The sequence below is a fragment of the Erinaceus europaeus genome, chromosome 1, assembly GCF_950295315.1.
Source record: "Erinaceus europaeus chromosome 1, mEriEur2.1, whole genome shotgun sequence".
Classification (NCBI taxonomy): Eukaryota; Metazoa; Chordata; class Mammalia; order Eulipotyphla; family Erinaceidae; genus Erinaceus; species Erinaceus europaeus.
Genome location: NC_080162.1, coordinates 47,333,641 through 47,398,640, shown reverse-complemented (window position 1 = coordinate 47,398,640; position 65,000 = coordinate 47,333,641). Strand labels below are relative to the sequence as shown.

Sequence of the window (65,000 nt, the reverse complement as noted above, 5' to 3'; positions counted from 1 at the left end):
GATACCTAAGACCCACTTCACTACTCATGAAGCTTCCCCCCTGCAAGTGAGGAACAGGGGATCACACCTGGGTCCTCATCCACCGTAATTTATGTACTCAACTGGGTGTGCCATCACCTGGCTTCTGTTTACTTATTTAATTAACTGATTTATTTTACCAGAGCACTGCTTAGCTCTGGCTGATGGTGTTGCTGAGGATTGAACCTGGGACCTCAGAGCCTCAGGGATAAAAGGCTTTTTGCATAACTATTATGCTGTTTTTTCAGTTCTTGATTGATAAATTAATTTAAAACATTTTAATATTTATTTATTTTCCCTTTTGTTGCCCTTGTTTTTAATTGTTGTTGTAGTTATTGTTGTTGTTAGTAATGTTGTCGTTAGGACAGAGAAATGGAGAGAGGAAGGGAAGACAGAGGTGGGGAGAGGAAGATAGACACCTGCAGACCTGCTTTACCGCCTGTGAAGCAACTCTTCTGCAGGTGGGGAGCCAGGGGCTCGAACTGGGATCCTTACACCAGTCCCTGTGCTTTGTGCCAGGTGTGCTTAACCCGCTGTGCTACCACCCCACTCCCATTAATTAATTAATTGGCCATCATTGAGGCTTCACTACTCCGGGATGACTTTTTCAGATAGAGAGGCAGAGACAGGGGGCTGGGTGGTAACACACAGGGCTAAACTCACATAGTATGAAGCACAAGGACCCCACACAAGGTTACTGGTTCAAGCCCCTGGATCTCTACTTGCAGGGGAGTCGCTTCACAAGTGGTGAAGCAGATCTACAGGTGTCTATCTTTCTCTTCCCCCTCTATCTTCCCTACCTCTCTCATTCTCTCTATCCTATCCTATAAAATGGAAAAAAATGGCCTTCAGGAGCAGTGGATTCCTAGTGCATGCACCATTCCCCAGTGATAACCCTGGAGGCAAAGAGAGAGAGAGAAGCACAGAGAGACCACAATACTGAAGCTTGAAACTGGGTTGCACACTTCACAGAGCAGCACACTATCCACATGAGCTATTTCATCAGTTTTATTTTATTTTATTTTATTTTATTTTATTTTATTTTATTTTACTGACTCTAGGGGAACACAGGTGGGTAGTCCATGGAAAACCCTACCAGCAGGGCCTGGGAATGAAAAACCATATCTGGCAGGTCTGAACTGCTATTCCTAGAGGTTAGGTGCCTGTCCAAACCACTCTGCTTCTTCTGATAACACCTTCATCTTTCCTTTGGGGAATTACCCCTCCCTTTTCTCATCTTGCGGCTTTGGAAAGGTAGTTGATCCCTCCCCTGCAACTCAAGGTGCCTGTTTTAGCCCTGGCCAACCAGAGCTCCTGCTGTACTCCACTCCCACCCCTCCTCAATGCAACCCGTGATGGACCTGGATGGACCCGTGATTTTCCAGGTCAATGACAGCCTTGGAGCTTTTGCTGCACCTCTTGGAAGACTCTCCACTGAAATTGCTATGCTGACGCCAAGTTAAGTCTCAACTCAAAAACAGCTAGACAGAAAGAACAATGTCTGATGAATGACAACTCCTGAGAAACTTTAAGTCAGAACTACATATAAGCTTTTCAGTCATGTAAGCTAATAAAATTATTTTAGCTATTATGTCTTTAGAATTTATTTATTTATTTATTTATTTATTGGATAGAGACAGTCAGAAATCAGGAGGGAAGAGGGTAATAGAGAGACAGAGACTGCCACCTACAACTCTGCTTTACCTCATGAAGCTTTCCCCCTGCAGGTGAGGACCAGGGGCTCAAACCCAGGTCCTTGTACAATGTAACATGTGCGCTCAACCAGGTGCGCCACCATCCGGCCCCTTAGATATTAATTCTTATTTGTGTCATAATTCTTTTTCTACTTACGAGTTAATAAATTTGAATGCCCTTCTTTTTGTGTTCCTCTCACAAATCAAAAGTCTAGTGGGGGCCCAACTTTAAGGAGTATAAAGTTATAAAGTTATGGGTCACATTTCTCCCCCCCCACCCCAACAAGAATACTGCTCAGCCAGGGAGAGCACAAAGTGAAATATGGACTGGACATGATGTATAGCATCAAAGCAAAGGACTCTGGGGAAGGAGGAGGAGGGAGGGTAGGAAGAAAACTTTGGGGGCCTGTTACATGATGAAATTGTATGCTGTGTCAGTGGTTACACTGTAAAGCATTAACCTCTTCAGTAAAAAAAAAAAAAAAAAGAATAGGGCTCAGGTCTGGCATATTGGAGTTTCAGGCATGAGAGGTTGTTTTTTTTTTAATTTAATTAATTTTTTTATCAGGATACTTAGCCCTGGCTTATGGTGGTGGTGGTGGGGGGGTGAGGATGAATCTGGGGTTTTGGAGCCTCAGTCACCAGAGTCTCTTTGCATTATGCAATCTACCCACCCCCCCCCTTGTTTTCTTTTGTATAACCATTATGCTGTTTCCCCAGCCCTATGGATCACACTAAAATTTGTTGTGAGATGCAGGTGGTGGCACACCTGATTAAGCTTACACAGTCCAGTGCACAGGGACCCGCGTTCACGCCCCTACTCCCCACCTGCAGGGGGAAAGCTTCACGAGTAAAATAAAGCTGCAGGTGTCTATCTCCCCCTTCACTCTCAATTTCTGTCTCTATTCAATAATAAATAAATGAACCCTAAAAAATCTAAAAATTAATAAGAGAACCAGAGCAACACCTTGTTACATACAATGCCAAAGCTCAAACACAGTACTTCATGCCTGAAAGCCCGGTGTTTTAATCCACTGCATCATCTCCCAGGCCATGTAGGACACTTTTTTTTTTTTTTTTTAATCAGAGCACTTTTCTGCTCTGGCTTATGGTGGTACAGGGGTTTGACCCTGGGACTTTGGAGCCTCAGGTATGAAAGTCTGTCTGCATACCACTATGCCATTTACCCTCCGCCTGTGGGGCACATTTTTAAAAAATTTATTTTATTATCTTTATTGGATAGAGACAGCCAGAAATTGAGAGGGAAGGGGGAGTTAGAGAGGGAGAGACAGAGAGACACCTGCAGTAGCACTTCACCACTTGTGAAGCTTTCCCCTTGCAGGGGAAGTTGAACCTGGGTCCTTGCACATTGTGATGTGTGCGCTCAACCAGGTGAGCCACCACCCGGCCCTGTGGGGCACATTTTTAAAGAAAAATATTTGGGGTCAGAGAAAAGAACTTATTGGGCAGGGCAAGTGCCTTGCCATGCACATGGTCCAGGCTCAAGCTCTAGCACCACATAGAAGCACTATGGTGCTTTGGAAAGGTCTGGCTCTGTGGTGTCTCACCTTCTCTCTTAACTGCATGAATGTCAGCCTGTGGGTGGTGAAATACCACGTGCTAGGATCTATCTCCGGGATGGGGGAAGCTATCTGTGGCTGCTCTAAAAGGTCTGTCATTCCTGTCTCCAACATACTGTATCTAGAGCCCCGGATAGACAGTGGTTATATCATTAATGACTACTACTCACCCGCAATGCTTAGGGTACAGGACATACCTTTTACTTTTTGGTGTCTTTTATTAAACAATTTTTAAAATATTTATTTTCTTTTGTTGCCCTTTTCATTGTTGTTGTAGTTATTGTTATTGATGTCGTCATTGTTAGATAGGACAGAGAGATATGGAGAGAGGAGGGGAAGACAGAAGGGGGAGAGAAAGACATCTGCAGACCTGATTCACCGATTGTGAAGCGACTCCCCTGCAGGGGGGGAGCCGGGAGCTTGAACTGGTGGTCCTTGTGCTTTGCGCCACATGTGCTTAACCCGCTGCGCTACTGCCCAACTCCCCCATTGTTTTTTTATTTCTACCAGTGCAATGATCAGCTCTGGCTTATGGTGGTGTGGGAGTTTACCCAGGACTTTGATCCCCAGGCATGAGTCTCTTTGTCTATCCATTATGCTTCCTACCCTCGCCCCCTCATACTATTTTGTACAATGAATAAACAAGCTACTCATTTGTCTAAATACCCAGTTTAAGTCATTATTTTAAAAATATTGTTTATTTATTGGATAGAGACAGAAAATTTGAGAGGGGAGGAGCTAGAGACACCTGCAGTACTGCTTCATTACTTGTGATGCTTTCCATCTGCAGGTGGGAGCTGGGGGCTTGAACCCTGAGCATGGTAACAGGTGAGCCCAGCTGCATGTGTTTGTTGCCCAATCTCTCTTTTTAAATATTTTTATTTTACTTATTTTACCATAGCACTGATCAGCTCTGGCTTATGGTGGTGCGGGGGATTGCACTTCGGACTTCAGAGCCTGAAGCATGAGAATCTGTGTATAACCATTATGCTATCTACCCCCGTCTGCCCAATCTCTTAAGTCCTTATTTTAACTTCATTTTTTGCTTCTTAATTTAGTCTAGCTACACTGGCTGCCCATCTCTTAAAAACTGTTAAATTGTTCCTGCTTCAGGGCCTTTGCTCTTGCCAACCTGTAAGACCTTTTCTTCCAGTTCTTCCCCACAGCTGGCTTCCTCTCCTTCTTCAGGTCTCAGATCATGTCACCTCCTCAAAGAGGCCTTCTGACCACCTTGTCAAATAGGGCCACCTTTCTTTGCAGATATGGCTCCATCCCATTTAGCTTTTTTTCTTTCTTTCTTTTTTAAAAATATTTTATTTATTCCCTTTTGTTGCCATTGTTGATTTATTGTTGTAGTTATTATTGTTGTTGTTGAATAGGACAGAGAGAAATGGAGAGGGGAGGGGGAAGATAGAGAGGGGGAGAGAAAGATAGACACACCTGCAGACCTGCTTCACCTCTTGTGAAGTGACTCCCCTGTAGGTGGGGAGCCAGGGCTCGAACCAGGATCTTTACACTGGTCCTTGTGCTTTGCACCACCTGTGCTTAACCCACTGTGCTACAGCCTGACTCCCTTTTTCTTTCTTTTTAAAAAATACTTATTTATTCCCTTTTGTTGTCCTTGTTTTTTTATTGTTATGGTTATTGTTGTCGTTGTTGGATAGGACAGAGAGAAATGAAGAAAGGAGGGGAAGACAGAGACGGGGAGAGAAAGACAGACACCTGCAGACCTGCTTCACCGCCTTTTAAGCGACTACCTTGCAGGTGGGGAGCCGGGGGCTCGAACCAGGGTCCTTAAGCCGGTCCTTGTGCTTTGCGCCATGTGCGCTTAACCCACTGCGCCACCACCTGACTTTCCCATTTGACTTTCTTAACAAAGCACCACCTGCACATCCATGTGTATTTATTTAGGTTTATTGACTCCCAGCAGGTCAGTACCACCAGGGGAAGTCCTTGCTTTCTCAGTGCTGGGCCCTAGTGTCCAGGCCAGAGTCTGGCACATACCAGGTGCTAATAAACATCTGCTGAGGGAATTCATGAATAGGGACTGGCCGTTTTTACTCCACCAGTGATCTGTATGGATAGTATGTCTCACCAAGCTGTGGGTCCCTTCCAAAAGGGCATGGAATGTCTGTCAATTTCTATTCACTGTCTCAGGTAACCTCAGTCTAAAACCCAGGGTTGGTAACGGGGAGAGCTGGGAATGGGGTGGGAGTGGGGCCTCACCCACCAAGCTCCTCCCCTCTCCCTCATCCAACTATTAGACACCAGGCAGCCAAGGTTAAGTAGATTCTTGCTGCTTTGTTATAAATATATTATGTACATTCAAAACATGACATTAAAATATTACTCCGTGTTACAGAAAAGATATTAAGGCTTTCTATTATTTACATTAAACAAGCAAAAGCACCTTTAAAAAAAAATACAACCAAAACAAACCAAAAAAAATAAAAAAGCCCCACTCTTTCTTCCTTTCTTCTCTGACACAGACCTGGTCAGAGGGAACAATTATGTCTCCTTCCAAGTGACCATGACCTTTGGCAGGGACCAGGCCCTGCAAAGATGTCCAATGGTTAGAAACATCAGCTCCAGATGGAATCATGTGGGCAGGTGGGGACGCCAGGGGAGAACAGACGTGGGCAGGCGTTCTGGCTTCTTCCGGCCAGCTGTTCCCAGGCTCTTGCTGTCCTTCTGTCATTCATGAGTGGATAGGCCAAGCTGAGGATGGTGGCTGGTTGTCTACTCACTCAGGCCTTTGGGGTGAGTCTGCAGGGCTGTGGCAATACAGTGTTCCCATGACACTTAGGTGTGCTTGCTCGGGGACATCTACACAATCCAGGGCCAGTCAAGGGGGACAGAGAAGATGCCTCAGTGGCCCTAATACCAGCTATGCCGACAGGCTGCCCAGTAGGTGGGGGTGGTGGTAGGTGGTAGGAGTGAGGATGGGGATGGGTGAGCATCTCCTCTCCCTGGGGCAGCTGGCAGGAGGGGCTCCTTTTTCTGCAGTCAGGCTTGGTAGATAAGAGCAGCTCAGGTGGCTGGGAAGGGGCCAGGGAGAGGAAACGAAGGGAAAAAAAGGGGGGGCAGAGGGGAAAGTTGGGGGGGGGTGAGAAGACGTAAAATCAGTGGCTCAAGTATTCTGTGTCACAAGGGATAGGATGGGGGTGCCTGGGCCCAGCCCAGGAGGCATCCTCTCCACCTGGAGGAGGCTAGAATTTGGCAGATGGCTTCGGTTTGGGGGTGCTAGGGAAGGTTAGCAACGAGGTGGCCGGCTCGGAAGAATTATTTGATCTTCTGGGCCCATTTCATGTCATCCGCTCGAGGCTTCTCACCCGTCAGGCCCTGGATGAGGTCCTCCAGGCGTCGCCAGAAGCCCATCTTCTCAAGAGGGTAGTTGAGCCAGCCTGCAGGGAAAACAGGACATGCAGGGAGTGATCGGAGATCAGCCATTGAGGGACACAGGGAGCAGCTGGGCCTGGCTGGGGGAGACCTAGGGGGCACAGGCTGCCCAAGGAACCTGGTGCTGAGGGCTTAGGAACCACTCTGACAAGCCTTCATCTCTCACTCGTTCTCTCTGAGTGCTTATTATTTTTTTAAATTTAATTTTTATTTATTTTCCCTTTTGTTGCCCTTTTTAAAATTGTTGTTGTAGTTATTGTTGTGGTCGTTGTTAGACAGGACAGAGAGAAATGGAGAGAGGGGAAGACAGAGGGGGAGAGAAAGATAGATACCTGCAGACCTGCTTCACTGCCTGTGAAGTGACTCCCCTGCAGGTGGGGCGCTGGTGGCTCCAACCAAGATCCTTATGGCGGTCCCTGCGCTTCGCGCCACATGCGCTTAATCCACTGCGCTACCGCCAACTCCCCTGAGTGCTTATTCTATGTCAAACAAGGGGCAGCATTTCTTATCACTCAGCTCAAATGCAACTCTTCCAGGAAGCTTTCCTTGATCACAAAGCAGCACTCTGTACTTGCTGCAATCATCTTTTTATCTCTTTATTGCCTTTATAATAACCAGTAACCACACTTATTGACTTTCCTTTGTTGTGCTGGTTCTCAACACACAACTAAAACGGCAGCTCTGAACAGGACTCTGTGTCCTTGCACACAGTGGGTGCTCAATAAATATTGTTCACAAGCTTATTTAATATGTACTAGCCTCCCACCCATGCCGTGAAGTAGATAATATTTAACTATAATAAATATATTTACACTGACTACAGTATTAGTCTTATTTGCTTCCTACATACAAAAGCTGAGGCTTGGAGGAGTCCCCAGTTAGCAGGTAGCCTAACCAGGATGGACCCAAGCTTGGCTCAACAGTCTGCTGATTTCTTAAGTAACCAGTTGCCACCTTCCTCAAAAAGCACGACTTTCGGACAGACAAAACAATTATTTGCGGTTCTCAGAGCTGCCTCCACAAAGACTTAAAAACCACAAACAGGTGATATGGGAGGTGGTATAGTAGAAGGAATTGGACTCTGGGTTTGACAACTGGCATCGTATGTGCTTGAGTGATGGTCTGGTTGTCTCTGTGCTCACTCACATGCTTCTCCCTCCCCCCATCAATCAATCTGTGGTCTGGGAAGTGGCACAGTGGATAGTGTGTTGGGCTGTCAAACATGAGGTCCTGAGTTTGATCCTTAGGACTACAGTGATGCATTGGTTCTCTCCTTCTCTCTCATAAATAAGTACATATATATATGTGTGTGTGTGTGTATATATATATATATATATATATATATTTTTTTTTTTTTTTTTGCCTCCAGGGTTATCAATGGGACTCGGAAGAATCCACTGCTCCTGGAGGGTATTTTTTTCCCTTCTGTTGCCCTTGTTGTTTATCATTGTTAGTATTACTGCTGTGGTTGTTGTTGGATAGGACAGAGAGAAATTGAGAGAGGAAGGGAAGACAGAGGGAGAGAAAGACAGACACCTGCAGACCTGCTTCACTGCTTGTAAGACTTATTATTATTACTTAAGTTATAAGAGCATTCCACATGAGATAGACAGAATCCAGAGCGCCATTCCAGCACATGAGGCACTGAGGATTGAGCTGGAACTCTCGTGACTTAATAATAATAAATCTTACAAACATTTCAGGGTAGGGGTAGATAGCATAATGGTTATGCAAAAAGACTCTCATACCTGAGGCACCAAAGTTCAAACCCCTGTACCACCATAAGTCAGTGCTGAGTAGTGCTCTGGTAAAATAAATTAAAAAAAAATTTTTTTTTTAAAAAAACCAAAACCAGTAGCTGTAGTTTGTGGAACCCCTACTCTATGCCAAGTGCTTTGTATCTACTGTCTTTCTACCCCTACCATAGATGGGAACGTGAAGGATATTATAGCTCAAAGGCCAACTCCTCCAGGAAGTCTTCTAGGCAGCTTTTTAAAAAAAATAATTATTTTTTATTTTATTCTATTTTTTTATATTTTTTTGTCTCCAGGGTTATTGCTGGGGCTCGGTGCTGGTACTGTGAATCCACTGCTCCTGGAGGCCATTTCCCCCCCCATTTTTGTTGCGCTTGTTGCTGTTATTATTGTCATTGATGTCATTGTTGATAGATAGTGCAAGGTATTTGAAAACTTTAGAGTCAGGTCTGCTCAGACCTCATGGAAACTACGGCCTGGACTTTCCCAGGCAATGGGTCCAGCCCCCAACAAGATAGGACAAAGAGAAAAGGAGAGAGGAGGGAAGACAGAGAGGGAGAGAGCAAGATAGACATCTGCAGATCTGCTTCACTGCTTGTGAAGCAACGCCCCTGCAGGTAGGGATCTGGGGGCTTGAACCGGGATCCTTACGCCAGTCCTTGCACTTCGTGCCATGTATGCTTTACCCGCTATGCTACCGCCCGACCCCCTTCCAGGCAGCTTTATACTGTGGAGGAGAAAGTGATACCCAAGGCGGTATGTATCCTAAAGGCATGAGGTCGATGACAATTGGACTTCAGTTGGTCTGATGTGACAGCACCTATAACGTAATTAAACTCTGATAGATGTTTCACTGGTCACCTCGCTTCTTTGACATTGTCTCATGAACTGTCAATGGCACTTGGTCTCCAGTAATCACTATTCCTTGGTCAAGGCTTTCCTTTGCCTGAATTGATTTATCTCTGTTTACCTGCAGGGCCCTTTGCATCTTTTGCCAGATCTCCCTCCCACCCCCAACTCCAATGCCACTTTTTCTCTGAGATGTTGATTTATAGGGTTGTTAGGTTTCTAGCCTCTGTGCATAAACTGCTGCTTCCCTTCCCCACCCTACTCTTCAGCCTGCTTTGTTTTCCTGCATGTGCACTTTGCACACTAAGCACTGTCACCTCTCCTATCACTCCGTCCCCTCCACCCTCCAGCCACACAGGAGGCATCCTTGCCAATCCTCAAACAAACACGTCATGCATGTTCCTTCCTCAGGACCTCTGCACTCAGCATTCCTGCTAACTACAGTGAAGTTCCTTCTGGGATCTGTGTGACTCTCTCCCTCAGTTCAGATGGCACCTTCTTAGTGAGGCTTTCCTTGACCACCTGATTGAAAAGGCACAGACTCCCCCATTTCTTCTCCTTCCTGCTTTCTTTTCCTCCACAGCAGTTAGCACCATCAAATGTAGCATCCATTCCCCCCCCCCCCCCTAACATGTAAAGGCTACAAGGGTAGGTATTTTTGCAGTCTTGTTCAGTGCTATATACTAAGTCCTGAGCAGTGCTCTGATTATCTTTATTTCTCTCTTTTAATATTATTTTAAATTATGAAAGAGAGAGATTCAGGGGTTGGGTGGTGGTGCACCTGGTTAAGCGCACATGTTACAGTGTGCAAGGACTTGGGTTCAAGCCCCTGGTCCCCGCCTGCAGAGGGAAAGCTTCACAAGTGGTGAAGCAGGGCTGCAGGTGTCTCTCTACCTTTCTATCTCCCCCTTTCTTCTCAATTTCTGGCTGTTTCTATTCAAAAAAATAAAGATAATAAAAAAAAAAATTTAAAAAAAAAAAGAGAGATATAGAGAAAGAACTAACTGAGCACTGCTCAGCTCTGGTTTATGGTGGTGTTGGGGACTGAACCTGGGACTTTGGAGCCTCAGGTATATGAAAGTCTTTTGAGTAACTATTATGCTGTCTCTCCAACTCTCTCTGTATTTCTCTTTCATTAAAAATATATAAATAAGAGAGTCGGACGGTATTGCAGCAGGTTCAGTGCAGGTGGCACAAAGTGCAAGGACCAGTGTAAGGATCCTGGTTTGAGCCCCTGGCTCTCCACCTGCAGGGGAGTCACTTCAGAGGCGGTGAAGCAGGTCTGCAGGTGTCTGTCTTTCTCTCCCCGTCTTTCCCTCCTCTCTCCATTTCTATCTGTCCTATCCTACAACAACATCAATAATAACTACAACAATAAAACAAAGACACAAAAGGGAATAAATAAATATTTAAAAATAAATAAATAAAAATAAGTGGTCTGGGAGGTGGCACAGTGGATAAAGCATCGGACTCTCAAGCATGAGTTCCTGAGTTCAGTCCCCGGCAGCACATGTACCAGAGTGATGTCTGGTTCTTTCTCTCTCTCCTCCTATCTTTCTCATTAATAAATAAATAAAATCTTAAAAAAAAAAATAGGGAGTCGGGCTGTAGCGCAGCGGGTTAAGTGCAGGTGGCGCAAAGCACAAGGACCGGCGTAAGGATCCCGGTTCGAACCCCGGCTCGAACCCCGGCTCCCCACCTGCAGGGGAGTCGCTTCACAGGTGGTGAAGCAGGTCTGCAGGTGTCTATCTTTCTCTCCTCCTCTCTGTCTTCCCCTCCTCTCTCCATTTCTCTCTGTCCTATCCAACAACGACAACAACAATAATAACTACAACAATAAAACAACAAGGGCAACAAAAGGGAATAAATAAATAAAATAAATATTTAAAATATATATATATATATATATGGCACTTAAAAAAAGTGTTTTCTGAGAGAAGGTTCTACAAGGGCAAGAATGGCATGACCTCCCACTGTGACGCCTGTCCTCCTGGCCCCAAGGATGGAGCCACAGCCCTGTCCGTTCCAGGCTCTCCTGGGGCCACACCTGTAGTGATGCAGAAGTAGGTCTCGTGGGGTGAGACATGGTGGATTCGATGGTGTTTACGAGGCAGGATGACGTGCCAGTCCTGCAGGAGGGTGACCCAGCATGGCAGCCCGAAGTACGTGTGTGACCACTTGTGGATCTGGTTGGTGAAAGTGCCAAAGATGATCAGGCAGAAGACAAAGCACTCCCAGGGGTACAGCTGCTCCAGAGCCTCTGCAGGTGGAGAAAGAATGCCCACACCAATGTCACACAGGGGAGTGGGTACCCCTCACCTTGTGCCTTGAGGCAGTTCCCAGGCCTCCTTCCAGCCTCCCACATGGTCCCGGCCTCACTGCCTTCTGTTCTATTCTGTGAGCAGGGAACGAAGTAGAGGAATTATTAAGAATGTGGGCTTTGGAGTCAGGCAGAGTAGGGTTCAGCTCCCTGCTGTGACTTCTCTGGGCTGAATGAGCCTGGGTGAGGGACTGTGCCTCTGTGAGCCTCAACCTCCTCATGAGTAAGGTGGCAGTATAAACTTGACCAGTTTCCTGAGAAGCAGAATGAGGCCAGGATTCATAGGTGATTTATTGAGGGGGCTGTCTGTTCTAGAAAAACATCCGAGGGAGTGGGGAAACAGAACATGGTGAAATGGAGATAAGGTGCAAAGAGCCTTGTCGGGGACTGCTCTGGGGAGTCCTCTAGAGCATTAATGGCTCCAGAGGTGAAGGGGGGACCTGCCTTGACAGTTCTAAAAGGGGCAGCAGCCACTACTCACAGTCGAAGGGAGCCCTTGGGGAGGGTTGGGAGTGTACCAGGACACTACCGCCCCAGATATTCATCACAGCAGGACAAGATGCTCTAAAGTATCCAGTTGGTAGTACAAGACCTGGCACAGGGGAGGAATTCAGTATCCCCCACCTGGCAGACAAGTAAGTGAGGTTCAGCAAGGTAGAAGCATTTGCTTTGGGAACAGTTTCTTTCCCCCAAACAGGCCAGAGATCTGGACTCAGAGCTACATTCATAGCCTGTATTTTCCACTACGCTGATGTAGCAAAACTGAAGTGTGGGTGGGCTGTGTGTGTGTCCAGAGCAAGGATTGCAGGGAATAGTGGAGGCTGTAAACCAGAGAACAAGAGGCCTATCTAGGAGGGGTGGCTACAGCTCAGCTGTGGCCCGGTGTCACCATGTGGGAAAAAGGCCCAATGGTGGCCAGATCTGATTATTGATGAGATGCTAGAAACACAAATCTTTTTTTTTTTTCCACCAGGGTTATTGATGGGGCTCAATGCCTGCACAATGAATCCACTGCTCCTGGTGGCCATTTTCCCCCACTTTGTACTGGATAGGATAGAGAGAAATTGAGGGGGGAGGGGAGCTAAAAGAGAGGGATAAAGAAAAATAGACACCTGCAGACCTGCTTCACCACTTGTAAAGCATCTCCCCTGCAGGTGGGGAGCCAGGGATTCAAACTGGAATCCTTGAGTGGGTCCGTGCACTTTGTACTATGTGTGCTTAACCCAGTGAGCTACTGTCTGGCCCCTTGGAAACACAAATCTTTATGTCAAATGTGTCACCTTTACACGAAGACAGTTAACTAAAAATACATGTAGAATGCTGTCAGGGACCAAACACACACAAGCTAGGGGAGGCTCATAGCCATCTGTCTGTTCCAGCAGCCTCCCTCCAACCCAACAGCTGGCATGCTCACCGGTGGTCTGGGTGCGGAACTTGTAGGCCATGTTCAGCAGTGGCAGCAATGTCACCAGGCAGTTGTCCCCATTGGTCTCAATGAAGTCATGCCGAGTAATGGCTGTTGGGTCTATGTGATGCTCTCGAAACGGCCGGATAAAAGCCTAGGGTGAGGGTGGAGTAGAATAGGGGTACACCCAGTGGTCAGTCCAAGGTGGGTGGATGTTCTCTAAAACTTCCTGCAAACCCACCTCCTGCCCTATTTTATTCCCCATGGGTGTGGAGCTGTGGCCTCACATGTGTGCAGTTCCACTGCTTCAGAACACTTTTTCATTCAGATAGAGTGAAAAAAGGAGAGGCGCCACAGCACCACGACTTCCTCTGGAGCTACAGCGCCTATGTGGTGCTGGGTCTTCATCTAGGGTCTTGTGCATGGCAAGTCAGGGACCCCACCCAGTGAGCTCTCTCTGCAGTTCCTCCCTGAATGGAGATGCTAGAACATCCCACAGACACAGAACCTACTTAGCTTTCAAGATCCAGGTCTAAGCAAAAATGGATTGAAATAACTCAGCAGGGACCTTTGGACCTCAAGTTACCCCATCAGAGCTACAGAGATCTGGAGACATTCTCCACCCTCCTTCATACCTCCAGACAGTTGGAAAAGTCAACTTCTTCCCGCCCTCGCCCTCTGGTTATAGCCTCCCCACTTCCATTAAAGTGTGAACATGTGACCTGGCAGGGCCAATCAAATCATTTGAGTCCTTTGGTCACAGTGACCCAAGTGGGACCAATGGGAGTGAGCCATGGGAGTTTGGCTATGACCATGGGAAAGAAGGGCCCTTTTCCCACTGGAGGCTGAGCTGAAAGAAAGAAATACAGGCAGCTGGGAACCATCTTGGGTTCCTCCTCAAGGAAAGAGCGAGCGACAGGGTTGGTGAAAGAGCTCACTTGGATAGTGTGTTCCTTTAACATGCGTGTGACCAAGTTAGAGTCTGGCCTCCACTGCACCAGGTGGGGCTGTGATCTCTTGCACTCTCCCTGCCCCTATCTAAAAACACAAAACAAACAAACAAACAAATAAAAAGTGAGCCAAAGCTGCCCAAGAGATGGCATAATGGCTAAATCACTGGATCTAAAAGCATGAGATTCCTGAGTTTGAGCCCCAGTAATACAAGCTAGAGTGATGCTCGGGTTTTCTCTAATAAATAAACAAATGTTAAATTGTTATTTTTAGTTTTTATAGTAAGGCCACAGAGAGGAAGCAGAGACAGATATGTGCAGAGACTAAGTCTGAGGAGCTCGGTCATACTGGACCGGCCATGCCATTTTAGGTCTACTGAAATGTTCAGTTATAGGCATCAGTCATCAGTACCTTTGTTTGGTTATGCTAACTTATATTCAGTTTTTCTGTCACTCACAAGCAGAAAAAAAGAAGAGTCTGACTGATAACAAGATCAAGTTTGGTTAAAACCATTTAATAGTGAGGTACATCAGGGCAGGCAACGAGGGACAAGATGTGGCCCCTGAGTTGGAGGGTTTCCTGGTGATGTGAACACACATCAAAGCTCTCTTCTGTCCCACGCCTGCTACTTTTACTCCCACCAGTCCCTGGGGGAATCTCTGCTTGAGGCTTGGAGGAGAAGGAGGGATCAGGCTACATACAAATCACTGTCCTGACAGCAGCTTCAGAGGAAAAGAAACTCACTTAAGGTCAGAGAATCTAACTTTGAGGTAGTGGGCTGGGTTGATATACACACCTTCCCGACAATGGGCAGCTCCACAGAGCCCCAAGTGTCGGCTCCCCAGTGCACCAGGCCAGACAGGAAGTCAGCAATGAGAGCTCCTGCAACTGTGGACAAAAGGAGGGGAGTCAGGGCTGCAAGGACAGTGGGTCATACTGCCCACCCACCACAGACCAGGATTCACACATTCACTCACTCATTAGAGGGGAGGGTGTCCTGTCTCTAATTAGGGTGCTTCTTTCTCTGTGAACAGAGCCCCAAGGAGCACAGTTTAGGCATTTGCTGTCCCCTCTGCTCTGGAATGGGGTGGAGGGAGAGGAAGCAAGGACTCATGTGCTGGTGAGTCAAGAAAGAATAAAGGGGACATGCTCAGATTAGCCCAAACCTCCCAGGCTAGGAAACTGACTTCTCTTTCTCTTTCTTTCTTTGCTTCCAGGGTTTTCTCACTGGGACTTTGTGACTATATGATTCCACTTCTCCCAAGTGGATTTAATTAGGTTAGAAGGTAAGAAAGTGAGGGAGAAAGAGAGAAAAAGCACCGTTACACTGTTGCAAAGCTTGAGAAGTCTCCCCTTTGCATGATGCTCCCAAGTGGTGGCTGGGGGTTTTGAGCCCAGGCTCTTGCACACGGTAAAGTGTACGCTCTACCAAGTGAGCTCTTTCTCAACACCTCTCCCCTGACTTCCTAGTCACCACACATAAGGAAAGCCCACTCAGTTCCAGTGCTGCCAGTAACATGGAAATGTCCTTTTGGGGCAGGACATCAGGAAGTATCTTGGGTGCAGAGAGAAGATATGTGCCTACCCAATAATAAATAAAATCAATAATAAATGAAATAATAATAAATGAAATCACCTTGCCTCCAGCTTTCTTTTGTCTTTGTTCTGAATTTGTTCAGAACTAGCCCACTGACTCACATGAGGGGTTAGTGTGAGAGAGGTTAAGAGCTGCTAGATTTAGGCTCAGATTCCAACTGCTGCTCAGTAACTGTGTGACACCTGGCATGTTACACGACTTTTCTGTGTTCCAGTCTCCCTTCCACAGATGGGAATGACAACGGTTAAAAAATGCAATGGTGGAACGACAACAATGATAAACAAGGGCAACAAAAGGGGAAAAAAAAAAAGCTGGGCGATAGCGCAGCAGGCTAAGGCACATGGCGCAAAGTGCAAGGACCGGCGGAAGGATCCCGGTTTGAGCCCCTGGCTCCCCACCTGCAGGAGGTTCGCTTCACAGATGGTGAAGCAGATCTGCAGGTGTCTATCTTTCTCTCCCCTCTCTGTCTTCCCCTCCTCTTTCAATTTCTCTCTGTCCTCTCCAATATCAATGACAGCAATAACAACAACTGTAATAAGGATAAACAACAAGGGCAACAAAAGGGAAAAAATTAAAAAAAAAGCCTCTAGGAACAGTGGATTTGTAGTGCAGGCACCAAGTCCCAGAGATAACCCTGGAGGCAAAAAAAAAAAAAAAAAAATGCAAAGGTGGGCAGCTAGCAGAGTGCACATGTTACCATGTGTGAGGACCTGGGTTTGAGCCCTAGGCCACAAGCGAGCACCTGCAGCAGGGGAAGCTTTATGAGTGTAAAGCAGTGCTGTGGTGTCTCCCCCTCCCCTCCCCCCTGCCACTCTAGACTGTGCTGCTTCTATGCCTGGTGCTGAGGGCCTGACTCTGGGTCCCTGAACATGGTAAAGTATGTGCTCTAATGGACAAGCTCTCTCCTGGCGCTGATGTAGGTACTATTTTGACCCTGTCTTTACAGAAGTGGAAATTAAAGTTCGGAGGGTAGAAGCAATCAGGCCAAGATCATACATGTGACATGTGACATGTGACAAGTGGCAGAACTGGGCTCTTAATCTGCCTTGAACATTGCAAGATGAAGAATCACCACTGTACCCAAGGGGAAACTGAGGCAGAGTGACCAGTGACCTGCCCAAATGAATAACCCAGCATAGCTCATCCAACCCTACGGCTTATTTATTCCCTGTCCTTTGCTCACCTCTGGGCTTTTGCATCTGCTGCTCTTCTCCTGAAACATTCTTTAATCAACGAGTGGTGAAGGAGAGCTGCTGCAGGTGTTGCTCTGTCTCTCTCCCTCCCCTCTCAATTTCTCACCATCCAATAATAAATAAATAATATATATATATTTTTTAACCACCAGAGCACTGCTCAGCTCTGGCTTATGGTGGTGCGAGGGATTGAACCTGGGACTCTGGAGCCTCAGGCATGACAGTCTCTTTGCATAACCATTATGCTATCTACCCTCCACATAAATAAGTAAAGTAAAATTAAAAAAAGGAAAATACACACTTTAGAGCCATGTACACAAGGGGGTAGGGAGTGCACACCCCAAGTTTCCCCATGTTCCAACATTTAAAAAAATTGCTTTTCGGGGGTTGGGAAGCAGCACAGCAGGTTAAGCACATGTGACGTGAAGTGCAAGGATCGGTGTAAGGATTCTGGTTAGAGCCCCTGGCTCCCCACCTGCAGGAGAGTCGCTTCACAAGCAGTGAAGCAGGTCTGTTTCACCCTCTCTGTCTTCCCTTCCTCTCTCCATTTCTCTCTGTCCTATCTAACAACGACAACATCAATAACAGCAACAATAATAACTACAACAACAATAAAAAACAAGGGCAACAAAGGGGAAAATAAATAAAAAAATTTTTTTTTCATTAGCGATTTAATACTGATTTACAAGATGACAGAGATATAATTCCAGATGTTCAAACTTTTACAGTGGGTTCAGGGGATGCTGAATGGAACCCTGAGGGGATTTTTGTTTATTTATGTCAAGACCAGCACAGTGACCTAGCAGGTGGATTAGTGGTAGAATTCTTAACTTGTAAGCATGAGGTCTAGAGTTCAATTCCTAGAACCACATATGCCACAGTGCTGCCCTGACCTCTAGCCTCATTCTTTCTATCTGATAAAGTGAATCTAAATAGAATCTAAAAAGAAAAAAAGGGGGCGGGGGGGCTGGGTGGACCTCGCTGGTCTCTACCTGTAGTGTGGAAACTTCATGAGCTGGGAGGCAGGGCTCTAGATGTCTCTATTTCTCTCTCCCTCTCTGTCTCCCCTTTCCCTCTTGATTTCTGGCTCTATCTAGAAATAAAAATAAAGTTTAATGTCACTGCCCAGCCTCCACTCTGTTTTATTGGGGCTGGGTGGTCGTGTACCTGGTTGAGTGCACATTTTACAATGTGCAGGGACCCAGGTTCGAGCCCCTGGTCCCCACCTGTAGGGGGAAAGCTCTGCAAGTGGTGAAGCAGGGCTGCAGGTGTCTCTCAGTCTCTCTCCCTCTCTATCTCCCCCTTCCCTCTTGATTTCCAGCTGCCTCTATCCAATAAATAAATAAAGATAATAAAAGTAATTTAAAATAAGCAAAGCAAAACATAGGGGAAAACCCCTTTGGAAAAAAAAGAGATTTGTTTTATTTATTCCATTAGAGGCAGAAACAGAGAGAAGGGGGATGCAGGGGAGAGAGAGAGAGGAAGAGAGAGAGAGAGAGAGAGAGAGGCAGGCAGGAGTGCATATGCCAGAACAATACTCCGTGCTGGGCATTGAATCTGTGATCTCATGATTCCAAGTCCAAAGTTCAATGATGACACCACCTTCCAGGCCACCCAGGGGCACTTTTATGCAGACTAGACTACAAGATGTATCTCTGTAAAAGCTAAGAGCTCATGTGGATTAGAGCTAATGTGAAGCTGGACTCATCTCTTTTTAAATATATTGCTGTGTGACCCTGGGCCAGCCTCTTGCCCTCTCTGGGCCTCAGCATCTTTGTGTAGTGAGTGGTCAGTAAGTGCTGCCTGAAGTCTTGATCTAACAGCTCTAACATCTCTAAACGTCACCTCCTCCAAGCTAGTAACCTTGGGCACTGCTTTTAGCCTCCTGACTCATACTCCAGGCAAACACTGATCTGATCTGCTTCCTGTCAATACAGGCTGGTCTTGCCTAGCCACCACCTACACATAAACAGGTAAAAACAAACCAAGGTCCATGACTGACCCCTAGATGGATGCCCGGGCCACATGCTCTTCCGAGGTCAGCCTCCTTCCCTAGCGTGGTGCTTCTAGTCAGTCAAGTGCCTTTTCCCTGCCAACTTGCATTCCGTGTCTGGGTGGACATGGTGTGCTGCTGGCTGTCCAGCTGCTTCCAGATTGGGGCTGTGATGACTCAAAGCTGCTGTGAATAGTCCTCCAAAAGCCTGTGTGGAGACATCTGCCCTCGAGTCCTTTGGGTGATGGTGTCGGCTGTTATTTGTTTGATGTGACATTTATGAAGCACTTGTAGGTGTGCTGGGCCCTGCGCCAGCACCTTAAATGTTTTATCTCTCTTAATCCCTGCACTATATAGCAAGGCCAATCCTAAACTGGCAGCAAATCTTATCTCCTTAATCGTCCTAAGCATTTAATCCTAACGGATGACTAGAATGATCATAAAAATAATAGATGGCAGTCAGGCGGTAGCGCAGTGGGTTAAGCGCACGTGGCGCGAAGCGCAAGGACTGGCGTAAGGATCCGGGTTCCATCCCCCGGCTCCCCACCTGCAGGGGAGTCGCTTCACAGGCGGTGAAGCAGGTCTGCAGGTGTCTATCTTTCTCTCCCCCTCTCTGTCTTCCCTTCCTCTCTCCATTTCTCTCTGTCCTATCCAACAACAACAACAACAATAATAACTTCAACAATAAAACAAGGGCAACAAAGAGGAATAAATATTTTTAAAAATTTAAGGATCCCGGTTTGAGCCCCTGGCTCCCCACCTGCAAGGGAGTCGCTTCACAGGCAGTGAAGCAGGTCTGCAGGTGTTTATCTTTCTCTCCCCCTCCATTTCTCTGTCCTATCCAATAATGAATGGCATCAACAACAACAATAATAACCACAACAAGGCTACAATAACAAGGGCAACAAAAGGGGAAAAAATGGCCTCCAGGAGCAGTGGATTCATGGTGCAGGCACTGAGCATCCTCAGGCATCCTCACCATCTCTGTACCACCCCTAACACACACACACACACACACACACACACCAGGTTAAGAGCACATGGCACCTATTGCTGGCTGCCTGGGGAAACAGTCCTCATATCCTCACCGTCTCTGTACCACCCCCAACACATACACACACACATAGAGCAGGTTAAAAGCACGTGGCACCAAGCTCAAGGACAGTTGTGAGGATCCCGGTTTGAGTTCCTGGGTTCCCCGCCTGCAAGAGGGCCACTTTACAAGTGGTAAAGCAGGTCTGCAGGTGCGCTACTGCCTGACCCCCCAGAAAGCCTGTTTTTAAAGTGTGTGATCTGATTTTATGACCATAGTGATGAGTCCCATCATACTGTGACTTCTCTAGGAGGAACTGAGACTCAGGGAAGGGTGCCCAGGCTGCACAGTGAGGGCTGTGAGCAACGGGCCTGAGGACCTTTCTTGTGACACTGAGGGGGACCTTCACAGCCAAGTCCAGAGAGTGACAGTACTTCTTTTACCTAACTACAGTCAGGTTCCAAAATGGGCTGCTGCAGGCAGTGCTCAGTAAGGTTCCTAGGACAGCCCCCTTCCCCAAATGCTACATTTAGCAGCTTCAACACCACTCCTCCCTCTAAGCCTCAGTCTTATCAGCTGCCACGTGTTTTTTCCAGGCTGCTGAGCAGGTATCGATGTGTGCTTTGGACAGGTGTCAAGACTGCTCTTTCCAGGCTAGTAAGATAGTTCACCTGGAGAGTATATCTGCTTTGTCAAGTGCATGACCCACCCAAGTGGGAATCTGCCCCCCCACTGCAACAAGGAAGTTTCAGTATTGTGGTTTTCTTCCCTCTCTGTGTTTGAATTAAGTCAGCTCAGAGCCATGGAGTTCTAGCAACAAAAAAGAAAAAAAAAAATCCATTTCTGTGAGAAGGAGCCCTGCCCATCCCTCAGGGAGGAAGTGGCTCTGTGTTCCCCAGCACTGCAGTGGAGGGGGGGGGGGGGGGCAGTTTCCGAGCTGACTTCAGGACTGCTGCTTGAGGCCACTCCAGTGGGGGCAGGGATGGCAGAGGCAGGCAAACAGAAGCTTCTTTGTTTGTCCTAGCACCAGAAGCTGGTGGCGGCCTCACCCTGGCTACCACCCTCCCTGTCTGTAGAAGAAACAGGGACAGGATTGGGGACAGGACCTGGGTGGCTCACTGAAGCCTACCCTGACTCACTGGGTGACCTTGAGATTGTTCTTGGGTTTCTGGTTTCCAAGTCCTGCCTCCTGTGCCACTTCCTAGGTCACTATAGGTTCCTAGGACAATCTGGTTCCCTTGGTTACTCCAGCCAGAACTGCTCTGCCCCGTGATCACCGTGCAGTGTGGAGAGAGAACGGCTGGCACAGAAGTGACCACTGCTGTCCCCAACTGAGGTGCAGGGGCCAGATCTTATCATTACCAACTTTGGTCCAAATCACAGCAACACTTATACCATCTGACCAGCCCATCTGGACCTGGTTGGACCTGACTGGCTGTGATCTGAGGCTGGGTGACCTCTGACCCTTCTTACTCACCCATCTGTTTCTATAAGTTTTTTTTTTTTTTTTCCCACCAGATCACTGCTCAGCTCTGGTTTATGGTGGTGTAGGAATTGAACCTGGGACTTCGGAGCCTCAGGCATGAGTCTGTTTGCATAACCATTATGCTATCTACCCCCACTCCACCCTTCTGTTTTTTTTCTAGAAAAATTCCTACTCTCATCTTCAAGGTCCAACTAATACTTTTCCTGAGTATGGCAAACTGCTCAGGGCTCCCAGGCGATTCCTTTGTTAATTCATTCATCCGTGACAACACAGTTCCCATCTAGATTGTTAATAACCTTCCTGTGACCAGATCTGACTGCTCCCCCCACCCCCTTCATTGGTCTGTATGGTGGTTGTTCCCAGCGGACCCCTAAGTCATTCTAAGCCATTCTCCTTCTGGTCTCTGTACCCACCTATTCCTGTGTCTGGTTCTCTCATACCTCTCAGTACCTTGGGCCTCTGTTCTTGGCCACTTAACAGCCCCTGGCGGCCTTCTCATATTATCAGTACTTCAAACAGCACCTCTATATCTAGCTTCCGGCTGACTCCAGACTCAGCTCCCAAATTTTCACTGTTCTGCTTCACACCTCTTCTCGGTCTAGCACCTCCCCTCTAGCCCCACCCCCCACCTGCTGGTGGTGGCAGCTTCAGCTTTCCTTTGATCAGACCAAAGACTGCCACTGGACACAGAGCCCTCCCACTCACCTGCCAATGCCTCCAGACAGGTTACCTGGAACCACCTGCACTTCCTCTCTGGGCCCTGCTACCCCCCCCCCCCACCCCCCCCACCCCCCCGTGCTTCAGGAGATGTCACCAAGGGAATCTTATGGCTTATAGAATGAACTCCAGGTCCAGTCCACACTCTTCAAGGCCTATATGATCTGTCCCCATGTCTGATGGAACCACTTCCACTTAGCTTTCCTTTTTATTTCTAATATTTGTTTAAAAATCATTTATTTATTTTTGACAGAGACCGAGAGAAATTGAGAGGGGAGGGGAGATAGAGAGGGAGAGAGGAAGAGAGACATCTGCAACACTGCTTCACCATTTATGAAGCTTTCCCACTGCAGGTGGGGACCAGGGGCTTGAACCTGGGTCCTTGAGTATAGTAATAGAAATGTTTGCATTCACCTAGGTGCACTACCACCTGGCCCCTTCTCTTCCCTTCCTTTCATTTTCATTTTTTTAAAATGATTTTCTTTTCTTTCTTTTTTTTTTTTTTTAGTATTTATTTATTTATTCCCTTTTGTTGCCCTTGTTGTTTTTATTGTTGTAGTTATTGATGTCATTGTTGCTGGATAGGACAGAGAGAAATGGAGAGAGGAGAGGAAGACAGAGATGGGGAGCCGGGGGCTTGAACCGGGATCCTTACGCCGGTCCTTGTGCTTCGAGCCAAGTGCGATTAACCCGCTGCACTACTGCCCGACTCCCTCATTTTCTTTTTTATTTTCTTTCCCACCAGCACTATCACTGGTTCTGTACCTGCACAATTCCACCACCATTCACAGCAGACTCTCTCTCTCTATTTTAGGTAGAGGAGAAACAGACAGAGAGGGAAAACACCAGTGCACTGCTCCACTATTTGTGAAGTTTCCCCTTGCTCTTGTGGTGTTGAGGACTAGAACCTGGGCCTTTTGCATGGCAAAATATGGGTTCTACCAATTAAGCCACTTGCTTCCCACACATTTATTTCTCTGTTGAGCAATTCTGTCCTGCCTCACAGGCTGTCTTTATCCCACAAGTGACAAACATTGGCCTCAGGACCTAAGCACCTATACCATTCCCTCACCTCCTTCAGGTCTCTCTCTAACTTCTCTCTTCCTGCCTTTTCCCTTGCAATGATTTTGCTTTCCAGCATTGCATCACTCAACTGTGCTGACTAATTGGGTGCTTCTTTCTGCTTCTGCTTCCCTTGGTTTCTAGGGTCTACTGGAGTCCTGGGACACAGTGGTAGGTTGGGGGCTGGCTTTGCAGGCTGGCACTGTGCCTTACCTCCTACATGTTCACAAATCAGTGCAGCTACTTTAATCAGTGCAGCTACTTTAATCGATTAGGAACTGAGCAAACAGCCTTATCAGGGACTGTTTGCTGTTATCAGTCTACAGACAAACGAGTGGGACAGGAAGCTGGCATCATACGTGCTGTCTGGATAGCCAGCGAGCTCCTGGGCTCGGTGTTGTTGAAAGTTCTGCTCTTCACTATGGACAGGAAGTGAAGGCCTGCCTGAAATGCCCACTCTGGATTCTGTTGCTGCCTGGGTGAGCGCAGCAGGCAAGGTTCTGAGCATGAAGAGCAGAGCCTATGCACGAGGCAGCCACTGGGCATTTAGGGTGCCCAACAGGGGGTTTGGGGAACAGCAAGTGCTTGAGAAGTAACGTGGTTAAATTAATCACTGAAAGGCCAGGCAGTGGTGCACTGGGTTACACGTTATCACACTTAAGGGACTTGTGCAGAGGGGAAGCAGGTCTACATGTGTCTGTTTCCCTTTTGATTTCTCTCGGTCTCTATTCCAATAAAAAAAATTAAATAAAATATTAAAAATAATCATTGAAGTGGTAGGTCCTGGTGAGAGCCAAGCCAGGCAGCGTCCCTCCCTCCCTCACACCCCGCCCTCCAATCTCCTCAGCACTAACCCCCTCAGCAGTCATGCACACCCTTGGAAGTGGTCCCGTGAGTAGTGTCACTTTACAGATGTGGAGAATGAAGTCTACAGATATAATGACATTTTCCCAAATCAACAAACAGTGGTGTTGGGCTTGAATCTGGGTCTACAGGGGCTGACTCATAACTGCTCCCAATGGGACTTCAGGGCTGCCTATATTCCTACCCTTAAGCATGGGGCTCCCACGTGGAGAGGCAGGAGGTGCAGCCACCCTGTGCCTGGGGTGCATGTCTGACTCTTCTTTTTTTTTTTTTCCTCCTCCAGGGTTATTGCTGGGCTCGGTGCCTGCACCATGAATCCACCGCTCCTGGAGGCCATTTTTTCCCCCCTTTTGTTGCCCTTGTTGTAGCTTCATTGTGGTTATTATTATTGCCCTTGTTGACACAATTCGTTGTTGGATAGGACAGAGAGAAATGGAGAGAGGAGGGGAAGACAGAGAAGGGGAGAGAAAGATAGACACCTGCAGACCTGCTTCACCGCCTGTGAAGCGACTCCCCTGCAGGTGGGGAGCCGGGGGCTCGAACCGGGATCTTTATGCCGGTCCCTGCGCTTTGCGCCACATGCGCTTAACCCACTGCGCCACCGCCCGACCCCCATGTCTGACTCTTCTGGACAGCACCCAGGCTCCCCAGCAACAGGTGGGTTAATCTCCTTGCCCTCTAGCTATTCCAGCCCCCCAGCACGTGCCCAGCACCCCTATCCCCTCCAGCCAGATGCTCAATTAGCTAGCCTTGGGACTACTGGCTTAGGCAGTCAGAATGTATAGGACTGTCAGATTGTGGAAGCTACACACTTAGGGATGGCCAGGTGGACCAATGGTAGGCACAGCTGCCCCTCAGCCTGGCAGCCTGAGGGTGGCCAAAAGTAGGGGAAAGTGAGTCACCCAAAGCCTGGGAATGAAAACAGTTCTTTAAGAATCATACCATGCTTCTGGCTTGAGGAGCGACTCTAGGTTGGTCCCTTCTCTAAGCCTCAGTTTCCTAATCTGGAGCATGAGGACAAAAGTAGCATCCACATCCCAGGTTGTGTATGGATGAGACAGTTCCCACCTTAACCGGAAATGCTCAGCAGGCACTAACAAACACAGCATGTTCATTCATTCACTCACCCATTGACTCAATACTTATTAAGCACCTACTGAGTGCCAGGCCTTGTGCTTGAGGCTATGAGCACAGCACTGAGCATATAAAAATCTCTACTCTCGGGAGATGGCGCGGGAGACGGGCGGTAGCACAGTGAGTTAAGTGCAGGCGGTGCAAAGCACAAAGACAGGTGTAAGGATCCCGGTTCGAGTCCCCGGCTCCCCACCTGCAGAGGAGTCACTTCACAGGCGGTGAAGCAGGTCTGCAGGTGTCTATCTTTCTCTCCCCCTCTGTCTTCTCCTCCTCTCTCCATTTCTCTCTGTCCTATCCAACAACAATGACATTAATAACAACAACAGTAATTACTACAACAATAAAACAAGGGTAACAAAAGGGAATAAATAAATAAATATTTAAAAAAATCTCTACTCAGGGAGCTGACATTTGAGTATGTTTATGTGTGTGTGTGTGTGACAAAGAATACACTATTAACTATATTAGGGGTAGGATGGTGGCTCACCCAGTTGAGTCTACATATTATCAGGCATAAGAATGAAGGTTCAAGTCCCCTGGTCCCCACTTACAGAGGGGAAGCTTCACATGTGTTGAAGCAATGTTCCATGTCCCTCTCTCTCTCCTCAATTTCTTCTCAATTTCTCCCCTCCTTCTCAATTTCTGTTTCATTCCAAAATAGTTAAAATTATACATATTATAAATTACATATAAGTAGGGTCAAGGGGGGTCACATATTACAAGTATGTTTTCATTTTTACCAGAACACTGTTTGGCTCTGGCTTATGTGGTGCTGGGGATTGAACCTGAAACATTTGGTATCTCAGGCATGCAAGTCTTTTTGCATAACCATCAACTTATCTTTCCAGCCCAAGGTTGCTATTTTCTGAGGGGTAACAAAGGAGAGCCCCCTTCAGGAGGTGACCTGCCAGACACCTGGGAAGAGAGTAAATCAAGTAAGTGTCTTTGGGAAGAGTGTTCTGGGCATAGGGATCAGCATTTGTAGAGGCCTGAGGTGGGAGTGTGTCTGCCAGGACAGAGGCACAGGGCCACACTGAGGATTCTGCCCAGTGGTGAAGATGGTGGCAGGCCTAGGGTGGGGCAGGGCAGTGGAGGTAGAGGGTGATAGTTGGATTATAGGTGCATCTTCAAAGTAGAGTTGAGAGCACTGGCTGAGTCTAAGATGCAAATACCAAGAGGAAGAGGGGGAACTGAGAGGGATGTCCAGGTTTCTGGCCTCTGTGACAGGAAGGACAGGGGTGAATGAAAGGATGGAAGACTCCCATGGCACATGGCTGGCTACTTTATGTGCATAAGTGCACACACACAAACACACTCACACAAGCACATGCATGTGCACTGATGTCAGAGAGGTACAGATGCTGGGTACTCACCAACGCCCAGCATGACCAAAGGTGTGTGCTCCCAGCGGGCCAGCAGCAGGAGGTGGACCAGGTTGTGGGCAATGAGGCTGAAGCACAGGACCACACAGCACCACTCCTGGAAGCGTTTGCCTGAGGACAGGAAGACAGAGATGAGAGCGGGCCAGCCAGTGGAGGCTTGAGGGATGGGGTCACAGCTGGGCAGGGCACCAAGCACGAGGGTCCTCAACTGTGTTCCAGAGCTGGTAGTGCTAACCACGGGCTAAACTTTTGGGCTGCCAGGAAGAAAAAGCCTAGGGCAATTGACCCGTCTCAGATGCCACTGTGGTCCAGGGCACACAGTCAGGCTGGCTCCATTCCATTTGTTAAGACAGAGGCGCAGAGAGAGAGGGAGAGAGAGAGTGAGCTTCCCTCAATGCAGTGGGGGCTTGGCTCAACCTGGGTAGAACACATGGCAATGTATCACACTGTCCAGGTAAGTTATTTATTTCCTTTTGTTGCCCTTGTTGCTTTATTGTTGTAGTTATAGTTGTTGTCGTCGTGCTGGGTAGGACAGAGAGGAATGGAGAGAGAGAAGGGGAAGACAGAGAGGGGAAGAGAAAGACAGACACCTGCAGACCTGCTTCACTGCTTGTGAAGTAACTCCACTGCAGGTCAAGAGCTGGGGGCTTGAACTGGGATTTTGAACCAGGATCCTTATGCCGGTCCTTGCACTTTGCGTCATGTGCGCTTAACCCGCTATGCTACCACCTGACTCCACCCCCCCTTTATTTTTTTTTAACTTTTATCGTCATTTGATAGGACAGAGAAAAATTGAGAAGGGAAAGGGAGACAGAGACGGGAAAGACATCTGCAGTATTGTTTCACCACCTATGAGGCCTTCTCCCATGAAGGCTGGAGGCTTGAACTCTGATCCTTACACATTGTAATATGTGTGCTCTACTGGGTGTGCCATGGCCAAGCCACCTGCCTCCATGTGAGCTATTTCTCTGGCCTAGAGATGGCTCCATCAGGGCCTATGCATAGGCAACAGTCCAGGCCAGGAAGCTGGTCTTTCAGATGCCAGCTCTTTGGTTGTTAGCACTGGAACTCTGGTCCCCTGGGCCCTGTGGTCACTCTCTGGAGACACCTGTCAGAACTTTAATGAGCTTCTTTTTTAAAATCTGAATTGCCTGCCCTCTTTTGTTGGTGATTATTTGGAGGTGGACGTGATAGTTTTTAACTCCAGAGGTTCAGACCCCGCCCGGCCTGCATTAAGTAGAACTCCAGACCCCACAATGAGAAGAGAGAAAGAAGGGAGAACAAACCAGGAGCCTGCCCAGCACTTGCTGGTTCCTGACTGGAGAGGCAGCCCCGGGGAAAAGAAGGCTGTGTAAATGAGGGATGCCAAGCTCCCCAAGACTCACAGGGGCAGCGGGGTGCCACCATGCACATACCCTTACTAGAGGAGTGGGCAATGGGTGGGGCTGTGATAGGCCTGAGAGAAGCCAGAAACCAGGATGTGGCTGTGAAATCTTTTAAAAGTTGCCACACACTGCTAATAGGCACACGAGCTTCCTGCAGCTCTGCTTGGGGCACATCAGAAAACTGGAAACAACCTAAGAGTTCATCCCCTCAGGGATCTAGGCTCAAGGCCCTGGTCCCCACCTGCAGGGGGTAAACAGCAAAAATAGTGGAGCATTGCTGTAGGTATCTCTCTTTCTCCCTTCTCTCTCAACTGATCTCTGTATTAAAAACAAAAACAAAACAAACAAACAAACAAAACTGCTGGGAGTGGTGGATTCCTTGTGCTGGCACAGAGACCTAGTAATCACCCTCATGGCAATAGATTTTTTTTTTTTTTTAAAGAAATACAAGTGGACTCCACCTGAGGCCATCATAGTCTGGCTTAGCAGGGGCTTCCTGTTTCTAGTTCCTGTGGCCAGTAGCAGAAAGCTTCAGGCAGGGGGTTTGGTGGGGAAAAAGGGGACACAAGGTGACAAAAGACATGCGATTCCTCAGTGCTGGCCTGCTTACCACTAGAATGATCAAATAATACCGATAATCACAACCTAAACCTCACTTCTCTTGGCCCTCTGGGTCCTCCCATAGACTAAGTGTCTCAGCTATGATTCACTAAAAGCATCACTGGGTACACAGGGAAGGTCTCAGGCAGCCCTCTCCATGCCCTGTGGACCCTTTGGCAACCTCCAGGAGGAGAAAAGCTGTCTGGAGAGATGAAAGGGTTAATCCAAAGTTACCTGAGGGTTGTAAGGCTGAGACAGGAAGAAATTACAGGCAGAAAGAAAGGGTGTGGGTGGGGGGTGGGGAAGAATGTCCATCCAGACAGGAGAGACAAAAGATTCAGGGAGTGAAGACAGAGGGACTAGGACCTGCCCAAGAAGGGGTCCTAGGCCTCTACCCTCTGGCTTCAGTCAGGCCCACTGAGGGTAGAGTAGGGAGTACTGACCCAAGACTCAGGTCTGGAACCACCCCTGACCAGTCCTTTTGATACCCTCCTCATTTCCCCTGACCCCAGCCTAGATTCCATGTCCCCAGTGAGCAGGTGGCTGAACAGCTGGGTTCAGTGATATTTCAGGCACCCATGAAGGGTGCCCACAAGGTCAGCTTTTAACTGGAGCCTGCTGGAAATCCAGGGCCCTGCCTAACTTCCTGACATGTCTAGAGGCTGGGGAAGCCCTTCACAAACCCTGGCACCTGGAACTGGGAAGGCTGAATCTAAAGTGGTAAAGGGTATGTGACCCCTTATGGCTCCCAGGTCCCAGCTCTTTGGCCAGACACGGCCCATGGGGTGGGGACTGAGGTTGTCTTACCCCCTGCCCACTGCGTCATCCTGATTACTCACACCTCTCTGCAGACACAAGGCCCACTGTCTCAGCCACTGGCCCTGGACACATGCTTCTCCACTAGCCTGGAACACTGGACCCTCCCAGATACCTGCCCTAGGCTGGCTCACTTCCACGGTGAAAACTAAGAACACAGAACTTAGAACACCCCCACCAGTGTTCTGGTTCTGGCCCTGCTACTAGTTGCTGTGTGATGATGACCACAGCTCTCTGCAGAACCTGGGGGAAGGTCTAGAGGATGGGCAGGGGGCTCAGGGGTTCCAGGCACAGACCCAGGCCCTGACAGTGCCAACAAATGTGATGGGGACAAATGTGAACCTAACTCCAGACCTGTAAGACAGAACTTGAACTCACTACTTGGGGGTGGGGCGGGGCTATGAGGGAGTCCTGTGGTGAGGTGTCAATTTCCTGGAGCTAATATCAGGTATCAGGTGGGTCTTGGTCAACTACAGAAAGCATGAAGGAGAGCATCTGAGGGAAGTGCCAAACAATCGGCCTTATCATCACTGCCTCCTGGGGGTGGGGTGGGGTGACAACAAACCACCTCTGGTCCTGGGATATTTCAAGAACTTGGTCCTGGTAGATGGAGAGAGGTGACTTAGTGGATAAAATGCAGGACTTCCATGTGTGAGGCTCAAAGTTAATGCCTGAAGCTATGTTCTGTTTTTTCTCTCATAGAAATAAATCTTTTTTTGTTGCCTCCAGGGTTATTGCTGGGGCTCATTGCCTGCACTACAAATCCACTGCTCCTGGAGGCTTTCCCCCCCCTTGTTGTTTATCATTGTAGTGGTTCTTATTGTTGTTGGTATTGTTGTTGTTGGATAGGACAGGGAGAAATGGAGAGAGGAGGGGAAGACAGAGAGGGGGAGAGAATGATAGACACCTGCAGACCTGCTTCACCGCCTGTGAAGCGACCCCACTGCAGGTGGGGAGCCGAGGGCTCGAACCAGGATACTTAAGCAGGTTCTTGCACTTCGCTCCATGTGTGCCTAACCCACTACGCTACCACCTGACCCCCTAAATAAATCTTTTAATTTTAATCTTTATTTATTTGTTAGATAGCAAGAGTCAGAAATTGAGAGGGAAGGGAGTGATAGAGTGGGAGAGAGACAGAGAGACATCCGCAGCACTGTTTCACCACTTGTGAAGCTCTCCCCCTGCAGGTGGTAACTGGGGGCCTGAACCTGGGTCCTTCCTTGCGCATTGTAACATGTGGGCTCAACCAGGTGTGCCACCACCTGGCCCCAATAAATCTTAATAGAAAGAAGCAGCTATAGAGAGAAAGGTAAGAGCAAAAGTGAGAGAAAAGGATTCAGTCCTAAGATCCAGAAACATTTGATTTCCCCTTTTTTTTTTTTTCCTCTTTGCTCACTCTGTTCCAGTCCATAGGCCTCCTCGGCATTCCACAAGCATTCCAGGCACACATTCACCTCAGGGCCTTTGCACCTGTCTTGCCTTGGCTCTAGCCCAGTTCTTCAAATATCATCATGCCTCCCTCCCTTCAGGTCTTTTCTTCCTGTTCAGTTAACTGTCTCCTTTCTAGAATGTCACTACCCCCAACATTCCACTTCCTGCTATATATTTGTTCCATAATTCTTGCCACCAGTAGGTAAGTGAGGTAGTACCCTTATTTAGTGTGATACGAAAACACCAGCTCCAGTTTACTTATCTTGTTCATCACATCGGCCACCGTCCCCCCTCCCCCCCCCACAGTAGATTGGGACTAAAGTGTTCAATACACACCTAGCCCCTCACTTCATAGGGCAGAGAGAGGTCAAGGTATTTCCTCAAGACCACACAGCAGGGGGACACAGGGAGACAAAGGGAAGTCTGTGAAATTTGGAGAAACCAGTCAGTCCAGTCCCCACCCCATACACACGTGCATACTCTCTCCCCTGGGGACCCGACTGCAGGTTAGGAGATATGGTCTTCGGGAGATTTGGGGCACCAGAATGTTTGTCTGTTCCCTGTGTGGCTGGTGATTAACAAGAGGCGGGCTGCTGGAGATAGCATAATGGTTATGCAAAGACTTCAGTGCCTAAGGTATCTCAGGTTCATTACCCAGCACCACCATATGACAGAACTGAGCATTGGCAACAAAAAGGAGAGGTACTTGGGGATGTCACAACTAGACAAAGGTACAGTCATAGAATACTAAGGGGCCTGTGAGCCCTTTGAAGGCTCAGAATACCAGGGGTTGATTCGGTTGAGAGAGAGTAGAGTTTAGTGGGCAGAGCTGAGCATCAAAGAAAAAGGCCTCAGCTAGTACCAGAGAAGTGTGTGAGGCAATTTGCTTCAAAAAACACAGGAAAGATCAGGCTAGGTTAAGGATAGGGAGCCCCTACACACAGGCACTGCATCAGAGATGACCTCACTTCCTCTTCCCGACTATGCTGAGGAGCAGATACACTTTATCCTGTGCCCATTTTAGATGGGAGGAAACTAGCTTAGTCTAGGTCACAAGGCTAAGTAGCAGAGTCAGTATGCCAAGGCTGGTCTGCCCTTAAGACAATGGGGGATTTATTTATTTACCAGAGCACTGCTTGGCTCTGGCTTATGGTGGTGCTAGGGATTGAGCCTATGATCTTTGGTGTCTCAAGTTTTTTTTTTTTTTGCATAACAATTATGAGATCTACCCAGCCCCAGGCACAAGAGATTTTAAATCTATAGACTGGGTGCTTGGGAAGCAGGTCGAAGAAATCAGGGTCAAGTGCTTAAGTCAGGTTGGGAAAACAAATCACACCCAGAACATGACATGAAAGGCCTCTGGTGATACAGGACTCAAAGAAAAAGCAAATGGCTCAAAGTCATGCAGCAGCAGGTTATGCCCAGGCAGGAAGAAGCTCATGCCGGAGCAAAGGTGGTGCAGGGTAGCTAGCTGCCCTCTGGCATAAAGTAAGGCCTCTGGATGTTGCTGCCCCCTGGCATAAAGGAAGGCCTCTGGATGTTTGACATTGGAGTTCTCAAAGGCAGTTCTATAACCCCTAGGGGTATTCAGCCCTTTGGGATGGGGCAAGGAAAGTCCTGCAGTTCCACTGGAATTCATAGAAGGGGGTAGAAGCTGGGGCTTGCTGGGACATGACTGACAGGCACAGCTGGAAGAGGGCAGGGAGCTGGGCTTGAGTGCTGGGCAGGAGCAAAGATCTCAAGGCTGTGATTTGGGAATTATAGATGCGCTAACCTCAAGTTCTAATAGGGAGAAGTACTGGAGTTGGGATTTATGTATTTGAGAAGCTTGAACTGGGGGCACTGCAGTGCCTTCACTACCTGGGACTTCAGAATACAAGGTAATGTTTATGCTTCCCACTCTGCAGTGTACCATAGTAAGGAGTGGTGGGAAAAGAAGGGGTAGTGGTTTTATAGCCACAGAGGCTATAAACTAGGATAACTAGGCTATAACTAGGATGAGGTTTGGGGGGCGGAGGTGTCTGGAGCTGGGTTGGGGGTAGGGGTGGCACTGAGTTAAGGCCTCTAGAACAATGGAGCTGACTGACCAGATTTGGGGGGAGGGGGTTGAGGGTGCTATCTGCTGCCAGGGCCCAAGCTGGGATGCAGACGAGGCTCTAAAGTGTCAATTCAGCATCTGGAGAACCTGGTATGGGCACTGCAAGTAGATGAAAAGCTGCTTCTGTCTTGGGACAGGTTCTGTGGTAGGGGTGCCTAAGTCTAGGGTCGCTCTTTGCAGCCGCAGATGCCTGTGCTGGGATCTGGACCTGGAGGTATGATGGAAGCTCTGTCTGTAGTCAGGGTGCTGATACAGCAAGTTCCTTGATCTGGGGTCTGTTTTTGCATGCACAAAGTCCCGGGGTTGAGGTTTTGGCTTGGGCTTGGAAAGGGCTCTAGGGTGGGGCCCCCGTATTTGCGAGTGCTATTTGCAAGAGAGAAGCCAAGGCTGGAATTCTGCATCAGGGCCCGAGGCAGGGTTTCCCATCACGGGAACCGAAGTCTCCGTCCGCAGAACAGGCTGGCAATTGCAGGCCCAGAGGTCTTACCTGGAGAGTAGAGCGAGGCCAACTCGCGGGCCCCGGCATGCTGCGCGCCCCAGCGCCGGCAATACGCCGCCTCGTCTTCGTCCAGCGCCGACTGCTGTCCTGACCCGTCCTCCGCAGCCGCCATGGCCACTCGCTCTGCCCGCCGGCTGCGCTCCTCTGGCGGCAGCGGCACCGGGCCGCGGAACCGCGGGGAGATCACGCCGCCCAATGACCACCCAGCACCCGGCGCGGAGGCGGTGCCCGCAGGAGACCTCGCCCATCAGATTTACAGCCAATCAGAGACTGCGCCAGGTTGCGGTGGCCAATCAGAGGCCCCTGAGCCGCAGCCAACCACGGCACGCCAAGGGCAGGGCTGCATCTGGGTGCAGCTGGGAACATCCAGCCCGCCCCTTTCCACCCTGGGCGGAGCCGGGTTCCTGCCCCACGGAAGCTCGGGATGCGCCTCCACCCTCCTCCGTTCGGTTGTCAGCTAGTGCTATGAGCGCACAGCACCGGCATTTCTTCAGTCCACATTGTGCGCTACTGTGTGCAAGCAATTCGGTTGGAGGACTCCAAGAGGGGCCCAGGGGCCCAGCACTTGCTGAGTGCTTTAAACAAAATTTCCTAAGAAAAAGGCAGCCTACCAATTGAAAGAAGATATTTGCACATCCCACAAGGGATTGATTTAGAAAATCTATATAGAAATCATATAGCTCACGCAGGGGAGACAGCATAATGGTACGTAAAAAGTCTTTCATGCTCGAGGCATCAAGTTCAATCCCCAGTGCCACCATAAGCTAGAGCAGAACAGTACACTACTGGTAATACATAAATAAATCATATGGCTCGACAGCAACAAGAAAACGAGCAGCCCAGTAAAAAAGTGGGAGAAAGATCTGAAGATAGTCCTTTAAAGAAAGCATTCGTGGTCCGGAAGGTGACGCAGTGGCTAAGGTACTGGACTCTCAAGCATGAGGTCCTGAGTTCAATCCCGGCAGCACATGTACCAGAGTGATGACTGGTTCTTTTTCTCTCTCTCCTATCTTTCTCATTAATAAATAAATAAAATCTTAAAGAAAACATTCAGATGGCTTACGGACATATAAAAAATAAATAGTCCATGTCATTGGAGACATAAAAAATTGAAACCACAAACATTACACGTGTGAAATGGGCTCATATCAACAAAACAGGACTTGACAAGTATGGAGAAGAAGGAATTCTGGTACAATGTCGGTGGGAATGCAAGTTAGTACAACCTCTAAGGAAAATTGTATGGTCCTTAAAAATGGGAATAACATATTCAGCAATACTACTGCTAGGCATATATCCAAAAGATGTGAAAACACTAATTAGAAGGGATATGTGCACCCTAACACTCACAGCTGTCTTCACAATAGTCAAAATATGGAAGCAACCTAAATACTCATTGATATACCAGATGACTGGATAAAGAAACTGTGAGTAGGGAGCTGGGTGGTGGTGTACCTGGTTGAGTGCATGTGTTACAATGCTCAAAGACCCAGGTTTGAGCCCCCAGCCTCCCCCCCCCACCTTCAGGGGGAAAGCTTTACAAATGTTAAAACAGTGCTGCAGGTATCTCTCTGTCTCTTTTCTCTATCTCCCCATTCCCTTTCGATTTTTGGCTATTTCTATCCAGTAAAGAAATATAGTTTAAAAATTTTAAATTAAATAAAAATTGTGGTTATATTAATAGATTCAATGGCCTATCACCCTACAATTTAAAGACAGAGATTGTATTGTTTAGGACAAAACTGATGGAACTGGAGGTGAATATACTAAAGTGAAATAAGTAAAATGTGGCAGATAACTATTGGGTGGCTTTGCTCATATCTGGAATATAAATGACTAAAACAAATGAACTTGAAAAAAAGGTAGTTATAGGGAGCTGGGCGGTGGTGCAGTGGGTTAAGTGCTCTTGGCGCAAAGTGCAAGGACCTGCGTAAGGATCCCAGTTCTAACCCCCGGCTCTCCACCTGAAGGGGGGTCGCTTCACAGGCAGTGAAGCAGGTCTGTAGGTGTCTGTCTTTCTCTTCCCTCTCTGTCTTCCCCTCCTCTCTCAATTTCTTTCTGTCCTATTCAACAACAATTATAGCAATAACAACAATAACAACAATGATAAACAACAAGGTCAACAAAAGGGAAAAAATAAAATATAAGGTTTCTTTTAAAAAAAGGTAGTTAGACTGTGAGAAATTTGGTGTTTATCGGCATAGAGTACAGGACTTTGGTAGAGGATGTGGTGACTTATATACACTGTGTATGTGTATGAGTGTGTGTGAAATTATTCCTCTAAAATCTCTAATTTTGTAAACTACTGTTTTTAAAAAAATACTCTCAATGTCTGGTTGGTGGTGCAATGGATATAGCATTGCACCTTCAGGTGTGATGTTCTGAGTTCAATTCCCAGCATCATGTATGCCAGATGATGCTCTGGTTCCATCGTACACATTTGTGCTCTCTATCTCTTTTTAAATTTTTATTTTATTTATTTTATTTTATTTTATTGATTAGATAGAGACAGAGAGAAATTGAGAGTAGAGGGGGAGATAGAGAGACACTTGCAGCCCTGCTTCACCACTCATGAAACTTTCCCCCTGAAGATGAGGACAGGGGCTTGAACTCTGGTCCTTGTGCATTGTAATGTGTGTACTTAACCAGGTGCGCCACCACCTGGCCCTTTCTCTCTCTCTCTCTCTCTCTCTCTCTCTCTCTCCATCCAGCCTTGACTTGAGCCCTCCTGCCCTGAGCAGTCCCAGTCATAAAGGAGAAGCTCCCTCCCTGTTCTCTTCTAGATGGCCCCCTAAGTTTGTCTTCATAATAGGAACAGGCTGTATGTACCCCAAGACTTGGTGCGTTCTGGAAAGACTGGCTAGCCTGGCATCATTTATTAACTAGACAGTTGGATTTTTAAACCCAGGAGTCTAAGGTGGTTTGCTTTGCTGAGACTGGATCTTAGATTCTCTGGGGAAACACCCTTCAAAACTATGCCTGTGTCCCAGACAACCAAGGGGGTTGGGAGAGGCTTTTACTGCAGACTCTGGGGGGACTCCCTCCCTCGTGGCTGGTACAAAATGGCTGCTGGAGCCCCAGACTGAGGTCACCCAGTCATTCATACAACACGTTTATCAGTCACTAGCTTGATTCAGGCACAGTCTCCTGGGAGGCAGGCATGGCTGTCACTTCAAGAAAGTGGCATTTAACACCTGGTTGAGCACATAGGTTATAGTGTGCAAGGGCCCAGGTTCGAGCCCCCGGCCTTCACCTGCAAGGGGAAAGCTTCACAAGTGGTGAAGCAGGGCTGCAGGTGTCTCCCTCCCTCTCTATCACCCCCTTCCTCTCAATTTCTGTCCATCTCTATCCAAATAAATAAATAAGGATAATTTTTTTAAAAAGTGTCATTTAAGTGGTCTGGGAAGTGGTACAGCTGGTAAAGAGCTGGATTTTCAGGACTCATACTTTTCAGGTATGAGGTCTCAGAGTGAATCCTCAGCATCACATATATCAGAGTGATGCTCTGGTTCTCTTTTTCCTCTCTCTTTCTATTAATCAGTCAGTAAATATAAAAACAAATCAAAATAAAACAAAAACCAAACAAAACACAGGGGTAGTTGAAATAGCATAATGGTAATGCAAAGACTCTCATACGTGGGGCTCTGAAGTCCCAGGTTCAATTCCTTGCACCACCATAAGACACCCCTGAGCAGTGCTCTGGTAAAAACAAAACAAATCAAACAAAAGTCCCCAAACAAACAAACAAACAAACAAACAGACAGACACAAAACAAAACAGGGCTAGGGAGTCAGTAACATGGCAGCCTACCAGAGTCGTATTCCTGAGGCCCCAGAGGTCCCAGGTTCCATCCCCAAGTACCACCCAATGTTGGAGCTGAGCAGAACTCTAGCCCCTCTACCTCTCTGCACTCCCCCTCAATGAAAATAAATAACTATTTAAAAATTCTAAATCCAACATATAGAAATTGACATACATTTGTAATTTCCTGTAATACGTGACTTTTTTGTCTTTTTCTTTTTTCACTGAGCATTTTTTTAATATTTATTTATTCCCTTTTGTTGCCTTTGTTGTTTGATTGTTGTAATTATTATTGTCGTTGTTGGATAGGAGAGAGAGAAATGGAGAGAGGAGGGGAAGACAGAGAAGGGGAGAGAAAGAGAGACAGCTGCAGACCTGCTTCACAGCTTGTGAAGTGACTCCCCTGCAGGTGGGGAGCCGGGGTTCGAACTGGGATCCTTATGCCAGTCCTTGAGCTTTGTGCCATGTGTGCTTAACCCACTGTGCTACCGCCTGACTCCTGACTGAGCGTATTTTCATGGTTTGCACATACTGTAGGACTTCATTCTTTCTTGTGACCAAGTAACATTACACTGTATGCAAATGCCGTGTTTTTATTTCCATATCCAATCATTGAAGTTGATCCTTTTTTTTGATTGTTACAAATACTGTTGTTTTGGATATTCATGTGTAACCCTTTCACACATGTTTGTAAAAAAGTTCTTTTCCTAATTAAAAATTTTTTTTTTTTTTTTTTTTGGTCACCATTGGGATTATCACTGGGACTTAGTGCCTACAAGACAATGAATCCACTATTCCTGGTTACCACCCCCACCATTTTTTTTTTTTAAAGAGGGGAGGGGGAATAGAGAGAGAGAGGGAGAGGGATACCTGCAGTATTTGCTTTCCTCTTGGAGGGACTCAAACCTGGCTTTGCTCTCTTTGTCTCTTTTTGTTCTTTCCTTTTTTGTTTTTAATAGGACAGAGAAATTGAGAGGGAAGAGGTAAAGAGGGAGAAAGATACTTGAAGCCCTGCCTTACCACTTATGAAGCTGCCCTACTGCAGGTGGAGACTGGGGATGTGGACCTGTGTTCTTACACAGTATAATATTTTCACTCATGAACTGTAAAACAAGTTTTTATGTTTGTATCCAGATGTGGAATTGCTGGTTCAGTTGGTGACTCTCTGCCTTTTTGAGGAGCTGCCAAACTTACCCACTGCCCTCTCCAGCTGCCCTCTTTTCTATTCCCACCAACTATATATCAGTGTTTTAATTGCTCCATCTCCTCTCTCTCTCTCCAACATTTATTTTTCATGTTTTTGGCTACAGCCAACCTAATGACTATGAACTGTTATCTCATTGTGAGTTTTTCCTTTAAAGATTCATTTAACAAGAAAGCAAGACAGCAGCAAAACACTGCTTCAGCACACGTGTAGAAGGGCCCAAACCTTAGGCTTCATACATGCAAATCTGTGTTCCACCACTGAGCCACCTCCCCAGCCACTCATTATGGTTTTTTTAATTTTTTAAATTTTATTTATAGAAAGGAAACACTGACAAAACCATAGGATAAAAGGGGTACAACTCCACACAATTCCCACCACCAGAACTCCGTATCCCATCCCCTCCCTTGATAGCTTTCTTATTCTTTAACCCTCTGGGAGTATGGACCCAAGGTCATTGTGGGATACAGAAGGTGGAAGGTCTGGCTTCTATAATTGCTTCACCAATGAACATAGGCATTGATAGATTGATCCATACTCCCAGCCTGTCTCTCTCTTTCCCTAGTGGGGTGGGACTCCAGGACACATTGGTGGGGTTGTCTATCCAGGGAAGTCTGCTTGGCATCATTCTAGCATCTGGAATCTGGTGGCTGAAAAGAGAGTTAACATATAAAGGCAAACAAATTGTTGACTAATCATGAACCTAAAGGCTGGAATAATGCAGATGAAGAGTTGGGGGGGGTCTCTGTTTTTTTAAAAAAAATTTTTAAAATTATATTTATTGGATAGAGAGGGAGAGAGACAGACACCTGCAACACTGCTTCACCACTTGTGAAGCTTTCCCCTTGTTGGTGGGGACTGGGGGCTTGAACCTGGGCCCTTGTTCACTGTAATGTATGTGCTCAACCAGGTGTGCCACCACCCAGCCCGGGGTCTCTGTTTTGTAGATAGCTAGTAGGCATATTCTAGTTATATTTCAAAGGGCGTGTAGCTATACTATTTTTTTTTCTTCTTTTTTCTTTTAACCTAAGCCTGAAATCTGATATGCAGGTGGATCCAAGTTATTGTCTGGGGAGATGATGTCATGGCTGGAAAAAGGACCAGAGAGCTGGATCAGGGAAGAGAGTAGCTCCCAAATATGGGAAAGTTGTATACATATTGTTGACTGTAACCCCCATCAATTTGATGTGATCTGGGGCCCATATTCAGCTTAGGAGCCTATGTGACCTCTGCATCCCTGTAGATCTGATCTCACATTCTGTGGTCATGAGTAAGAACATTGTAAGCTGCCCCAATTTCAGAGCCCATCTTCCTCAGGTGGAAGATAGAGTATGCTGTCCAGCCTCCCTTCAGAGGATGGTACATTCTCTACCATTGTTGATCCAAGTTGAGGGCAAGGTCCTATGGGGGCCCACAAAGAGGTCTGTTTTGTGTTCCTGATAGAGATGACTGGTGACAATGGAGAGAGGGATTTATGTGAGGCCTAGGCCCATCATATTTGTTTGGGAATCTCAGGACTCCCTGATTAGGGCCCCAGCCGATGGGGTGACCTGATACATAAACACCACTCCCACCACCAAAAGACTGTGTCCCATCCCATCCCCTCCCTCCACTGCCCCATGAAGCTGAACATCCACCCTCACCCTCAACCCACAGTTTTTACTTTGGCACCATAGTCCAAATTCAGTCAAATCCTGCTTTGAGTTTCCCTTTCTGTTCTTCTTTCTCAACTTCTGTTTATGGGTGAGATCATCCCATACTCATCTTTGTCTTTCTGACTTAGCTCACTTCACGTAATTCCTCCTGGCTCCATCCAAGATAATATTGAATATCTTTTAAGTTTTTAAAATATTTTTTATTACTATTATTTATTTTTTTATTGGATAGAGACAGCCAGAAATTGAGAGGGAAGGGGGATAGAGAGAAAGAGAGACAGAGACACTTGCAGCACTGTTTCACTATTTGTGAAGCTTTCCCCCTGCAGATGGGGACCGGGGACTCGAACCTGGGTCCTTGCATGTTGTAACATGTGCACTCAACCAGGTGCATCACCATCCGGCCCCAGTTTTTTTAAATTTTTATTTATTAGATAGAGACAGCCAGAAATTGAGAGGGTAGGGGAGATAGGGAGAAGGAGAAAGAGAGACATCTGTAGCACTGCCTCACCACTTTCAAAGTTACCCCCCTGCAGGTGGGAACTAGGGGCTTGAACCCAGGTCCTTGTGTAACTTTTCATGTGCTTCATAGACAGTTTTTTGACACCAGGGTTATCACTAGAATTTAGTGCGGGCATGACAAATCCACCATTCCTGGCAGCCAGTTTTCCTTTTTTTTTTTTTTCTTTTTTTGATAGTTCTTTTTTAAAAATATGTATTTATTTATCTCCTCTTTGATGCCCTTGTTGTTTTATTGTTGTAGTTATTATTGTTGTTGCCATTGTTGGATAGGACAGAGAGAAATGAAGAGAGGAGAGGAAGACAGAGACGGGGAGAGAAAGACAGACACCTGCAGATCTGATTCAGTGCTTCTGAAGCGATGCCCCTGCAGGTGAGGAGCTGGGGTTTTGAACCAGGATCCTTATGCTGGTCCCTGTGCTTTGTGCCACCTGCACTTAACCCGCTGTGCTATTGCCCGACTCCCTCATTTTTCCTTTTGTAAATTAATTTATTTAAATTTTTTTATTTGATAGGACAGATAGAAATTGAGACAGAGAGAAAGAGAGAGAGAGAGAGGCCTGCAGACCTGCTTCACCACTTGTGAAGTTTCCTTTCTGCAAGTGGGGAGTGGGGGCTGAGGTTCTTATGCATGGTGACGTGTGTGCTTAACTGGGTGCACCACCACCTTGTCTTAGTTGTACTTTTTTTTTTTTGCCTCCAGGGTTATTACTGGGGCTCGGTGCTAGCACTACAAATTGACTGCTCTTGGAGGACATTTTCCCATTTTTTATGGGGTAAGACAGAAAGAAATTGAGAGAGGAGGGGAAGATAAAGAGGGTGAGAGAAAGACAAACACCTGCAGACTTGCTTCACCACCTGTGAAGCTACGCTTCTGCAGGTGGCGAGCAGAGGGCTCAAAACTGGATCCTTGCACAGGGTCCTTGTGCTTCATACTCTGTGTTTAGTCTGGTGCTCCACCGCCTGGGCCCTGTTATAAACATTTTTTTTTAAATCTTTTTTTATATTTATTTTATTTATTTATTCCCTTTTGTTGTTAAAATTTTCGGAGGCTCTTGCCGGCCTGGCTTGCTTCACGGCGGGTAACAGAGACGCGGAGACAACGGCTGGGCAGGGAAGCTGTATTTCTTTATTCAGGAACAACGATTCATAAACTAAACCAAACTAATCACCAAACAGAACTCTGCTGTCTCTTTGCGGTGGCGCAAGCACTCTTTCCTTTTCTGTAACTCGGGAACTCTCCAACTCAGGAACCCTCTCCCTTACTCTTGAACTCAGGAACACCCTCTTACTCTGGAACTCTCGTACTCGGGAACCCTCTGAAACTCTGGCACACTGGAACTCTCTCTTACTCTGTAACCCAGAAACTCTCGAACTCAGGAACTCAGGAACTCTCGTACTGGGGAACCCTCTGAAACTCTTCCACTGTGGAACTCTCTCTTACTCTGTAACTCTGAAACTCTCGAACTCCGGAACTCAGGAACCCTCCAACTCTGGCACTCTCGAACTCAGGAACCCTCTCTCGGGGTTCCTTGGGGCGGGGCCAAGCGGCCCGCGAAATTAACTGGACTGATCCAATTCTCTTGGCGGGGGAGGGCTAGAACAAACCAATGTAAAGCATATGACACCCTTTTGTTGCCCTTGTTGTTTTATTGTTGTAGTTATTATTATTGTTGTTGTTGTTGGATAGGACAGAGAGAAATGGAGAGAGGGAGGGGAAGACAGAGAGGAGGAGAGAAAGATAGACACCTGCAGACCTGCTTCACCACCTGTGAAGTGACTCCCCTGCAGGTGGGGAGCCGGGGTTCGAACCGGGATCCTTATGCCGGTCCTTGTGCTTTGTGCCACCTGCGCTTAGCCCGCTGCACTACAGCCCGACTCCCTATAAACAATTTTTGTAGCAATATTGATTCAAATCCTTTGCCCATTAAAAATGGGTTATCTAAGGTCCTTCCAGATGAAAAACTACTCTACTTCATGGTTCTTGTTTATCAAACATTTTGTTCTGCTTTTATATTTTTATTTATTTATTTATTTATTGGGTAGAGACAGAGAGAAATTGAGAGGGGGGATAGAGAGTGAGAGAGACACCTGCAGTCCTGTTTCACCACTCATGAAGTTTCCTCCTGCAGGTGGAGACCAGGGGCTTGAACCTGAGTCCTTGCATACCATACTATGAGCACTTAGCCAGGTGTGCCACCACCTGTCTCCTTTTGTTCTGCTTTTCATCTTCCTATATTTCAGCCACCAAGTTGCAGATGCTACTATATGATTCCATCCTGACTTCCTTGGGCAGATGACCTCACCAGTGCTTCCTTAGCCCTAACCCACTAGAAAAAAGATAGAAGTAGGCTGAGAGTATGAATTGACCTGCTAACACCCATGTCTAGCAGAGAAGTCAGAACTCCCACCTTCTGCACCCCAAAAGAATTTTTAATATTTATTTATTTATTCCCTTTTGTTGCCCTTTTTTATGGTTGTAGTTATTCTTATTGTCGTCGTTGGATAGGACAGAGAGAAATGGAGAGGGGAAGGGAAGACAGAGAAGGGGAGAGAGAGAGAGACACCTGCAGACCTGTGTCACCGCCTGTGAAGGGACTCCCCTGCAGGTGGGGAGCCTGGGGCTCAAACTGGGATCCTTACGCCGGTCCTTGCGCTTTGTGCCATGTGCGCTCAACCAGCTGCGCTACTGCCTGACTCCCCCCCAAAAGAATTTTGGTTCATAATCCCAGAGGGGTAAGCAATAGGGGAAGTAAACCAGAGGGCTCTGTACCCCTGTTTCACTAGGACCTGAATCGTTTGCCACAAGAAATCTCATTTTTATACTATCAATGAAAGGGAAGTGAATCTGGGACATACCAGAGGAAGCCATGCTTATCTGAGAGAAAAGAGGAGAAGAGGAAAGACACTGGGCTGCTTGCTACTCACTCGGTGATGTGAGAGAGATGACCCAGGACTCCTGGAGGCTATCTTTTTCTTTTTGTTGCCCTTGTTGTTTATCATTTCTGGAACCACCAGTTCCACGGCTGCCAGTTCTTAGCAACATCGCCCCGCCAGATATTCGTCGGGATGCGGCATCATCTAAGTTCATTTCCCACGTCTACGCTCGACCGGACCTGCCAATATACGCGGATATCTTCGCCTACCCTGTCCAACGCTTGACGTCTCGTCACCCAATCTGGTCTCCTACGCCTACACTGAACTTCTCTGTTCCAGTCTCTTGGAAACAGAGTTGGCAGTCAGCTGAGGTAAAGAACAAACACCTCATCACAGACCCCTGCAAGCGTCAACCCGGCTTTGACCTAGCACGTTATGATTGGGCCCTCCTCAATCGCTATCGAACAGGCCATGGCCGGTGCGCCGCTATGTTCCATCGCTGGGGAGCCAGAGACGACCCGAACTGCCCCTGTGGCTCCAGACAGACTATGACCCACATAGTCAACGACTGCCACCTCTCCAGATTCAAAGGAGGTCTCGAAACTTTACATCAGGCTCAACCTGACGCTGTTGACTGGCTACGAAAGAAGGGCAAACGCTAGAAGAAGAAGTTGTTGTTATTGCTATTGTATGGGACAGAGAGAAATCGAGAAAGGACAGGAAGACAGAGGGGGGAGAGAAAGATAGACACCTGCAGACCTGCTTCACCACTTGCGAGGCGAATGCCCTACAGGTGGGGAGCCGGGGGCTCAAAGCGGGATTCTTGTGACAGTCCTTGTGCTTCATGCCGTGTGTGTTTAACCTGCTGTACCGCCCTACCCTCTAATTTATATTTTCTAGCAGGTGGTGCAGGGAATTGAACCTCAGGAATGAGGGTGTATTGCCATTTTTACATGAAATGGCAGGTCAGTAGGACACACCATTGAAGGGGGCTGCTGTGACACCTGGTAAATACCTTTGTCAATTCGGTAGAGACAGCCAGATCAGGATGTACTTAGGTCAGCCTTGCCCTTGGAATCATGTGCTAATTTATGCTTTCCTATTGGAGAGGGTCTGCCTCACACAGACTCATAGAGGGTGGCTATTAAAGTGAATAAAACTATGTGAACTTTAAAATGTAGTTGTTTAGCTAGACTGAACCTACTTCAGATGCTTGAATCACATGCAGCTCGTGGCTGGCTCATTCATTAGGCAGAGCCATTTCCACCATCACACAAAGTCCCACCGGGCAGTTTCTGTAACCAGTCGGGCTGTGACTTTGACTATATTTTCACAGGTTCCCTCTGGCTGCGTGTGGAGAATGGATGCAGGGGACTGGGAGGTGGCGCTGTGAGTGATCCAGGTAGGAAGGTGACCTATTAGGAATGTGACCTCCTGCTGAAGGAAGGTCACCAAGAAGGTGTAAGGAGCAGTGGCTTCCAGTGCTTTTGGGAGGTGGAGAGGCCAGGATTTGCTGTTGGGTGAGGTAAAGCCTAGAAGGGAGAGAGAAGGCCAGGATGGCTCAGTAACTCCTGAGATCTGTTTCTTTCCAGGAGATGGAAAGGGACTTGCACGGTTCCTAGTGAGCACAGAGAAAGGCAGAGCAGGGTCAATGCAACGGCATACTCAGATACTGCACTACTTTGTCATGTACATGACCCAGATTCCAGCCTGGCCCCTACCTCACTGAAGGAAGCTTTGGTACTGTGATCTTTGTGGGCTTCTAGGCATCTATTATTGATGGCTCACATTTATTCCCTCTCCTTCATGAAAAAACACCCTGATCTTTGGGAACATCTCTTGCTTAAAATCTTAAGTTTGTGGTTTGCAAGGGGTGAAGTCCATATTTTTAGTTTTGATTAATTGATTTTATTGCCACAAGGGTTATCACTGGGGCCTGTTGTCTTCACAACAAACTCACTGCTCCAGGTGGCCAAGTTTTTTTCCCCTTCTCTTATTTGCTAGGACAGAGAAATTGAGAGGGAGAAGATATAAAGGAAGAGAGACACCTGAGATAGAGGGACACAAGCAGCACTGCTTCACCGCTTGTGAAGCTTTCCCCCTGCAGGTAGTGACCGGGGGCTTGAACCTAGGTCCTTACACATGATAATGTCTGCACTTTACAGGGTATACAACCACCTGGCCTCTGAACCCCACCTCTTTGGTGGAGTAAAAGCAACATTGTCCAGACACTTAGGGTATGGTGATTGGTTCCAAGTTGGGGATGTAAATTCACATGATCCAATCAGAGTGAGATTTAGGATTCTGACCAGGAGTTGGGACTTGGATATCTTTTTCTAGTTGTATCTGAATGAGGAAGCAAATCTCAACTGAGGAAGCTTTGCAAGTGGTGAAGTAGTGCTGCAGGTATCTCTCTTCCTCTCTATCACCCCCTTCCTTCTCAATTTCTGGCTGTCTCTATACAATGAATAAAGATAATAAAAAAATTACAACCATCGAGAGATTGGGAGGGAAGGAGAGAGAGAGAGAGAGAGAGAGAGAGAGAGAGAGAGAGAGATGAATGTCTCATCTTAGGGTGAGTTCACAAATTGGAGAAGGCAGAGAAGAGGGCAAGAGAAATGAAGTCTTTGGTGAGAATTTTTGAGTGCTTTACCTGAAGGTGATCCAGCCTTTCCAGTCAGATAGACTTACATCTAAGTCTCAGTTTTGCTTTTAATTTTCCATTATTTTATTTTAATTCTTTAAAGGCAGAAAGAGGTAGAGTGAGAGATAGATAGACAGACTGATAGAGAAAGAGACCATAGCACTGAAACTTCTTTCAGTGCAGTGGGGGCCAGACTCAGACTTGGTTTGCACATGTAGCAAGGCAGCACACTATCCAGATGAGCTATTTCACCGGCCCTTAAGCCTCAGTTTTACCACATGTGTGCTGTGTAACTCTAGGCAAACAACTGACTCTTTCGGGATATCTGTTTCCTATGTGGCAAATGGGGTGTGCCCATTTCAGAGGATTGTTGTTAAGATGAACAGCTCATATATGTAATGATTGCAAGAGTGTTTGGAATGTTGTAAGCACTTAATATGTTTTAATTATTACAATTAAGATTAGAACCCTAGAGCAAATTCTACCCAAATGTGATCTTCCTTTTAACTTTAGAGCTGTAGAAAAAGTAGCTAGTCTTTAGTGTGTGTGTGTATTTTATTACTAGGGCTCTGCTGGCACTACACATCCACTGTTCCTGGCAGCCCTTTTTCATTTTTATTGAGTAGGACAGAGAAATTGAGAAGGGAGGGGAAGATAGAGAGGAAGAGAGAAAGATAAACACCTGCAGACCTGCTTCACCACTTGTGAAGCGACCCTCCCCCCCCAGGCTAGGAGCCAGGGACTCGAACCACGATCATTGTGTGGGTCTTTGCTTATTACTATGTGAGCTTAATTAACCTGGTGTGTTACTGCTCCTGCGTGCTTGTGCGTGTGTATGTGTGTCTTATACTTTTTAAAAAATTTTTTTATCTACGGGGTTATGGCTGGGGCTCTGTGCCTGAACTACGAATCTACTGCTCCTGGAGGCCATTTTTTTCCTTTTGTTGTCCTTGTTTATTGTTACTGTTGTTATTGTTGTTTGATAAGACAGAGAAAAATTGAGAGAGGAAGGGAAGACAGAGGGGGAGAGAAAGACACCTGCAAACCTGCTTCACTGCTTGTGAAGCGACCCACCCCTGCAGGTGGGGAGTGGGGGGGGGGTTCGAATGGGGATCCTTAGCCAGTCCTTGCGCTTTGCGCCATGTGCATTTAACGTGTTGCTCTACTGATCAACTCCTGTGTTTTATATTTTTTATGCTTGAAGAGTGTAGTATTGCGAGGTGGTGGGGGAGAGGGTATGAGGATCGGGTGTTTGTAGGTGGTTATTATTGTGTGTCCAGCTTTTTATTAGTTATTTAACTTGTTTTTGTTTTTGCAGAACACATGAACAGTTTCACTGCTTCAAGCCGAATTTTTATTCAGATAAAAAGAGAAGCAGAAAAAAAAAGCAAAGAGAAGCAGATATTTGAGTAGCATTCCACATGTTTTGGCATGGGGGACTGGATATTTTGTCACATTTCTCAACACTGGCCCAGTTAGTGTCTTGAGACTCCCTTTACCCCCACATAGGCCTGATGTCCTTCCCCATCCCACCCATTAAAATGTGATCTTTCGGGAGTGGGGCGGTTGCGCAGCGGGTTAAGCACATGTGGCTCAAAGCGCCAGGACCGGTGTAAGGATCCCTTTTGGAGCCCCCGGCTCTCCATCTGCAAGGGGAGTCGCTTCACAAGCAGTGAAGCAGGTCTGCAGGTGTCTATCTTTCTCTCCTCCTCTTTGTCTTCCCCTCCTCTCTCCATTTCTCTCTGTCCTATCCAACAATGATGAATGACATCAATAACAATAATAACTACAACAACAAAACAAGGGCAATAAAAGGGAATAAATAAATATTTTAAAAAATCTAAAAAAAGCCACTTGATTTGAGTTCAAAATATTTGTAGTACTGAGTTTGAGAAACTCTGATCTGTAATTAAATTGGGGAGAGACACTTCCATTCTGGCATATATGATGCTAGGGATTGATCTTGGGACTTCATGCTCATAGGTCAGTTGGAGTAGCTTGTGTATCTGCAGTTCATCCCAGCGATTCTTTCTCCTCAGCCCCCCTCCTCCTTCAGAGTGCCCAGCTCATAGAAGGTATCCTCATGCCTGTTTACAATTCCTCCAAACTAGAATCAGCCTGCAAGTCCAGTCTCTAGGAGAAGAAGATAAGATAAAGTTGGACCATGCTCAATTGCTTCCCTCCCTCCCTTTGCTCTCTATAAGAGGAGGCTGGGAAGATGTGATTAGAACATGCCAGAGGTCATCATGGGCCCAGCTGCTACTTTGTGACTCATGGGCATACCTGCTGTGACTCATGCTGGATAGATGCATTGGGATTAAGTACTGACATGTCTCCTGGCTTTTATTGATAGGAGGCTGGCCTGGAATGTTTCCCCATTGGAATTGAGGGCAGAATCTCTGCTGAGTCATTTCTGGTTGCTGGGAGCCCAGCTCAGATCTAGATAATTTTGAAAGCTCTTGGCACACCTGCTGCAGGGGTTGGACAGTTAGCGCTGGCTGAAAGGAAGTTTCTGGTGATACCTGCTGGCACAAAATGATACTGCAGCCCCTCTCAGCTAATTTAGGAATTTGCAGGAAGAGGTTCAAGGGTATCTGGAAGGGTTGTTGGGGAGTGGGGTGAGGGGAGAAGGGGTGAAGTCACAAACAAAGCAGGGAGAGGTTTGGAAGAAAAGGCCAAGACAGAAATTTGGTCTCAGTGTGGAGGAAGAGCACACAGCACTGGATTTGAGTTCCAGCTTCACTGTAAGCTGTTGAATTAGGGTAGATTTGAGATCTTCTCTGAGTTCCTGCTATGTAACAGGGATCCTAGGACTCTGTAGATGTTCAGTGAGAATTTGAGAAAAGAGTCTATTCATTTGATTACTGAACCAGCACTGAGCACCAGTGATGTTACGGTGGATTGAGAATCTCTGAAGCAGGAAGGATACACGAAGGCCACCAGTTCCTGCCTCCATGCAGCTTCCAGTCCATCATGATGGGAGACAATAGATAAACATGAGCACCAGGCTGATTTCAGGTGTTGAGGCCACAGGGAAATAAAGCAGGAGATGATTAATGTGTGCTCAGACAGTGTACTCAGAGAGGCATCTATGACTTAAGATATATATATATATATATATATATATATATATATATATTTAATTTGTGATTTACAGAGAAAATAATTAGCCATATGATTGTGCTGATAAATATATATCCAAGAGGATTGAAAACAGAGAACTAAGAGGTGGAACTGTGGGTAAAACACTGGACTTTCAGGTATGATTTCGAGCCCTGGCAGAGTGATGTTCTGGTGTTCTCTCTCTGTGTCTGTCTCTCATCAATGAATTCACTCACTCACCCATCCATTTAAAAACAAACAAATAAACAAACAAACAAAAACACAACCCCCAAACTAGGCAGCTCAGCTAGTAGGGTATGGGACTGCTATGCCTGAGGCTCTTGGTTTGCTCTCTAGTGTCCTTTATACTGGAGGGTTGCATTGGCTTCTCAGCTAAAACTCTCTCTTCATCCCATATGAAATAAATAAAATAAAATAGATCTTTTTAAAAAAAGGAACTGAAGGCAGGACCACTGAAAAATGGAGGAAAATATATATACATAGATACAGATTGATGGGTATAGAATCAGCCAGTATTGGTGGCCTTGGGAGAACTACCACAAGTTTCCAGTGGAGAAGATGGACCACAGAACTCTGGTTGTGGGGACTGTATGGAACAGTTAGCTTACACTTTTATAAATCAGTATTAAATCACTAATAAAAAATAAAAGTAAACAAATACAAGAAAAACAAAAAAGAAAGAAAATAGAGACTCCAGTAGCTTCATGTACAAGCATGTTTGGAGCATCATAATTTACAATAGATAAAAAGGTGGAAATAACCAAAATATTGAATGAATGATGGGTAAATGAATACACAAAATACAGTATATACACATGATAGACTATTACTCAGCCTTAAAAATGAATGAAAGACTGGGGAGACAGCACATCAGACTTTTTTTTTTTTTTTTTTGTCTTGAGGGTTGTCACTGGGGCTCAGTGCCTGCACTACAAATCCACTGCTCCTGGAGGCTATTTTTTTCCCCTTTTTGTTGTCTTTGTTGTTTATCGTCACTGTTGTTATTGTTGCTATTGCTGTTGTTGTTATTGGATAGAACAGAGAGAAATAGAGAGAGGAGGGGAGGATAGAGAGAGAGAGAGAAAGATAGATACCTGCATACCTGCTTCACCGCTTATGGTGCGACTCCCTTCCAGGTGGGGAGCCAGGGGCTCGAACCGGAATCCTTAAGCAGGTGCTTGCACTCTGTGCCACGTGCACTTAAACTGCTGCGCTACTACCCCGTTGCATTATTTATTTTTTTTTAAAGGTGGAACCCAATTCACTTTCCCCTGAGTGGGAACTAGACTTAACGATTTGGTTGGAATATGGCACAAGTGATGCTGTGTTGGAAAACTAGGTCATTGTGCTTTTCCCACACTGAATAGTGTCATTCTCTCTGGAGGAAACAGCCTCCCTGTCATGAGAACACTCAAGCAGCCCTGTGGTAGAGAACTGGGGCTTCTCATAATGGCCATCTTGGAAATAGGGATCCATCAGGGCTGAGCTGCTCTGTACATAAGCTACTGTTACACACTTGCTAGCCCAAACTGCAATGTCCTGCATTATTTAAACTTACAAAATACCACAGGATTGAGTCATACCCCACGAAAAAAACACAGGTGTAATGATTGGTGAAATAGCTCTCTTGGATAGTGTGCTGCTTTGTCATGTGCATTTCCCAGGTTTGAGTCCAGCCTGCTCTGCTTCTCTGTAAAACAAAAACTTGGTGAAAATCCTAACCTCTGATATGTCTAAATGAAGCCTTATTTGGAAATAGGGTCTTGTAGGTAGAACAAAGCTAAGGAGCTCAGCTCTGGCTTATGGTGATGCGGGGATGGGGTGGGGGAGGGGATTGAACCTGGGATCTGGGGGCCTCAGGCATGAGAGAGTCTGTTTGCATAATCATTATGCTGTCTTCCCCACACTAATGGCTATTGTCTTTGTAAGATAATGGAAGGAGGGGGTCGGGTGGTAGCACAGCGGGTTAGTGCATGTGGCGCAAAGCGCAAGGACTGGTATAAGGATCACAGTTCGAGCCCCAGGCTCCCCACCTACAGCGGAGTCGCTTCATGGGCGGTGAAACAGGTCTGCAGGTGTCTTTCTCTCCCCCTCCTCTCTCTATTTCTCGCTGTCCTATCCAACAACGACGACATCAACAACAACAATAATAACTACAATAACAATAAAAGCAACAAGGTCAACAAAAAGGGAATAACTAAAAAAAAAAAAAAAGAGAATGGAAGGAGATTTGAACACAGAAGCACAGAGGGAAGAGAATTAAGGAAGATGGAGGTGACATTGGGGTGATACAGCTATGAGTGAAACAATGCCAAGGACTACTGGCAGTCATTGATAGCTAAGGAGGTGAAGGCAGGTTTTGGGGGGCTTCGTGGTGGTGCACCTGGTTGAGTGCATATGTTATAATGCCCAAGGATCCAAGTTCAAGCCTCCACCCCACCTGTAGGAGGAAAGTTTCACAAGTGCTGAAACAAGTCTGCAGGTATCTCTCTCTCTCTTTTTCCCTCTCTATCTCCCATTCCCCTCTCAATTTCTCTCTGTTCTGTATAAGTACCGCGCGCTAACCGATTGCGCCACTGGAGCTCAATTTCTCTCTGTTCTATCAAATACAAGAAAAATAAAGCAAACAATGTATTAAAAAAACAAACAGTCACATATAAATTGATGGTAATAGTGTTTCCACACCCATGCCCACGCCTCTCAAATAACCCGCCCTCTAGTGTTTTCAGACTTTCAGACGGGGGTGCCTTGTAAACCACAGCATGCAGAGAGCTTCCTTTGGTGTCTAGTGTCTGTTTCACTGGGGGCAGAATTTGGGAGTTCAGTCCTGGTTGTTTCCTCTGTCTGTGGTTGGCATGCCTTCAGCCCAAGTTACTAGAGTAGAAGAGGGGGTGGTTTAGAGATTGTGAAGTTGCTGAGAAAGGGAATGGGCAGGCGGCTAAGACATTTCTCTTTAGAGCTGGGTTGTAGCAACGCCCTGGTTTCTAAGGCTCAGATTTATAAGCCCTTTCCTGGATCGGACCCTCCCGCTGAGGTCGGAGGCTGGGATCTAACGTCCCCTGGTGGTGAATATAGGCAGTGCTCCCCACCATGCTGCACGGGGGCCCAGTTGGGTGGGAGAGAATGAATGCTTTCCTGGGGTGCCCCGCCCCCCAAATCTCTGAGCACCTACTCAGGACCTACATTGATTGTGTATGTGTGCGCCTTGAGGAGCTCCAGGCGAGGAAGGTCACACAAGATCACACTCCAGAAGGGGGAGGTGTAAGATCCTAGAGGCAGGAAGTGAGGACACTGGATTTGGGCACCCAGATAGGCATTTCTCTGGTGGAAGTGAAAGGAAGTGAAGGGAACGGTGTCAGAAACATGAACAGGGGTGTGGAGGCAGAATTGTGCAATGTAGCACTTAAATTTTTTTGAATATCTTTATTGCATAGAGACAGTCAGAAATCAAGAGGGACGAGGGAGAGAGAGAGGGAGACAGACACTTGCTTCACCACTAGCAAAGCTTTCCCTTTGCAGGTGGGGACCAGGGATTTGAGTCCTTGTGCATTGTTACGTGCATTCAACCAGGTGTGCCACCACCCAGCCCCCCAGTCCCCCTCAACATAGCACTTTCTAGACTCAAACAAGTACTCAAGCAATACCTGTCTCCCCACCCCCCTATCTCATTTCTATGGAGGTGGCACACCACATTGGTGGTCTGAACTTGGCCTTTTTCAAAACCTTTTTATTAAAAAAAAATTTATTAATAAAAAAGAGGGAGAGAGAATCACAGCATCACTCTGCCGTATTTGTTACCAGGAATTGAACTTGGGACCTCATGCTTGAAGGTCCAGTGCTTCATCCATTGTGCCACTTCCCAGGCCTCTGGTCTTTTTCCCTGAGTGAAACAGGAGACGGCTCTGGACCTGTGATCTTCTATTATAGTGATTGCTAGCCACAGGTAGCAGTTAACATTTACTGAAATCCAGGATAATAGAACATTCGGTTCTGTGATCTCAATCACTCAATGTCACCCATGGCTGGTGGTGCCCACGGAGCGCAGTGCAGGTGGAGAATATTTTCACTGTTTCAAAAAGTTTGATATGACACGGGACAGTGCTTTATCTAGATCCTTTTCCCTAGACTTACACCCCCCTACTCCCCCATAAGCTCTGGTTTATGGTGGTGCCCGGGATTGAACCTGGGAGCTGAGAGCTTCAGGCATGAAAGCCTTTTGCACAACCATTGTGCGGTCTCCTTTGGCTTGAGCTGCTTGATTCTTTCTTAGCAGCTGTGTAGTTTTTCCTGGGGATAATAGCTGCTCCTATTATCTCATGTTCATCTCTACAGCAGAGAATGTCTTTGTATGGAGAATTCCTGATGCTGTTTCTTATTTTGATAGCGTCAGCCAAATTTCAACTGCTTTACACAGCCACTGAAAGTGCGTGAGACTCCTTCTTCCCATACCTCCATCAACACTGCTACTTGTGTTAAACCCCCTTTGGTGTTGGGGAATGAACCTAGGGCCTCACACATGTACAATAACATCAGCCTCTCTGGTCCAGCTTTGCATTCTTTATTTTATTATCTTTATTGCTTAGAGACAGTAAGAAATCAAGAAGGAAGAAGGAGAGAGAGCGGGAGACACACAGAGAGAAGAGATAAAGGAGAGAGATAGAGACCATTCTGTCCTCTGTGGAGCTTCCCTGGGTGCTGTCTATGAGGTTCCTATGAAGTGCTGAGGCTCAAACCAGGGCCTTAGGCTTGGTAAAGAATACACTCTACTGGATGAATTATCTCCTTGTCTCTCACATTAGGGGAGTGTGTGTGTGTGTGTGTGTGTGTGTGTGTGTGTGTGTATTAACCACAGAGGTTTCCAAAGCAGACATAGCAACCAGGACATGCTCCCTCATGTCTATGTATACATACAGACATCTATTTTGTCTTTCAAAATTTTTTTTTCGGGGTAGGGTGGGGAGGTTAGCATAGTGGTTATGCAGAGACTCTTATGCCTGAGACTCCAAAGTCCCAAGTTCAACTCCCACACCATCATAAGCCAGAGCTGAGCAGTGCTCTGTTAAAAACAAACAAACAAAAAAATGAAAACCAAACAAACAAAAACCTAAATGGATTGTGAGGAATTGAAAGATAGCTCATTTGGTGGAGTGCACACTTTACCAAGCCTGAGGACCTGTGTTTGAGCTCCTAGCACCAACACACGGGGTAGGTTTGCCAAGCTATGAGGTGGTACTGTGCTATCTCTCCTTTCTCTGTCTAGTCTGTTCTTTCTCTTTGTGGTTCTCTCTCTGAGATCGAAAGCGAAAAAGAAAATAAATCAACATTGGTAACATGTACATAAAACTGAGTACCTTACCTGGATCTAGGTGTGAAGTCCAGTGGTACTGAGCACATATATATATTTTTAAATGTTTATTTATTCCCTTTTTGTTGCCCTCGTTTTATTGTTGTTGTTGTTATTGATGTCATTGTTGTTGGGTAGGACAGAGATAAGTGGAGAGAGGAGGGGAAGACAGAGAGGGGGAGAGAAAGACAGACACCTGCAGACCTGCTTCACCGCCTGTGAAGTGACTCCCCTGCAGGTGGGGAGCCGGGGGCTCGAACTGGGATCTTTGCTGAGCACATATTTTTTGTTGTGCAGCCATCACTGCCACTCACCTTCATTTTTCATTTTTCTTTGTTTTATTGGACAGGGGAGATATCATAGTGGTTATGCAAAAAGACTTTCATGTCTTAAGCTTCAAGGTCCCAAGTTCAGTCCCCCACACCACCATAAGCCAGAGCTGAGCAATACTCTGATAAGAAGGGAACACACACACACATACACACACACACACACACACACACACACACACACACACACACACACACACACACACCTGGCTGAATGCACAGATTACAGTATATAAAAACCTGGCATCGGAGTCAGGCAGTAGTGCAGTGGGTAAAGTGCACGTGGCACAAAGCACAAGGACCGGCATAAAGGATCCCGGTTCGAGCCCCAGGCACCCCACCTGCTGGGGAGTCACTTCACAAGTGGTGAAGCAGGTCTGCAGGTGTCTATCTTTCTCTCCCCCTCTCTGTCTTCCCCTCTCTGTCTTCCCCTCCTTTCTCCATTTCTCTCTGTCCTATCCAACAACGACAACAACAATAATAACTACAACAATGGCAACAAAAGGGTACATAAATAAATAAAAAATCTGAGTTCAAGTCCCTAGTCCCCACCGTAAGTGGTGAAGCTATGTTGCAGCGCCCTTTCTCTCTCTCCTTCTCTATTTCACTTTCCTCTCTCAACTTAGGTCTCTATCCAAAGTAAATTAAAAAAATACATATTGAAGCATCCAATAGCACAGCTATATACAAGATACTGGATATTGTACAGCAAACCATAACAAAAGGACTTTTCAAAGTTAACCCAATTACCAAATAATGTGATGATAACATTAACTATCGATTGTCTTTTTGAACCCTAAGACAGCAGGAACCTCACATCTCCACTATAGAGCCCCTACTTCCCCCAGTCCTGGAACCCTTGGATAGGGCCCACTTTCCCTTATGCATCTCCCAATCCATACCAAATAATATTGCATCCACCGATCACAACCTAACCAACGCAACGATTGCCACCTCAACATGCTTCACTTCAGACTGTGTCCAGAGACTTCACGTGTGGAATGACAACCCTTCAGCTTCATTACTCGGGTGAGACCTTTCCTTTTATAGTACACTCTAATTTCATCTCAGGTGGTTCACCTTCTAACAAAGTCCCATAACCTAGATATACACCAGTTTCTGTGAGAGAGAGCTTATGTTCACACGTATCCATAAAGTACTGCAAAACATATACCTGAAAGCAGAAGTACACTAGAGTTTGCAGTGAGTACCTCCCTAACACTTCCTCTCCACTATTCCAAGCTTGGGATCCATGATTGCTCAACAATTTGTTTGGCTTCGTATGTTAACTCTCTTTTCAATCACCAGGTTCCAGATGCCACCAGGATGCTGGCCAGGCTTCCCTGGATTGAAGACCCCACCTGTCCTGGAGCTCAGCTTCCCCAGAGACACACCTTACTAGGGAAAGAGAGAGGCAGACTGGGAGTATGGACCGACCAGTCAATGCCCATGTTCAGCGGGGAAGCAATTACAGAAGCCAGACCTTCTGCCTTCTGCAACCCACAATGACCCTGGGTCCATGCTCCCAGAGTGTTAGAGAATGGGAAAGCTATCATGGGAGGGGGTGGGTTAAGGAGATTGGGTGGTGGGAATTGTGTGGAGTTGTACCCCTCCTACCTTATGGTTTTGTTCGTTAATCCTTTATTAAATAAAAAATTTTAAAAAATACATATTAAGATTTTATTTATTTATTAATGAGAAAGCTAGGAGGAGATAGAGCGATAAAGAACCAAACATAACTCTGGTATATGTGCAACCAGGGATTGAACTAAGAACCAATGCTTTATCCACTGACCTACCTTCAAGACCACAATGAAAAAAAAATATATTTAATTTATTGTTGGATAGAGACAGAGAGAAATTGAGAGGAGAGGGGAAAATAGAAAGGGAGAGAGACAGAGAGACACCTGCAGCCCTGTTTCACCACTTGTGAAGCTTTCCTCCTGCAGGTGGAGACCAGAGGCTTGAACCTGGATCCTTGTAAGCACTTAATCAGATGTGCTACCACCTGGCCCCCCAATAAAATATATTTTAACAGGTTTAAAAATTATAAATCTTAATGAGAGAGAGGGAGAGAGAGAGGAAGAGAGAGAGAGAGAGAGAGAGAGAGAGAGAGAGAATGAACACATGCCTGGGGCCAGAGCACTGGTTTATGGTGGTGCTGGGGATTGAATCTGCAGCCTCAGAGCTTCAAGCATGAAAGTCTTTTGCATAAGCATTATGCTGTCTCCCCTGCCCTCACCAACACTTTTTCTCCCTTTCTCCATTTCCTTCTTTCTCTTCCTTCCTCCCTTTCTCTTCCTTCCTTCTTCCTTCCTTCCTTCCTTCCTTCCTTCCTTCCTTCCTTCCTTCCTTCCTTCCTCCCTCCCTCCCTCCCTCTCTTCCTTCGTTTTTTTCTTTCTTTAAAGTAGACATCCTACTAGGTGTGAGGTGTATCTAATTGTGATTTTCATTTGCATTTCCCAATACTTTTTGGCCAGTCATATATTTCCTTTGGAAAAGTGTTTATTCAAGTTCTTTGTCCATTAGAGAATTTTATTTTACTTTTTGGAGAGAGATAGTGTGTGACCAGGGTACAGCCAATCATTTTATGCCAGGGACAGAACCCAGCACTGAACACAGGCAAGACATGTGCTGTGCTGTTGAGCTACATGCCTGCCCCTTTGCCTATTAATATATAGTTGAATTGCAGAATTTCTTTATGTATTGTGAATATGGACCCCAATCAGATACACAATCTTCAAATATTTCTTTCCATTCTGTGGGTTGCCTTTCTATCTTTTGGTTGTATCTGATGCTTGGGAGCTTTGAATTTTGATTTAATCCAATTTATCATTTTCTTTCTCTTTGTTGTCAGGGTTCTTGGTGTCGTACATCTTGCCCCTGGCTTTGAAATTACCCTTGTGTGAGAATTCTGTAATTGGATCTATTTGCAAATCCCAAAGATCCTATTTTCTTTTTTTTAATTTAAAAAAATTATTTATTCCCTTTTGTTGCCCCTGTTGTTTTATTGTTGTAGTTATTACTTGATGTTGTTGTTGTTGGATAGGACAGAGAGAAATGGAGAGAAAAGGGGAAGACAGGGAGGGGGAGAGAAAGACAGACACCTGTGGACCTGCTTCACCGCTTGTGAAGCAACTTCCCTGCAGGTGGGGAGCCGGGGGCTCGAACTGGGATCCTTCTGCTGGTCCTTGCTTTGTGCCACCTGCGTTTAACCTGCTGCGCTATTGCCTGACTCCCCTGAAGATCCTGTTTTCAAAGTTGATCCAGAAAGGCCGGGTGGTGGTGCTTCTGGTACAGAGCATACATTATCCACTATGTGCAAGGATCTGCGTTTAAGCTTCTGGTGTCCACCTACAGTGGTGAAGTAGTGAGGTAGCTTTTTCCCTCTCTCTCTCTCTTTCTCTCTCTCTCTCTCTGTTTCTGTCTTTACCAAAAAAGAAAAAAAAAAAAAGCAAGGGAGCAGGGGTGTGAAGAAAAATAGTGGGTGGGAGCAGTGGATTTGTCATGCAGCCACCCATCAATAACATTGATGGTAATGGGGAAAAAATGATTCAGAATGTGACCATTTTTCATTTCTCACCTCCTGTCCACATGCCTGCAGTTCTTTCCTCACTGACTCCTGGCTCCCACCTTCACCTCCCTGTTCAGAATCCTCTATAAGAAGCCAGAGCAGTACTGTTAAAACTGGTCAGACCTTGTCACACAACCACCTGGAACGCTTCATGACTCCCCATAATCCAGAAACAAAGCTGACGTCTTTATGAAGGCCTTCAAAGCACTAGCTGGTATAAACCCCACTAGGTTGTTTGTTTGTTTGTTTATTTATTTTGCTCCAGGGTCATCGCTGGGGCTCAGTGCCAGCACTAAGAATCCACTGCTCCTGGAGGGTGGCCATTTTTTGTTCATTAATTTATTGGATAGACAGAGAGAAATTGAGAGAGGAGGGGGCAGTTAGAGAGGAAGAGAGAAAGACAGACATTTGCAGTCCTGCTTCACTGCTCATGAAGCATCCTCCTCGCAGGTGGGGAGCCAAAGGCTTGAACCCAGATCCTGTGCGGGTCCTTGTACTTTGTATTATGTGCGCTTAACCAGGTACACCACCATCCCGTCCCCTGGTTATTTACTTATTAATTTTTTTTATCTTTTTATTATTATTTTAATATTTATTTATTCCCTTTTGTTGGCCTTATTGTAGTTATTATTGTTGTTGTTATTGATGGATAGGACAGAAACGGAGAGAGGCAGGGAAGACAGAGAGAGGGAGAGAAAGATAGACACCTGCAGACCTGCTTCCCCGCCTGTGAAGCGACTCCCCTGTAGGTGGGGGAGTTGGGGACTTGAACCGGGATCCTTCCGCTGGTCCTTGCACTTCGAGCCACCTGCTTAACCCTCTGTGCTACCATCCGACTCCCTTACTAATTTATTTTATGTTGTTGCACCCTTGAACATGTATGGTTTTGCCATTCCTGGGATGACTTTTTTGATTCCTTTTTATTCAGGATAGACATTGAAAGATAGAGACACTATGACACAGGGGTTTCCCCCAGTGCAGTGATAACTCCCATGTGGTACTGGGATTTGGACCTGGGCCTTGTGCTTCACGAGGCAGGTGCTTTACTGGCCAAGCTATTTGCTGGTTCATAGCCCCCACTGTTTGTAAGATGATTCACTGTTATGTTCCCCTCTGGCCCACTCACAGCAGCTACAAGGGTCAAACATGCCTGCCTTGGGGTCTTTGCACTTGCAATTACCCCCATGCCTGGTGCCCTTCCCATAGAGGTATCTGCATGGACCACTCCCTCACCACATTTGCATTTGTGTTTAAACATCACCTACCACAGTCTTCCCTGATGACGCCAATCTTAAGTTAAAACCAGCACCCCCCAGCATACCCCACCCCCTTATGCCATGCTTTTCTCCATTGTGCTTCCCAGAATTGAACACAATGCACACGTTACTCATTCATTTTGCTTATTGTTTGCCTTCTCAGGGAAGTGTCGACTCCATGACATTAGGAGTCTCTGCTGTATTATTCATGAATGTGTCTCGAGGGCTTGAGCCTCCATCCGTGGCCCTAAATAGCTGATGAATGACTAAGTGAAAGTGAGCAAAGGCCTGTTTGCTGGACATTTTCACTTTTTTTTAAAACTAATTTTTATTTATAAAATGAAAACACTGACAAGACCATAGGACAAAAGGGGTACAATTCCACACAATTCCCACCACTATAACTCTGTATCCCCCTCCTCTCCCTTGATAGTTTTCCTATTCTTTATCCCTCTGGAAGTATGGACCCAGGATCATTGTGGGGTGCAGAAGGTGGAAGGTCTGGCTTCTGTAATTGCTTCCCCACTGAACATGGGTGTTGGCAGGTGAATCCATACTCCCAGCCTGTCTCTTTCCCCAGTGGGGCAGGTCTCTGGGGAAGCAGGGCTCCAGGACACATTGGTGGGGTTGTCTGCCCAGGGAAGTCTAGTTGGCATCATGGTAGCATCTGGAACCTGGTGCCTGAAAAAGAGTTAACATATAAAGCAGAACAAATTGTTGACTAATCATGAACTAAAGGCTTCTTCTTCTAGCGTTTGCCCTTCTTCCGTAGCCAGTCAACAGCGTCAGGTTGAGCCTGATGTAAAGTTTCGAGACCTCCTTTGAATCTGGAGAGGTGGCAGTCGTTGACTATGTGGGTCATAGTCTGTCTGGAGCCACAGGGGCAGTTCGGGTCGTCTCTGGCTCCCCAGCGATGGAACATAGCGGCGCACCGGCCATGGCCTGTTCGATAGCGATTGAGGAGGGCCCAATCATAACGTGCTAGGTCAAAGCCGGGTTGACGCTTGCAGGGGTCTGTGATGAGATGTTTGTTCTTTACCTCAGCTGACTGCCAACTCTGTTTCCAAGAGTCTGGAACAGAGAAGTTCAGTGTAGGTGTAAGGGACCAGATTGGGTGACGAGACGTCAAGCGTTGAACAGGGTGGGCGAAGATATTTGCGTATATTGGCAGGTCTGGTCGAGCGTAGACGTGGGAAATGAACTTAGATGATGCCGCATCCCGACGAATATCTGGTGGGGCGATGTTGCTAAGAACTGGCAGCCATGGAACCGGGGTGGAACGGATGGTTCCAGAAATTATCCTCATGGAGGAATATAATTTGGAATCGACCAAGTGGACACAGGGGCTACGGAACCATACTGGGGCACAGTATTCTGCAGTGGAATAGCATAATGCCAGAGATGATGATCGTAGTGTGGAAGCGCTCGCGCCCCACGAGGAGCTGGCCAGTCTTGCAATGATGTTATTCCTCGTGCCCACCTTTGCTGCAGTTTTTATGAGATGTTTGTGAAATGACAGGGTGCGATCGAGAGTAACGCCAAGATAGACTGGCTGGGCTTCATGCCGGATTCTCGTATCGTCAAGCTGCACATTAAGCTCACGCGAGGCCGAGGCATGGTGTAGATGGAAAAACAGATGATACCATTTTTGCAGTGCTAGGGATTAGTCGCCATTTTTTACAGTAATCAGATATCAGAGACATGTCTTTCGTGAGTGTTTCCTCGAGGATGTTGAACTTGGATGCCTGAGTTACTCAGGCATCAATGACCTTCCAGAAACTTCTTCAAGGAAGTTCATCTACGCTGATGACATCTGCTGTGCAACTCAGGCATCCGAGTTTGACATCCTCGAGGAACTAAAGGCTGGAATATTGCAAATGAAGATTTGGGGGTCTCTGTTTTGGAAATAACTACTAGGTCTATTTTAGGTATATCCCAAAGGGCCCATGACTTTACTCGTTTTTGCCTGACATCTGATATGCAGGTGGACCCAAGGTATTGTCTGAGGAGATGATGTCATGGCTGAAAAAAGAGATAGAAAGCTGGATCAGGGAAGAGAGTAGCTCTCAAATATGAGAACAGTATATAAATATTGTTGACTGTAAACCCCATTGATTTGATTTGGGGCCCATATTCAGCGTAGGAGCCTATGTAATCTCTGCATCCCTGTATGTCTGAGCTCACATTCTGTGATCACAAGTAGGAATGTTCCAGGTTGCACCAATTTCAGGACCCATCTTCCTCAGGTGGTAGGTAGAGTATGTTATCCAACTTCCCTTTGGGGAATGGAACATTTTATTCTCTACCACTGTTGATCCACATTGAGGGCAAGGTCCTACGGGGGCCCACAAAGGGGTCCATTATGTTGTTCCTGATAGAGATGATCAGTGACAGTGGAGAGAGGGATCTGTTAGAGTTCTAGGCCTATCATGTCTGTGTGGGAATCCCAGGATTCCCTGACTAGGACCCCAGGTGATGGGGTGGCCTGGTGGTGACTAAAGAGTCATCGTTACAGTATGCCAGTCTCTTGTGCTTATTCAATAGCTTTTGTAGTCCTTACTTTGACAAGGTTAGCTTTGGAGTGATTGAGGGAAGTGTAATAGGAAGTAGGTGAGGGGGGTATCTAGGTCTAAGTAGAAACTATTTGGTTAGATGCTTTATGGTGTCTTTTTGCTGCACTTATTGACTCACTGCAAACTATTCTGCACTTTTACTTTCAGGTGTATATTTTGCCCTAATTTATGGATACATGTGTACACCTGCCCTATCTCATGGGCCCTGGTCTATATCTAGGTTTTGGGGCTTTGTTAGGAAGTGAACCACCTGAAATGGAATTAAGGATTCCTATGAGCTAGGAAAAGTCTCACCAGAGTAATGAAGCCAGAGGGTTGACATTCCATGCCTGATGTCTCTGGACACAGTCCAAAGTGAAGCATGCCGAGGTGGTACTGGTTGCACTGAATAGGTTGGGATCAGCAGATGCAGTATCAGTTGGTATGAATTGAGAGACGCATGTAGGAGAGTGAGCCCCACCCCCACCAGTCCCTCTCAGGACTGGGAGAAATATGGGCTTTATAGAGGAAGTGGGAGGTTCCTGCTGTCTTAGGGTTTAAGAAGTCAAGAGATAGTTATTGCTATAATCAAATTATTTGGAAATTGGGTTAACTTTGAAAATCCCATTGTTAGGATTTCCTGTATCATACATGGCCCCACCATAATTTATGTCCTTTGAGACACATGCCCGCCCTGTGAGCTCCCATTGTAGCCACAGAGCTGACCTCTACACTAAAGCAAGGCCCACAGTTGTGAAAAGGTTCGCTTAACTCACTCCTGCGCTTCCACAGTGCCACATGGTGGCAGCATATACACAGGCAAGTTTCACAAACCACTTTCCTGTCTCCTGGAACTTCAGAATCCCACGGGCTTGGGGATTGGGTGATGTGGCACTGGGTTAAGCATACATAGTACAGAATCCCACAGGCCAAGACTGGCAGTTTTGGGGCTTTAATCTTCACCCCACGTGCGGATGGAGAAACTGAGGTTTCCAAGAGGACGGGCTTGGAAACCAGCCAGCAGGCATAAAAATCAGACTGCAAGGCTGAGCATTTGAGCACGGCTGGTTTCTAAACCTCTCTGCAGACACTTTTACCCTTGTCAAAGGGAATGGATTCCTTTTGGCCAGTGGTTCAGTTTTTCCCTCCTGAAAATAGGGCTGGAGAAAAACAAAATAAACCCTACAAAGGCTGGGTGATGGTGTACCTGGTTGAGTGCACTTAAAAAAAATTTTTTAAAAAAAATTTAATATCAGAGCCCTGTTTATCTCTGGCTTATGGTGATGTGGGGGATTGAACCTGGGACTTTGGAGCCTCAGACATGAAATTCTGTTTGCATAACCATTATGCTATCTACCCTCCGCCCTGAGTGCACTTGTTACCATGCATAAGTACCCGGATTTAAGAGCCTGGCCCCACCTGCAGTTGGAAGATTCACAAACAGTGAAGCAGTGCTGCAGGTGTCTCTCTCTCTCATGCTCTGTCTTTCCCATCTCAATTTCTCTCTGTTCTATCAAATAATAGAAAGAATTAAAAACAAAACTGAAGATACAGGGAGAACTGTCATAGCAGCTTGGGCGAGGGAGCACGTCCCTGGCAGGAAAGTGTTTCGTCTGTAGCTCCCACCTGTCCCTGACTGCCATGGGGTCACTGGGCTCTGCCCATGGCTCTGGGGTTGCAAAGAGAAGCTGGGAGTTTGAGTTTTGCTGAGTTTCCCTACCTCTGAATGATCTCAATCAATCCATTAAAAAAGCAAAATAAAATAAAATTAAGCATCCCCCTCAAGTCACAGTGACCACATGTGTGTGGATTAGACTTGGCTGTTGACTGGTCATTTAGTCCCTCCTGCACCCCTGGTTCTGACACACAGCCCTGGGGGCCTGTCATTAGAAGAAGCCATTGAGGGGAGTGGTGGGCAGCACCCAGTTCCTGGGCCCCACACTGCAGGTCACTTGGGAGTGTCCCGGGGCCACTATGTCTTAGCTGCCACCAGCCCCTTCCCCAGGGGAGGCCAGCAGGGCCTGTTGAGCAACAATCTTTGTGAAAACAAGGGCTGACGTCACTGGTGCATACAGCCTTCCTGCAGGACAGCTGCAGTGACACTAGGTGTGGGGAGGCACCTCAGATTTGCTTCGGGACCAGAACTCCAGGACTCCTGGGTGGGGAACAAGGTGTCGGTGGTTTGGTGGGTGAAGTTCCATCTGAGAGGCCTGCAGGGGTGAGTGGGTTTCTTGGGGGCTGACCTCCAAGACCTGCTTGCCCTTTGACTCACTGTGTGACTCTGGGTCACCTTTCCCTGGGCCTCAGAAAATGGGGTTCATATCACCAGACCTGCTATGATTTGTCTTTAAAATATTTTATTTAGCTTTATTGGATAGAGACAGAGAGGAATTGAGAGAGAAAGGGGAAATAGGGAGAGACACACTTGCAGCAAGCACTGCTTCACTTCTTGTGAAGCTTTCCTCCCTGCAGGTGGGGGCTTCTTGAGCACGGTAACATGTGAGCTCAACCAGGTGTACCACTGCGCCTGGCTGGGTCTCATTTTATTCATTTGTGAAGTGGAGAGAATAGGGCATGCTTTTTACAGATTACTGGGAAGATTAAATGAGGCAATAATGCCAAAAGGTTGTGATGTGGGTCAGAAAAGGTGGAAGAATGGCTTAAGGACATACAGGAACTCCTAGTGTCAGGTCCCACAAGTCTCACTGTGTCTGCCTAAAATCCCAAGGGGGATGTGGGGTGCAGAGTCTCAGAGGGCAGGTGTCTTCTTGCCTGAGGTCACACAGCTCAGCTAATGGGTGAGCTCACATTCTTCTTATCCTCCTTCACAGACCAACTTCTGCAAGCCAGGCACTGCTCTAA

At 46.7% G+C, this 65,000-nt stretch overlaps 1 protein-coding gene across 2 annotated transcripts; it reads right to left on the bottom strand.

The window, feature by feature from the left end:
* Positions 1-5,190: 5,190 nt before the first annotated feature.
* Positions 5,191-33,466, bottom strand: PEDS1 (plasmanylethanolamine desaturase 1). 2 transcript variants are annotated; one of them, XM_007533151.3, is made up of 6 exons: positions 33,249-33,464; positions 26,423-26,542; positions 14,767-14,858; positions 13,029-13,173; positions 11,342-11,554; positions 5,191-6,696 (listed from the first exon to the last, which is right to left on the bottom strand). In XM_007533151.3, the coding sequence occupies exons 1-6, from the start codon at positions 33,370-33,372 to the stop codon at positions 6,575-6,577; spliced, it is 816 nt and encodes a 271-aa protein (XP_007533213.1). In that variant the 5' UTR covers positions 33,373-33,464; the 3' UTR covers positions 5,191-6,574. The 2 variants fall into 2 exon arrangements, with proteins under 2 accessions (XP_007533213.1, XP_060041499.1); XM_060185516.1 differs by lacking the exon at positions 26,423-26,542 and having other exon boundaries at positions 33,249-33,466.
* Between the last annotated feature and the right edge of the window lie 31,534 nt (positions 33,467-65,000).

What these genes read in the sequence shown, in the direction of transcription:
- PEDS1 (XM_007533151.3), bottom strand. Translation starts at nt 33,372, where the DNA reads ATGGCGGCTGCGGAGGACGGGTCAGGACAGCAGTCGGCGCTGGACGAA. An exon ending in GGCCTCGCTCTACTCTCCAG is followed by an intron (nt 26,543 to 33,248) that starts GTAAGACCTCTG and finishes TCCTGTCCTCAG; the next exon opens with GCAAACGCTTCCAGGAGTGG. An exon ending in TTTGGTCATGCTGGGCGTTG is followed by an intron (nt 14,859 to 26,422) that starts GTGAGTACCCAG and finishes TTTTGTCCACAG; the next exon opens with TTGCAGGAGCTCTCATTGCT.